This window comes from Dermacentor silvarum, chromosome 11, assembly GCF_013339745.2.
Source record: "Dermacentor silvarum isolate Dsil-2018 chromosome 11, BIME_Dsil_1.4, whole genome shotgun sequence".
NCBI classification, from domain to species: Eukaryota; Metazoa; Arthropoda; class Arachnida; order Ixodida; family Ixodidae; genus Dermacentor; species Dermacentor silvarum.
In genome coordinates, this window is record NC_051164.1 from 21,612,048 (window position 1) to 21,669,121 (window position 57,074).

A 57,074-nucleotide genomic window follows, 5' to 3' on the forward strand; every position below is an offset into this window, starting at 1 on the left:
CATGGACGATTTAGACGGATATACTGATTACAACGGCTCTCTAGTGCTGGATTTGTGTGATGAACAGAACCTTATAGTAGTTAACAGGGAGAATAAGTGTCATGGACAGGTAACGTGGCAATGCGGAAACAGGCAGTCATGTATCGACTACGCCTTAGTCTCAGAAATGGTCTACGAACAACTGGACCAAATGATAATAGACGAAAATGGAAAAAATAGCCTGGGAAGCGATCATAGACGTTTAGCATTAAAGTTTGGGAGAGATACCAGCGCAGAACATGAACCAATAGCCTCAGAGTTTTTAAAAATGAATGACGAGCAAATAACAGAGATCGCAAACAACATAGAGAAGAAAATTGAGGCTTTTCCTACAGCAGTCTGGGAATATAAGGAACTGGTGGAGGTTATGCAGCATGAAATAAGGCGGACACGGCAATACAATTGTTGGATTGGAAAGAGGAAACCACGTAAGTGGTGGAACAAGGAAATTAAACAAGCTATAGAAGAGCGTAAAGAGGCATCTAGGGTTCATCGAGAAGCCAAAAAGTTGGGATTACAAGAAGAAGAGGTGCTCCTTAGATGGAATACATACCGAGAAAAGAAAAGGGTTGCGAGTGAGCTCGTGCAAGAGAAAATTAAATGCGCAAGTGAACGTTGGGTGCATAACATTCACAAAAGAGACAAAGGCGCCCCAAAAAGATTCTGGAACCATATAAAAGCACTCGGAGCTCCAACTAGAAACTCGCAAACGGCTATAAGGGATGAAGACGGTAACATCTATGAAGGCGATGATGCGCTGCGGTACATCACAGACGTTATCAGGCATAACTTCGGTACGAGAAAAAGCGTAGTTCAGACAACAGATCCAGCAACAACAGAGAAGCCTGAGAGATCAAAATTCAGCATAGAAAGCTTTTATTGGAAAAAGGCAGCAGAAAATGTCCCTAACAACACGGCAGCAGGACCCGATGAAATCCCAATACAGCTAATCAAAAACCTCGGTCCAAAAAGCAAGGCACTGCTGACTAATGCCATAGAGCAAGTGATTAGAACAAAGAATATTCCCGTTGGATGGCGTGAAACCAAGATGAATCTTATCTACAAAGGCAAAGGAGATAAGGATAAGACGAGCTCGTACAGGCCAGTTACAGTAACGTCGGTGATATATAGAATGGCAATGCAAGCCATAAAATTAGAACTGTCGAAGTGGGTGGAGGAAAACGGTGTATTGGGGGAACTACAGAATGGGTTCAGGCCAGGCAGACGCTTAGAAGACAATATGTTTGTACTAACTCAGTGCATAGAGATTTCAGTAGCTCAGAAAAGACCTTTATGGATAGCATTTCTAGATATTAAAGGAGCTTATGACAACGTAGACAGGGAATTGTTGTGGGATATTCTTCAATACGAAGGCATAGATGACGATTTCGTGGAGCTGCTGAGGGAGATATATCGAGACAACCAAGTACAAGTGGCATGGGAAGGCCGAAAAGGAAATGAAATGGTGGGAATTCACCAAGGATTGAAGCAAGGATGCCCTCTGTCACCATTGTTGTTCACGCTTTACGTCAAGGGCATAGAAAGACGACTGGAAAACAGCGAATTAGGTTTTGATTTATCCTACATGCGTAATGGACAAATGGTGCAACAGAAGATCCCTGGACTGATGTACGCAGACGACATTGTGCTACTAGCGGACAATAAAAAAGATTTACAGATACTTGCGAATATCTGTGGGAACGCAGCGACAAATCTAGGCCTTAAGTTTAGCACAGAGAAATCAGGGATTATGATCTTTAATGAGCACACGAGTAACTTCGTGATGTCAATTCAACAGCAATTAATACCCATAGTGAAGCAATATAAGTACCTCGGCGTACACATAAACGAAGGAAAGAATTACTCAAGCAACCACCAAGATAATCTGAAAATAAAGGGGAAGCGGAATGCAGCATTAATGAAACACGGAGCACTGTGGGGCCACAATAAGTATGAGGTGGTGCGTGGAATCTGGAAAGGAGTAATGGTGCCAGCGCTAACATTCGCAAATGCCATTATATGCTTAAAATCGGATATATTGGCGGGTTTGGAAGTTAACCAAAGATCAGTAGGCCGGTTGGCTTTGGGAGCACACGGTAATACGACAAATGAGGCAGTGCATGGAGACATGGGTTGGGCCTCTTTTGAAGTCAGAGAAGCACAAAGCAAAATTAGTTTTGAAGAAAGGCTCAGGAACATGGATGAAAATAAATGGGCGGCTAAAGTGCACAAGTATCTCTACATGAAAAGCGTGGACACAGAATGGAGGAAGAGGTCAAGGAAGTTGGCAACCAAGTACAGGATAATCGAAACTGTAAATAGACAACCAGGGGTCATCAGAAAGAAAGTGAGAGAAATAGAGACCGTGAATTGGATGCAAAGAATGGAAACGAAAAGGACAATGGAGATTTACAAGAATGAGAAGAAAGAAATTAGAAGGGAAAATCTGTACGATAACACAAAGGGCAGTGCCTTGCTATTTGAGGCTCGAGCCGGTTGCCTAAGGACGAAAACATATCGGAACAAATATTCGGAATTAGATGAGACATGTGTATGCTGCAGTAAAGATCCAGAGACCACTCAGCACATCCTAATGGAATGCGACGGGATCCACCCAGCGAGAACCGTAGGTAACGTGCAACTCCCAGAAGCGCTTGGGTTTAAAGTGGAAGGAAACATAAACAGATCAGCCGTAGAGATCAGCAAGAGACGATTAGAGTACTGGTGGAAAAAAAGTAGGGAAAAGATGGATGCGACCTGATCTCTTAAAATCATAGGCAGCGGTACAAGGTAAATTTTTGAAAAAGAAAAATAATAATAGGTATACAAAAATGAAAGATAAAGAACATGTATAGTATACCTGATTAAATCAAGCAGGCTAGGTGACTATTTGTCGCCGCCCCGTTTCAAAGGGGATGCCAATAAATCATCATCATCATCATCGGATGTGTGGGCCTGTCTGCGCTGATGACTGGACGGCGCGCACTATGCTGTTTCTAATGCTTGTGGCACGCGCTCCGCTGTTCGGCTTTCATTTGACGCTGATAGTACAATGGTTCCATTCATGTTGCCATTTTGACATCGAGGCCTTCCGAATCGCGCGGATACTATCTTTATATGGGAGTGTTGTGTTTGTTATGTCTTTGTATGCTGCCATTGCTGCACATCTGTCAGCTGCCTCATTGCCCGGTATTCCAACATGGCTTGGTACCCAGCAAAACCTAATTGATCTGCCGTATTTGTTTGATGTTACAAATTTTAAGATATCCTCTAACGGGGGTTAGCATTCGAATTTCACGTGTAGAGCCTTCAGTGTGCTTAAGGAATCAATGTATATGACAGTGGTTTCATGTTTGTCAGCGACAATCTTTTGAACTATAGTTTATATGCGTAACTTCGGCCGTGTACACAGACGCATGCTGTAGTAGTCAAATACTTGTTTCCCAATAATATTTTGTCATGACCCCCGCACCCACGTGTTCTTTTGTTCGTGTGGGGTGGCATTATTCTTTAGGGGGGTTAATGCCCAGTAACATAACTGTGTGAACTCGCACCACGGGGGTAATCGTCGTGGCCTTTTAGCAACCTGAAGAACCTCATGAGGAATGTCATAACAGTATTGCTCATATCGCAGCAGAAGCGGTCTAATCATGTTCGGTTTATGTGTGTAGTGTAAGCGTGAGTTGCACTGTGTGACGATGTTGTAGCATATGTGTTGCGGTGATGATTGAATTGTGAGTACATAGGAGAACGCTAGTAGCACTCTGCGCTGCTGTAAAGGACGCTCATTACATTCAGTGTATAAGCTCTGGACAGGTGATGTTCTGTAAGCACCACTTGCCAGTCGTAGTACAAGGTTATGAATTGGATCAAGTCGTCAGATGTAAGACGGTCTGGCTGATCCATAAATGATGCTACCATAGTCTAATATGCTACGCACTAAAGAGCGATATATGTATATCAGGCATTTACGGTCAGAGCTCTAGCGCTTCCGGGACAAGACTTTGAGAATGTTAAGTTCATTGTTCCCTTTAATTTTAAGACTATTTATGCGTGCAAGAAAGGTCAGCTTTTTATAAAACAGAACACCTAAAAACCAGTGTTCTTGTTTCACCGGTAATGGGGCTTCCTGTAGCTTAAGGGTGGAATCTAGTTGTAGGCCTCTTTTCTGTGAAAAGACAACACTAATGCTTGTTGCAGTTGAGAAAAGAAAACCGTTTTCAGATGCCCACTGCGTGAGTTTGTTTAATGCAATTTGAGTTTGCTGTTCGCAGGTTGCTATGTTTGATGCACGACACGCAATTTGTAGATCATCCACATACAACGCGTGCATTACAGAGGGTGGAATTACATTATTTACGGAGTTCATTTTTACGACAAACAGTGTTGTGCTTAATACACATCCCTGTGGCACACCATTTTCCTGAATGAATATGCGTGACAGCACCGTTCCTAAACGCACTTGAAAGGATCGGTCGGACAGGAAATCGGCTAGACATTTAAGCATTCTACCGCGGATCCCTAAATCCGCTAAGTCCCTCAAAATGCCAAACCTCCATGTTGTGTCGTACGCCTTTTTTAAGTCGAATAAGACTGTGAGACAGTATTGTTTGTGTAGAAAGGCAGCACGTATCTCGTGTTGTAACCGGACTAGATGGTCTGTTGTAGAGCAACCTTTCTTGTACTCACTCTGATGGTTGTCTAGCAGGTTCTCGGTTTCAAGGACGTATGTCAATCTTATGTTTATAACTGTTTCATATGAATTTGCAAGACAGCTTGTTAGTGCTATAGGTCTGTAGTTGGTTGCTGTTGTAGGGTGCTTTCCCACTTTAAGAAAGGGATTATAATTGCTTTCTTCCACTCATTCGGTATTTTTTTCGTTTCACAGATTACATTGAAGAAACGAAGCAAGGTCTCCACTGCATTGAGGGATTGGCGCGCGAGCATTGCATAATGTTGTCTGTCCGGACCGGGTGCTTAGAAATTAGAAATTTAAACCTGGGGGTTTCCCCCCAGGTTTAAATTTCTAATTATATTTTTTCTACACTGTCACCCTCTGCGCTGTTTTTTTTTTTCCCCTCAAACGCGCGTTTTCTTTTTTTTTCTTTTTTTTTCTCCACACGAGATCCACACCGAGACAGTCCAAAATCCCAGACGCCAGGATACCTTTTTCGGCGCCTTGACCACACTAGGTCTCGCCAATTCTGTATACCGCCGCGACGACGCCTAGGGCGAACTAGTGAGGCTAACGTCCCTTGACGGGCCAACCTGCTCCCTGTCAACCACAAAATTACCCGATGCCTTGGTGCTACGCTACTCAAGGCATGCTTTCCACTCGTATTGTGACCTGCACACTGACCGGCTCTTCAGGGACCCCAAACGCACGCCGACCACGACTCCTCCGAACGCTCACTCGCCTCTCGCTCCCCCAACCCCCTCTGACGGTTTTTTTTTTTTTATATATATATAAATTTTTTGCCACTTTCTCGCTCTCCCGCTCTTGTCCCCTCGTCTTAGAAACCGCGCCTAGCCAGTCAAGCGCCGGCGCTCATTTTCTTTTCAGTCTCTCCCTTTACAGACAGCCACAGCGGACATCGACGTGACGTCACTCCACTAACCCTTTAAAACTAACCCGCCGAGGATGACGAGGCCGCCTTTGACGAAGATAGGTCCTCCTATCGAAATGTTGGCCAGCCTTTCTGAGGCACCTTATCCCTGTTTATAATCCTTGCTAGATCTATGGTAATGCCACTGAGTTGCCTCGTGCCATATTAATTTGTTTGTTAAGTTGGTTAATCAGTCGTGATATGTGTATCACCGTCGAAACATGCGCTTTCTGTGACATGAAGGTTATTTTTGATAGTGTATCTGCGTATGCCGGGTGGGGAAAGGGGGAGGAGGAGGGGGCGGGTGTTGGTCACGTGATGCGTGTGATACTATTGGATGTTTTCTTCCAATAATATTCAGTTGTTAGGCAGCGCCGTATTGTGTCCCAATCTATTTCTTTTGTCTGCGTCTGTCCCGCTGTAGCTACCATAAAACTTCACCAACTCGCCCAATTTTCCATCTTATTCAACCACGACACACGTCTCCCTGTCTAAAGGCACGTCCACACTTACACACACGTCCACACTAGAGACACGTTCACACTTGCGGCAAGCCGCAAGCGGCAGAAAGCGGGCCGCAAACACGGGAGAGCGGCAACCTTTTCCTGCCGCGGATAGAACGAGTCACGGAGGTATTTTTTGAGGCATGCCCCTCGCCGTCGATCGCGCAGAACAATCAGGAGCGACCCGTTTCATACACACAGGCAAAGGCAGCAAAGAACTACACCTTCTCTCACAGTCGTTGATCCCGCAGCAGTGATTCCAGATGAGAGCCGCCAAACTATCACGTGTTTGCCGCGGCGGGAAATGCACCTGCAAGTGAGGGCCTGCCATTGCTGGCGTGTTTTTAGAGCGATAGCTCTACTACTCTAGGTACAAACCCAGAAAACGCCTGGTTCCGTAAATCTGACCTTCAAGCTCAGCCAAGGTCAAACTAGGACTTAGCCTTCCACTACCGGTGGCTGCTGCGTACGCCACGTGGGCGCCCATATCTTGAAAGTGATCGGCGATGTGGACAAAGTGCCCAGTCGCGAGAGCCTCATCTTCAACGCGATCTACGACGTGTACAAAGTGCGCCGAGTGCTGGTAGCTTCGTATACGCTGTGCTTTCGTCGCTTATCGCGTTGAAGCGAGACGCAGCATGAAGGTCAATTCGCTCGCTGCTGCTGCCGCGCCGAGCAGCGTCTGTGTGTTGTGGTGCAGTAGTAGATGCGGTGGTTGCTGATGGCGCTGAGCAGCGTCTGTGTCCTTTTCCATGTCAAGCAAAACCGTGGTATCTCTCGACAAACTTTGTTTAACCGCGTTCACGGAAGGCAATTTTTTTCCGCGCGCATTCTTCCCGCTAGTGTGAACGTACCTTAACCCCTGTGGGACGTCAAGGCGCAACGTAAAATGAGACGGCCGTCGCATCTCTCTGAATGAATGAATGTGTGTGGTTTAGTGGCGCAAGGGCCAGGTGTGGCCAAAGAGCGCCATGCCAGTGTTTGTTAGTTCGCAGTGAAGTGATGAATTCTGAGAAGTAGATGTGACGGGGCTGTAAAGGGGCCTAAAAATAATCGCTGTAAAGTGCGTAAAATATACATGTACTAAAATCATGGCAATGACTAATGATGTGTACTATGAAATGAGGAATGCATTCAGAAAGAATTATACATTTAAAATATTTAAGATACAGTAATTGGCAAGAAGCACTACTACCTAAACAGAGCCCTTGAACCACAAGGGCCTGGAGGCATGTGCTATAAAAAACTATCACAGCAACATCCTCTGGAGAGAGGATGCGCTACGAACTTATTGGGCTAATAACATGTAGCACAACATCATTAAAAAAATCGAGGACTGCTTTGGCATTAAAAAGCGGTTCTTCACCAATAAACAGCATGGGATGCAGAGGGATATTGTAGCGGTATGCTACAGGAAAATGTTTCCTTCTCTCGGCTTCGGCTTCACGACACTCCACGAGGACATGGAGGACGGTCAGCCTCTCACCACATCTACCACAGGTTGGTGGTTCATCACCAGTGAGCAAAAAATTGTGGGTGCCGTACGTGTGTCCTATTCTGAGACGACAGAATAGGACATCAATTCGTCGTGTTTTCGTAGCTGAGGGCCAGAAACCTAACTGTGGTTTAATCATGTGAAGTTTATTATTTGTTTCAGCGTCCCACAAGCGTTGCCAGTGGCTTCGTAGCTTCTTTCGCAAGAAAGGCTTCAAGTCTGTTGCAGGAACAGCTACTGTAGGATTACTAGTGTGCAATGCAGCTGATGTGGCCATTTGATCAGCTCGCACATTACCCTCAATGCCTCTATGGCCCGGCACCCAGCATATAATGACATGCTGGTAGGATATATACGCTCTGCATAGAGTGGAATAGAGCTCAATGAGTACAGGATTTTTGTGTTTGCCGAGTGACATCAGGGCTTTCACAACGCTTAGAGAGTCTGTAAATATAACTGTTTTTTTCAAGTTTTGTTTTCGTTATATGCTTCACAGTTGACAATAGTGCATAGGCCTCAGCCGTAAAGATACTTGTTTCCGGGTGGAGCACACCGGATTCCGAAAAAGATGGGCCGACGGCTGCATAATAAACCCCGGCATGTGACCTAGAAGCGTCCGTGTAAAACTCTGTACACGAGTACTTGGATTGAAGCTCTAGGAAATGCATTTTAATGTGCGCCTCTGGAGCGTCTTTCGTGACCTCTACGAACGATGTGTCGCACTCTATGATCTGCCACTGCCACGGCGGTAACAATTTAGCAGGAGCCATAGGACGATGTTCAAGCACTGGAACACCCATTTGCTCACTAAGATTCCTTACACGTAAAGAAAACGGTTTCCTCGCTGCAGGTCGGTTATGGAAGAGTGCAGCAGCGGTCATATCGTTTATGGTGGAATAAGAAGGATGTTCGTTGTTTGCTTGTACTGTCAGAAAATATACGAAACTGCTACATGAACGCTGCAGATGGAGTGACCACTGCTTCGACTTTACATAGAGACTCTGGATCGGGCTTGTTCGGAAAGCACCGGTCGCGAGGCGGATACCCAAATGGTGAATGGGGTCTAGTATTTTTAATGCACTTGGCGTTGCGGAGTTATAAACTATAGATCCGTAATCAAGGCGCGAGCGGACAAGACTGTTGTACAAGTTTAGGAGGCATTTTCGATCACTACCCCATGTTGTGTGCGAGAGAATTTTTAAAAGGTTCATAGTCTTCAGACACTTTGTCTTCAGATATTTAAGATGGGGGATGAAGGTAAGCTTAGAGTCCAGAATTATGCCCAGGAATTTGTGTTCACTGCTCACGGATAGTTCCTCTCGATTGATCGTGAGATTTGGTACCGGTGTCACACCTCTTTTGTTTGAGAAGAGTATGCATGTACTTTTCTGTGCGTTTATTTTGAACCCATTTACATCCGCCCATTTAGACAATTTGTTTAATCCAAGCTGCACCTGTCGTTCACAGATAGCGATGTTACATGATTTGAAACCTATCTGCACATCATCGACGTACACAGAATAAAACATGCTGCGTGGAATCACTGTATGCAGGGAGTTCATTTTTACAATAAAGAGTGTGCAACTAAGCACACCCCCTTGCGGCACGCCAGCCTCCTGGGTGAATGTTCTAGATAAAACATTGCCCACTCTTACGCGAAACGTGCGGTTAGACAAGTAGCTTTCGACTGTGTTTAACATATTTCCGCGGACCCCCATCCCAGAAAGATCTCGCAGAATTCCGAAGCGCCATGTCGTGTCGTACGCTTTCTCTAAATCTATAAATACAGAAAGTAAAAACTGTTTATGAATAAATGCATCTCTGATGTTTGCCTCGATGCGAACAAGGTGGTCTATTGTCGACGTACCTTCTCGGAAGCCACACTGGAAGGGGTCTAGTATTTTGTTATTTTCTAGGAAACTGATTAAACGCCGGTTTATCATTTTTTCATACAGCTTGCACAGGCAGCTCGTTAGAGCTATTGGCCTGTAGCTGCTGGCTAAGGACGGGTCTTTGCCTTGTTTAAGTATCGGGATGACTATGGCTTCTTTCCATGAGGACGGGATACACCCAGCCGCCCACATGGCATTAAAAAGAGACAGGAGTGTTTTCAGTGTTTCAGGGTGTAGGTATCTAACCATTTCATACATAATACGATCGCCACCTGGCGCCGAATTGTTGCAACATGTGAGAGATGCTTTAAGTTCGGCTAAGGTAAATGGTCGATTGTAAGCCTCACTCGAAGAACCTTTGCGGTTAAGGGGCTGCCGCTCTTCGCGTTCTTTGAACTTCAGGAAAGTTTCTGTATAGTGCGATTCACTTGATACATATTCAAAGTGTTCACCTAGACAATCCGCCTGGTCTTCCAGGCTATCACCTTGGCTACTTACTAAGGGTAGGGGATGTGACTCCCGGCCTATTAGTTTATTTACCCTATTCCAGACTTTCGTTTCATCGGTGTACGAATTTATGCTGGAGATGTACTTTTCCCAACTCTCTCTTTTAGCACGTCTGCGCGTTCTCCTGCCCTGCGACTTTGCTTGCTTAAAATTTATCAGGTTTTCAGCTGTTGGGGAGTTGCGAAGCAATCCCCAGGCTTTGTTTTGCTTTTTACGTGCATTTTGGCATTCCTCGTTCCACCATGGCAGGCGACGCTTATTAGCCAGTCCATTAGATTGTTGTATGCACCTTTCAGCAGCGTCAATGATAAAACCTGTTATATACGCCACAGCATCGTCTATGTTAAAGGAGGCAATGTCATCCCGGTCTAAATATGTTATTTGTCGAAAAAGTTCCCAGTTAGCCGAGTCAAGCTTCCATCGGGGAACGTGTGGCGAGCATCTATCTTGTTCTGTTAAGCCTAGCATAATTGGGAAGTGGTCGCTCCCAAAGGGGTTCTTGAGAACGGACCACTCCAGGTATGGCATTAGTGTACTCGATGCTATACTTAGGTCAATGGATGAATATGTGTTATGTGTAACGCTGTAATACGTAGGCTCTTTCTTGTTAAGTAATGATGCGCCTGAAGAGAACAGAAAATTTTCAATTAGGCGACCTCTCGCATCGCAACGTGAGTCTCCCCACAAAGTGTTATGTGCGTTGAAATCTCCGACAACTATATATGGCTCCGGAAGTTCATTTATGTAGTTTTGGAATTCGGTTTTATGTAGTTGATAATTGGGAGGGATGTATATAGAGCTGACAGTGACCAGCTTGTCAAACAACACCCCTCGGACAGCAACTGCCTCTAGGGGCGTACGAAGCTTTAGTTCCCGGCAGGCAATACCTCTGTCGACTACAATAGCCACACCACCGGAAGACACGACTGTGTCATCGCGGTCTTTACGAAAAATGGCGTATTGCCGGAGAAAACTTGTTTGCGTGTGTTTGAGGTGTGTTTCTTGGACACACAGCACCTTTGGATTATACTTATGTAGGAGTTCTTTGATGTCATCGAGATTATGGAGGAGTCCTCGGACATTCCACTGTAATATTTGTGTATCCATGTTGAATGTGGTTTTTGTGCTGTGTGTTAAGAAAGAGGAATTACTTCACAGAGCCCTTTCCGGGCGCCGTGATGCGGTTTTTTTCTTGTTTGGAGCGATCGCGAGACTCTCGCGGCTCCTTAGGCGCTAGTGGCGCCGTCTGGCTGGTTGCTGTGTCCATAGCCTCTTGCGAGGCGCTGGACACATGCTCTTGCGAGCGGTTTGTTTGACGAGAAGGCCTCGGCTCGAGGGACGAGGCCCTGCAGGCCACCAGCCTGGAGGTCGATGGCCCCGTGTTCTGAGATGGCGGAGCAGTGTTAGCTGCAGCCGCCGAGGGGGCGGATGGCGTCGCTGGCAGCTCACCGCGTGTGAGCCGGACAGCCGCCGGAAACCGTTGTGTCGCTGCCCCCTGACGCGCCACATCGGCAAAGGTGTTCTTGGGCAGGTATGATACCCGCCTACGTGCCTTTGAATGATATGTTGTCCTTTACTTTGATTGTTACTATTTCTTTTTCTCTTTTCCAGGTAGGGCACGACCGCGAGTATGCGGCGTGCTCCCCATCACAGTTCACACAGTGGAGAGAGTTTTCACATGATTCAGAGAGATGTTCATTCGCACTGCATTTTGCACAGGTCTGACGGCCTCGGCAGTTCTGTGAACTGTGGCCAAATCTTTGGCATTTAAAGCAACGGAGAGGGTTGGGGATGTACGGCCTTACTCTGAGTTTAATATAACCTGCCTCGATGGTTTCTGGCAGCACACTGGAACCGAATGTGAGTATTAGATGCTTCGTGTCAATTTCTTTACCATCACGCCTCATTCTGATTCGTTTTACATTGATAACGTTTTGTTCTTTCCATTCTTCCAGAAGTTCAGCTTCGGTCAGCTCCATGAGATCATCATCGGAAATCACACCGCGGATAGTGTTCATGGTGCGGTGTGGGGTAACTGAAACGGGTATGTCCCCGAGAGACACTAGGTTAGATAGTTTGTCATGTTGCTTTTTCTCGTGAAGTTCCAGAAGAAGGTCACCACTTGCTAGTCTGGTTGCCTTATAGCCTGGCCCAATTGTCTGAGTTAGACTTTTGGAAACGAGGAAAGGCGAGATCATTCTCGTTGTCTTTCCTGGTTTCTCACAGTGTATTACTTGATATCGGGGAAAGTTCTGTGTTGCGACCAAAAAATTTAAATACTTCTTCGGTGCGCCCTCGTTTCTGAGGGCGATCGGAGAGTTTGGGAAAGGAACTATCCATAAAAAATTTGCAGTTTTCGGCAGTAACGCCAGCCGCCCACCGTGGAGCCCAACAAGGGGACGCCACAGGTCTTATAAAAAAACAAGTCCTGCGCACGCCAGCCGTACGTCACCACTATAACCGAATATGAGATAACCTAGGTCGGCCACTCACACAAGGTTAACCCTCGCTGCCAAGAAGATAGGAAGTAATATAGAAGATAGTAGAAGACAGGAAAGATGAAAAGGCGAGAGAGAAAGACGAAGATTGGAGAGAGAGACAGGAAAAGGCAACTACCGATTTCCCCCGGGTGGGTCAGTCCGAGGGTGCCGTCTACGTGAAGCAGAGGCCAAAGGAGTGTGTTGCCTCCGCCGGGGGGCCGTAAAGGTCCAAGCACCCGGCATCGGCTCAACCCCCAGGATCCCCCTTTCCCCGGACACGGCTAAGCCGCGCACGGCTACACGCGGGAGGGTCCAACCCTCGTGTGCTCGGGTACGTGGTGGCGCAACTCACCAAACGCCTGCTTGCGCAGACGCCCCTGCGGGGCGCATCTCTCTGTTCCCACAATCTACGCTGCAGTGTGCAACTCCCCGATTGGATACATAATAAGTTCAGTGGAAGGGGCGAGACGGAGCGCTTTATCGCGCCGCATAGCCAAACCTAAATTTACGTCGCCCTACCACGTCACAGGGAGGTTGCACTGCGAGCTGCACTTCGCAGTGCTCCATGCGCAATCCAATGAATTGGACAAATACGTTGATGCCAGTGTACTTTTTGCCTCCATGGCCATTTTGAAATGAAACAGAGAACTAGGCTTATGAGCATTCCCTTTAACTTTCCGATAAAAACAAGTGCCGTTAGTTTTTTAACTAAGTTAATAATTACACTGTTCAAATATTCAATGAATGGCACTGTTTCTTTAGGGCAAGTTATGTCCGCCTAGGCAGATAATTAGTCTATAGTGATGTGATTTGAGTAAGCATTTGTAGGCTTAAAAAATAAAAGTTCGAAGTAAAAAACAAACAAGCAAATAATCAAACAAAACTTTGTGCTTGCAAGGGTCCTAATGTGGTTTCTTAGGCGAGCCCACTTGTGAAGCAATGGAGCCATGATAATCTCGATAATGCTATCACATTAAAGCCGTTCAGGTGTACCATGTGGACTCAACTTCTTTGCATCGTACACTCGTTTTGATGTCGGTGTCTCGCCAATTAGTCGGAGTGGGTTGTTGGATTAGATTAGATTATGGGGTTTTAAGTGCCAAAACCACGGTCTGATTATGAGCCACGCCGTAGTGGGGGACTCCGCAATAATTTGGACCGCCTGGGGTTCTTTAACGTTCATCTAAACCTAAGTACGCGGGTGCTTTCGCATTTCGCCCCCATCGAAAGGCGGCCGCCGTAGCCAGGATTCGATCCCGCGACCTCGTGCTTAGCAGCCCAACACCACAATCACTAAGCAATCAAGGCGCGTTGGAGCGCGTTGTGTCTCCCGCACCGCTGAAGCCGTGGAAGGGGTAACAATTACGTAAGCTTGAAACAGAATACATTTGCACGGACAATGTGTTTGCATAGCATTTCATTGAAACGATTGAAGAAAGGCTCGCTTAACGAAGATGCTAACACGTGCGTTCGATGTAACGTAATTTTTTGTTCGCGTCGTTTATTAACATACTTTGTGGCTTTGCTGTCTCCTCCATGCACGAAAGCTGCTGTGTGCGCGCCTCGCCATTTTACGACGCGAGATGCACGCTGAAGTTATGTGGACAGCTATCGAGGTCATCAAATACACGAAATAATTTGAGAAGAACTACAGCATGTCCTTCATTGGAGGATGCGGAGCAAGAAATGCATTATGGTTGCCAAATTCGAGCGATAATGACGCGTCGGTGAGCGAATAATTTCTTTCGACGTCATTTTAACAACGTACAAACGTCGGAGTTTATTTCTCAGCCCTTTATATTAGAAGTTCACTTCGTCGTATTATGAAAGTGTTTACGTTACAAACGTCTGCAGAACATTACAAGACAATTTACAATCAATGCTTTTTTCTCAAGGGCATAGCAAGTGCCCTTGAGGTACATGAGATACTCCTGGTGGAATTTTCGCTGTCTCCTTGCAGATCACAAGAATTATGGTGAAATAGCCTTTCAGTCTTAATTATTATGCTTTTTGCTTGTTTTGTTAAATATTCTACATACATGCGGCAAAAAGAATAACGACATCAGAGGGGCTCGATTTTTTGTTAGTTAAAACCGTTAGAAGCAAACACACAGTGGAGCCGTAAGAAGTATAGGGGAAACTAACTGTTATGTTAACTTGAGAAGTCCAAACAATAAGGGAAGAAAAAATTACAGCGAATGAAAAGACAACTCTCTGCATGTGGGAGTTCAAAAAAAAGACATTTTGGTGTTTGTTTGTTTGTGTTGTGCCCTAAGTGAGGTTAACCGGAAGTGACGCTTGTACTTGCCTCACGGTGCTTTAACAATTTAGCTACGGCGGCGGCCATCCTCCCATTCGCTATCGTGGATATCATCTGTACGTGTGCAAGATTATTCCTGGAAATTGCGTTAGCCAGAGCTAACGTTGGTTTCCATTTATGTGTACTAAACCACTGAATTATGATATAATTATGCATTGACGGTCGTTGATGTAGCACCATATATGAAGAAAAAAAATGACATTTACGACGCAGGCCACAGTACTTTACATTGTCGTCCGAAAGTACCATGGCAGGCGTTCGGAGACCAAAAACATTTCGTCTACCCACTCTCCACATGAGGTTCAGTCTTTATAAATCTTTGCTTTACAGTAATATAGAATATGTGCAATCTATTAGGCATCCTTTAACATGCAAATTCAATAAGTCCCATTCAAGCTCTTGAACTTGTTCAGTCTAACGCTGTACGTTTTATTGTTAACGATTGCAATAACACATCTAGCTTCCCGTCAATGAAGTTATCTTTGCAGTTTGCCCCTCCTTGACCTGGCTTTAAGTGCTTCCGCCTTGGGTTCTTTCCATAATAAGTTTAATCGTAATTCCCAGTGGCGTGCCAGCCTATTGGCGCGTCCAAGTTACGTCGCATTGCGCACCGGCCATTGTGATAAGGTTGTAATTGTGCCGTTTGAAGCCTCTCTTCAGCCTTTCATTATTAAGGCTTCGCAAGGATGTAACCACATTTCAGCTTTGCTGCCACCATTGAAGTCAACGCCAAATTTTGCGCGGCTACAGCAGATATTAATCCAAGACGACCCCACTCTCCTCTGTAGTACCTATGGCCTTCAGGGTATAATGAAAAATATTAAGGAATGACGTAACACTTACTCACACACCAGGCCGTTGCGGTGTGACTCGTCGGGGAACCTGGCGTCTCGCAGGCTGAATATGAACGTTAGGCCGCAGTGGAAGTACTTCTCCAAGTGCGCGGCTTCGTCGCACTTCTCCACGTAGGTCACGTGACCCGTCGTTGTCGGCTGCGCCGTGACATTTTTCTCCTCGACGGGCTCGAAGCCGCGGCAGTACTGCGTGTACGGGCTGAGCAGCGCGTCTAGCACGTGCTTCGAGTGCGTGTTGAAGTCCGACTGGGTGCTGCACTGCAGGTCATTGGTGCACTTCTCCAGATCCTTGTACGCCCTGTGTGTCGTGTTCAGGCAAAAAAAAAAAAAGATTGGAGAGGACGCTTAAGCGTCTCCTTTAAGAGTGGAACGCGATAGCATTCAAAGATCCCTGACTGCTTCTCACGCTTCCCGGCAACTGCAGCATACGTAACCGTAATGTTTACCGGGAAACGCTGGCGGCGAACGCTGTGCACGAAGGCGAGCTTTCTGGTTTTTTTTTTTTTGTTCCCCTGCACGGCGGGATCTTCTGCTGCTGCGGATGCGCGGAGGCGAGCGCCACCTGGATGGTGTTGCAAGGAACTGAGCGGGGCGCGCCGCTCCCACTAAATCATACTTGAGGCGGAAGCTGGCAAATGGGTTTGTGGTTGAGTTTCTGTTTTGAGAATTATCTGTTCTCCTATATTCAAATTAGAATCCGACGCTATCATGGCTGTAGGTTGTGTGTCATCATCATCATCAGCCTATATTTTATGTCCACTGCAGGACGAAGGCCTTTCCCTGCGATCTCCAATTACCCCTGCCTTGCGCTAGCGTATTCAACTTGCGCCTGCAAATTTCCTAACTTCATCATCCCATCTGATTTTCTGCCGACCTCGACTGCGCTTCCCTCCTCTTGGTATCCATTCTGTAACCATAATGGTCCACCGGTTATCCATCCTATGCATTACATGGCCTGCCCAGCTCCATTTCTTCCGCTTAATGTCAACTAGAATATTGGCTATCCCTGTTTGTTCTCTGATCCACACCGCTCTCTTCCTGTCTCTTAACGTTAGTCCTAAGATTTTTCGTTCCATCGCTCTTTGTGCGGTCCTTAACTTGTTCTCGAGCTTCTTTGTTAACCTCCAAGTTTCTGCCCCACATGTTAGCACCGGTAGAATGCAATGATTGTACACTTTTTTTACAACGACAGTGGTAAGCTCCCAGTCAGGATTTGTTAATGCCTGCCGTATGCACTCCAACCCAATTTTATTCTTCTGTAAATTTCTTTCTCCTGATCAGGGTCCCCTGTGAGTAATTGACCTAGACAAACGTACTCCTTTACAGACTCTATAGAGGCTGACTGGCGATGTGTGTAACATCAGGTTGTGTGTAAGTCTTACTAATTCAGTTCAATAGTTAGGTAACATCTATGCATCATGCTGAGGGCGTGCGTGGTTCGAGATGATATTTCTCAAACGGACAACGCCGTCCACGCCGACACCGGATTCTCTGCGACACAAGGTCGTTAACACTATCGCGTTAAAAAATCCTTCCCAGTTGTACGCCATTCAGACAACTGACACATTACAGACAGAAAAGTTCGATTTGCGAGTTTTCATATTCTTCGGAAGTACTATAATCGATCATTGACAAAGTAAGAATAAGGAAGTTATACGTACGCTGTCCAAGTCACACAAAATTCGCATAGAAGCGCCAGCCAATTAGGTTCGCTTATTTCCATGAGGTCAAGCATTTCTGTGTGTTTTAAACGGCTCTTTTCTCCACACAAATCTGTTTTTGTGGCACTGGTATTTTTTTTATTTAATTTTTCATTGAGTACGTTCTGCAGTCCGAAGACCAAACAGGGGGGCATTCTGTAAGCGTCCACCTAGTGGGCATGTACATTTATTCTGGTGCTGAAGTGCTGATTGGCTGGATTGGCGTACGCGTCAGACGGAGACAATCTGATCCAGACAATCAGCACTTGTTCAGTAGACAAAATGGACATGTCGACTAGATGGACACGTACAGAATGCCCGCTCCCCCCCCCCCCCCCCCCTCCGTATAGGGCGACAAATGAACATTGAACAAACGTGCACAAGTTTTTGCCACAGAACAATTATCATCATCTGACTTGCGTGGCTTTCCTTTCTTTAACGCTGTGCGCCCGGCACTTCTTGGTCACGAACGACAAGAGCGTTATCAACGTGACACAGCGTTCTCGACAGGAAAGTAGCAAGTGCAGAGTTTTCAAGATAGGAAACGCAAACGAGACAGATGACGATTATCGTTGTGTGGCAAAAATACGCCCCAAAGGGTGCAACTGTCTTTTGTGTACGCACCAGTGCCAAGCAATTATAGTGAAGAATATTTATATAGCGAACCGTTCTTAATTACCAATATTCGCAGTTAATATATATTACATTTCGTCATTGCGTGAAAGTAATCGCTTTGACTGTGCTAACTTGCGGTTTCATTTAGGGCTACACTTAAACTAGTCCACAAATATAAGGGGGGGGGGGGGGAGGGGGGTAGCATAAAGAAAAGAACTTCCTGGCAACATCAATCGTTAATATTGTTCGTGTGTTGTGAAGTGGATCAACTAAAACTACCCGATTTCTCGGCCAGCCAAATTTCAACACAAGTAAAAGTTGAACGCCGTTCTTTTAGTCACACATTCGGTACTGGAAAAAGACTGACCTCCACGCAGTGCGAAAGTGACAATCTACAGAAGCAATTTTCATTCACAACGGAAATGTCTACATAATGAGTGAAAATAGATTCCAGAAGATCGAAACCAATGCGAAAATTATTAACCACCACGGCTGCGTCTTTCTTTTCTATTTTTAACCTTGGCTGTGCATGTCGATAAAGAGTGAACAAAATGTATAGCCCAAAAATACGCACTCCAAGCCCTTCATTACAAGTGTTTCACCGACAGCAGATGGGCTGCCGTCATGTCATGACGAATGGGTCGAGCGACACTGCTCCAATGTCAGTCTATACTCAGGCTTGTACAGAACTGGTATACGCTTGCAAAATGAATACCTGCTCAGAAAAAGCGAAATACTTGTGCTTACCCGTGGTCATAAAGAAACCCGAAAAACTTGGCAGAACTGGAATTCCCGGTGTTCGAATACCACAGAGCCGCACAACGCATGTGATGCCCCGGTTTAGCCATCTTCGTCTAATGCTTGGTCGACCTGGTTTCCTGCGTCATCCGCTCGTTGCACGCCTGATCAAGCTTCTCTGTCGTATCTTTCCCATCTGCGTACTTGGGAGGACAACCGAAGCAGACGACCAAGCGTGATCTGGCTTGTGATATCACAGAGCGAGTGGCAAGGGTGAGCGGAGGCAAGCTCGACGGACGCACGAAGCCGACCACTTCCCGCGCTTCGATTTAAAATTCACAAAAAGAGAAATAAGAAAAATAACTTCGGACGTCCGGCAACCGCTAGGTGCGCGCATGTTCCTTGAAACCAAAACTAGCTTTACTTTCTGGGGCCTGGTCCAGCCAGCACACTTGCTCCTTCCCACACTTCATTGGTTTGTAAAAAAATGTAGTCATCTGAAAAACGGTTTCCCTGTATAACGGAGGTGTCTACTATTGAAACGATCTCATTGATGAAGATAATAAACAAGACACGGCCGATGGCACTCCCCTAGTGAATTCCCGAGGTCACAGGCAGGCCTAAAGAGCTGCAACCTTCCACCCGGACCAACTGTTTCCGGTTAGGTAGGAGCTGGTCCAGTAAATTAGATTATTGGAGAGATGCATGCTAGGTAGCTTCAAGAGTTTACCATGACAGACGACGCTGAAGGCCTTTCTAAAATATGAGAAAATAGCATCTATTTCACGCCCTCATCAATCGCTATTGCGAAGTAGTGAATAGTGGCGACGAGTTGGGTGGTGGTCGACATTCCTTTACTAAAGCCAGGCTGGAAGGGAGTCAAAAAATTGTTTTCTTCTATACACGCTATTATGTAATATGCAATGCCACGCTCTAAACCGGAAGCTGTCGAGATAGACTGGTCTTTTTGCACATTCAAGCGGTCACCTTTCTTAAAGGGACACTAAAGCAAAAGATTGAGTCATTCTAGAACGAATATTAACTTCTTTAATAACTTATTCATAGCTCGTAGCGAGAACAGGGCTTTCTTAAACGAGGAAATAAAGAAAACCGAGAATCAGAGCGCCGCCACCTGCCGTGAACAATGGTAACTCTATAGTGCCGTCAGTGCATCGGTCGGCGGCGCCGACAGAAGATTTAGCCTTGAGATTGAGTAATCAAGAAATAAAACACCATCGAAAGTTACGAAATCGGCAGATATGGTGGGAAAGTACTTGTACAGGCATGGCGGTCCTTAGTGGATACAGAGTGGAAATAGTGATATTTTGCTTGCATCATTGACAACAGGGCCTTCCACCGATATTTCGGTCAGTTTTTCGTGTTTGCCATTCAAGTACAACCAGAATCTATCGGGGTTAATTTTGAAGAACTTAGCGAATTGTTGAAGTATTTCGCCATCGCTTAGAATTACCGAGACGCGAGGAGGTCCTTCAATGTAAGAAGTCTACTGTGGTTGGTTTTTTCTCTCTATGACGTTTAATCTGCGGTGCAAATGTATTACATCTCGTGTAAACCATGGGTAATTAAATATCTGCTCCTTCGAACACATTTGCTAGCCACAAACATATTGCTACGGAACAGTATTTGCCTTGACGAAGAGGCGAGCAGTGTGAAGACGACGACGAAGATTAAAGGCTAGTGCGGGCTGTTGCCTCTTGGCCAAGTGCGGCGCATTTCCTTGTAAATATACTTGTATGAAGCTTTTCGTCTGCGTCTTCCTACGTAACAATATCAATGCAGTAATGTATTAGAGTTTTATTTTAATTCCAAAGGGAGCAAACAATATCTAGAAGATTATCACTTAAAAGCCACACACAATCCAAAATAGTTTAGTCATGAGCCTTCGAATAATTCTTAACAACCTAACAAATCTTCAGACTGCATGCTTTTGTTTCACCAAGGACGAAAACATAAAAGCACTGCTTTATTGTAGGTAATACCAGCTTCAACGAAGGCTGCATAATTATAGTCGGTGACAACCTAAAAATAAAACAAAATATAGGTACTCTGTCCAACTCAAAGACAAGTTGCATAGATGCGCCAGCCAATTAAGTTCGCTTATTACCCTGACGTCCTGCTGTATTTTGTGCTTAAGACGGCTGTTTGCTCCATGCAGATCAGTCTTTGTGTCACCGGTTTTGGGAAGAAACCAGATTGACAGCCAGAATCTGGCGCACCAGCCTAGTATTTACCTAAATTTGCCTGGGAGTTCAGAGCAATGTCATTAAGCTGTGAGTTGACTGCAGCTGACTTGGCTCTCTTTCAGTGGTGAAAGGCAGGTGCAACACCCTTTCACGGCAGATTCTATGGGTGATCGTGATATCAGCTTTTGTTTTCCGAGTAGCCAAGCATTTATATTAAGAGAGCAATGCCATTACGCTGTGAATACATTCCAGCTAGCTTCGCTCTTTTTCAGAGATGAAGGGCAGGGGCACTGCCGTATTGTGGGCGGAGCTTGTTTGCGATATAAAGACTATATGTCGAGCGTAGCACGGGCATTTCCAGATTCTCTGGCTTTAGGATGAAACATGAACGTCTTGGCGAATTCTATGGGTGATACTAATGACAGTGCTCATCCAAGTAATATTTTGGCTTCAAACATTGACCTCTTATTTTTCGATTTGCCTAGTATTTACCTAGATTTGCCTGGGAGTTCAGAGCAATGTCATTAAGCTGTGAGTTGACTGCAGCTGGCTTGGCTCTTTTTCAGTGGTGAAAGGCAGGTGCAACATGCTTTTGTGGGCTGTTTGGCCTCGCGCGAACGCAGATGCTGGGTGGTCATGGCTGAGCAGGCGGCGTTGCAGTGCCCCGGCTACCAAGACGTCAGGTTTCACCGCTGTACGCGCAGAAACACCTAGCTGGCCGACAACGTGAAGCCCACGTAACGCGACATCAGAAAAAAAAAGTTGTCGCAGTTTCACCTCAAAGGCGAAGCATCAATTGCCATAGCAAATTTGTATAGAGCTATGCAGAATAATGATAGTAGCTTTATCAGCTGTATAAACTTGGACAAGCAGCAGCACTGGCAACGCGCAGAATTGTTGTCGACGCCGTCGGCGTTTTGCCCGCGTTCGCACAATATGCATGCGGCGTTGATGACTGCTGCCGGAGCATCTGATGTAAATAGGCACTTGGTGCCGCAGCTAAACGTCGCCTCCCTATCAGTGGCAGGAATAACTGATATCAATGCTTCCGTGTTTTTTTGTCTAATTAATAAGTAAAGAAAACATCTCTATTGACCCTTTTCGCGGAGCAGTTTGCTTTAGAGAAACGAGATGGCGCTCACGGCGGCGCGCCGTACGTCTCCTCAGCGACCGCGCAAGAATACGAAACCATTACTGATTCTACCTTGCTTCTGTGCGATCAGCTATAGGAAATGCAACTGAGTTTTCGCAATTATGCTAGATTGAATAATGTGGATTGAAGACGCGTGCAGTAGTTGGCTGCAAAAATAGTGACTGTTATGTTAAGGAATAGAATGAATCTGTGTGGCGAAGTTCGCGGACCGCTGCTGCAACTGTCCGAACGTGTTACCGGCACTTTGTGATGTACGGCTTTCCTCGAGGATACAGAAATTTACTCATCCACCAGCCTTGTATCGCTAACCTTTAAAGAAAGGGCTTCATCCCCAGAACGTCGGCAACAGTGAGTACCACTCGTTAAACAATGACAAAGGGAGTAGCGCCGCTTCCTGTCATAGTAAGTTTCGGGCACGTTATCTGTACACATCTGTCCAAATGGCAGGAAAACTTACGTCCACTCTATCGCCGACGTATCAAGAATAAGTGAATGGACGCACACTTGAATATATGCGCACTGTATACACACAATAAATGACGGACTACACCTATGGCGCACCAATGGTCGAAGCTGAATGTTTCGTGACGGTCCACAAGAGTAAGCAAGTTACTAGCTGTAATATATATTTGCTACAAGGTATTACAATGTACAAAACAGCTACGTTTCACGCCTTGTGCGCAGCAAGAACAAATCTATCGGATTCGGAACTGAGTACACCCGCGAGCGATTAGGCAGAAAATAATCAGATAGTGGCCGCACCGAGGAACTTCACTGAGTCAGAAACTGACAAGCCACTGCTTCAAAATATTTGGCGAATAAATAACAAAGAGCAAAACACACTAATCCTGACTGAATTCATAATCGCAAAGCTTGGAATGCATATTTAGCCCCGCTTTTAGAAGAAGCACCATATAAACTGCCTGCGCCGTTTGGACATAGCTTAATCAGCTCCGAAAGCGCTTTTGCTTGTTCTCTAAAGCTGTGATCAAAGCTTCGTGTCGTCCACCTAGTCACCGTCTACGATATCTCCGAAAACAGAGGTTTTCTAAGCCGCGCCGGCGTCATACACTTCCATTGTAAACAAGGAGGCAACGGAGGCAGTTCAGGCAAGCAATGGACGCGTCACCACGTGATCAAATATGGCAGCGCCCACGGGAGCGCCGCAAAAAGGGTCAATACCAGTTCGAAACCAGCAAAGCAGTGCATGCAGCTTATATGAAAAACGTAAAGGCCATGAAATGAATAGGTTGAGGACACATATTTTGATGAATCTTTGTCATTCAAGAACCTTGTTTACATTTTTGTACATATGCAACGGCCAGGAAATAACCTCAATGACGCTATCCCTCGTTGCAATCGATTGCGCAGGAGCAGCTGTAATTCGTCGTGTATTGTAATTACACCGAGATAATACTCGCAGCAGTGAGTACAAATAAAAAGTGGGAGTTCTGCAATGTATATATTAGAAATGCGAAGATAGAATGGGATATACAAATGCGAAGATACAACTCGCTAAAGGGCAAAAAAAAAAAAAAAGAGTCGCTTGAAACGAAGTTCACTGCTTGTATACACAAAACTTCGCAGTAAGATATCTAAAAATACGTATGAGTCTCCAATAAATCTACGTATTTAAGCAAACGTCAGTGTATATAATGCATCAAATACGACAAATAAACATGTTGCTCAGTCACAGATAGTATACTTTGCGCACAGAAAGACAGATGATCCTGGCAAGAACATAACTATGTTCGCAGAAATCGTGATATGTACTTGGGCCATGCAGCGGTCGCGACAGTGCCATGTGGGTAGAATAATAGAGGAATAATGCATAAATCAGTACGAAAATGTGTAATTTAACTGCCTGCACAACGCCAACAATTATTCTGCACCCAAAATTAAAGGAGGGTATTCCTTCGTTTCAAAAAAGAAATAAAGGCAGGTAGCTGAAAGGAAAGAAAAGGACAAACGAAGGCCACAGATGATGCGGTAAGTTGAACTACCCAATATCCGAGTGTTTTTGGCGAACGTCGCGTGGGCCGGGCTTTCAATGAGCAAGGTTGGTCAAAATCGGTTATTGGTATTCTCGTAACTTTTGTATTCGCGTGATAATTGTAATCATGATGCTAACTGCTAGAATAAACGGCGAAAATTTCTGCGGTTTTAAAAGCTAATGAGCGGTCATACGTTTTCATAATTAAGAACTTATGGACCTGAAGGAACAGTGCTTTTTACTTGCATTAGTTTTTGCTGCTTCGCTATCTAAAGGACAAACTTCTCTCGGCGGGAAAGTTGAGCGAAGCGGTCAATGACTTCGGACACGTTGATGCCGACGTCTCTGTGGGTGTATAGAAGCGCCAGCCTAACCATGCGTTCCACAGACATTGTAGAGTGCAAGTAGTATTTTAGTAAATTCTTGTTAAAAATATTCTCTCTGCGCTGGCAGTGGTCACTGGAAGGGTGACTAGAAGCTGCAGCAGTATTTACACATTTACATAGAACCTGCTGTCGTAGTGAAAGATGGGCATCTATTCCGGTGCTAAAACCTAATACACTCCCTTGATGTCGTTGGCATACTTGTTTACGTACCTTGCAGAAACAGTAGGCTCTTCGATTCCAGCGATGTCCGTCGTTTCGTCAGGAAGTATGGAGAAGCAGCCTGCTTTTGAATCTAAGCTTTCTTTGATAATGTCACCACAAACTTCTATAATTTGGTTTTGTGCGTCTGGGCTTAAATACGAGGCAATACTGGGGCAACTTTACAAATGGTTCTTCAGATATGTATCTCCACAATCAGCTCGCATGCGAAGAAGCACTCTGAAAATGCCTGTATTTTCAGCAGGGGCATTGCTTAAATCCATAGGGCCACGGAGAGCCAGACCTTGTCACCCGCAAAAAAAAAATCCTTAATAATAGGTCGTTCACTTTCTTCTGTTTTCTCATATTTTACTTTGCCTGCCCTGGTCCAGCTGATCAATCACATTGGGCACGCTCCCTGATAATGTTTGGAGAAAATTATCAGCTGCTAGCTGACAGTCACGGTGATATTTAGTATTTTCGTGTGTGTGGGAGATTGCGAGCGCGCGCTTCCATTTATGGAATGGCTTGGACACAAGCGTTCCAGTGCGCGCATGGTGGCCCAAGTTTATAAGAACATTAGCCCCATAAAGTTCTAGAATTGAAAATCTTTTAAAGCATGCCTTCGGAAATGTCAGCGCACCTTTCGCCTCAAAAGTTTATGAGAACTTTATACCCATACAGTTTCGTAATTGAAATCCATGCGCTCCGTATATTCCGCGGCCACTGCGAGATGCCGCAACGCGCCCGCTCGCTATCGAAAAGCCGTTGAAAATTTGTGCTCGGTTGGGGCTCCTTGCGTTACGTGACTCCATGTGCAAGGGCGTTGTCACGAAATCCAGCCCGAGTTCGCACTGTTCGTGCCGAAATGTCTTTTCGAGCGTGAAAAGGACATTGTAGACAAACTCCAGAATGATTGCCGGTGTCGGTGGCAGTTTTGGTCGGCGGTGCATGCCAGCACGAAAAAATTTCGGGGGGGGGGGGGGGGCTGAAGCCCCATCACCCCCCCCCCCCCCCCCCTGGCTACGCGCCTGACTCACACATACAGCGTTCGGCGCGCGGCGACGATTTCATCTCCATTGACGTCATACGAAACCTCACGGCGACGGCGACGCTTACGGCAGAAATCTGCTTTGGAGTGTCCATACAATTGCTATCGCAATAAAACGGATTATTAGCTAAAAACCGCACACGTGGGCTCTTTTCGATTGCAATGACATATGCGCAAGGAAACGTTAATATAAAAACGCTTAACCTTGCACTAGCTCCGCCGCGCAAGGCTTGAAACAGCAAAGCTGGGCGATCGTAGCCCACCATTTTCCGGAAGTGCCCGCGCGTACTTATCATCTTATTACTCATGGTCACGATAATATCTTTTCACGCGTCTGGGACTAACGGCCGTCACTGCCCGTTGCTTAGCGCAACTTGCAACACCGACACCGCGTTACAATGCCGACACCGCGTTGCAATGCCGACAACGCGTTCCAGCAGACCCGCTCCGTGAATGCGTCTCTCTCTCTCTCATTTTCTTTATAGCGCGCAAAACATCTTCTTCACCTCGCAGAACATTGGCACGAGCTCGTGCGAACGTGCCAGCTGTGGACGAAGACGACGACGCTCGAACGCAATCACATGGTTCGCATAAATGCATGTTCTGCAAGCGTAGCTGTATTGCCTAGTGGTTACGACGCTCGCCTTGGGACCGTGGGTACGCCGGTTCGAATCCAGCCTTGGCAAGAAAGCTTATTTCCTTTTATTTATTTCTTTACTGCTGCTGATGATAGTTTCTTGATATGAACCACAAATTACTGCTGGCTTTAAACAGCTTCGCTGCTCATAATCACAGAACAAGCGCGTGCGGCAGGCTTGTAGCACAGCGCTGACCCGCTGCGTTACGAACTAGCGTGCACAGAAATGGTAGGCGCTCAAAGTGTCGCTAAATTGGGTTGTCTTCATTGAAAGTGTCATCATGTACTGGGGAATTTCCTCTCAGTGTATTGTGTCAGTGTATGTTGTTACCGATAATGTAAGAAATTTCACTGCAAATATTACTCAGTCACCCTGGGTAGACATAATTAACCTATTAACCAACTTGCGCCTGCGAATTTCCTAACTTCATCATCCCACCTGGTTTTCTGCCGTCCTCGACAGCGCTTTCCTTCTCTTGGTATCCATTCTGTGACCCTAATGGTACACCGGTTATCCATCCTACGCATTACATGGCTTGCCCAGCTCCACTTCTACCGCTTAATGTCAACTATCCTCGTTTGTTCTCTGATCCGCACCGCTATCTTCCTGTCTCTTAACGTTACTCCTAGGATTTTTCGTTCCATCGCTCTTTGTGCGGTCCTTAAATTGTTCTCGAGCTTCTTTGTTAACCTCCAAGTTTCTGCCCCATATGTTAGCACCGGTAGAATGCAATGATTGTACACTTTACTTTTTAACGACAGTGGTAAGCTCTCAGTCAGGATTTGGCAATGGCTGCCGTATGCACTCCAACCCAATTTTATTCTTCTGTAAATTTCTTTCTCATGATCAGGGTCCCCTGTGGGTAATTGACCTATATAAACGTACTCCTTTACAGACTCTAGAGGCTGACTGGCGATCCTGAATTCTTGTTCCCTTGCCAGGATATTGAACATTATCTTTGTCTTCTCCATGTTAATCTTCCACCCCACTTTTACACTTTCTGGGTTCAGGTCCTCAATCATTAGCATTAATTCGTCCCCATTGTTGCTGAATAGGACAATATTATCTGCAAACCGAACGTTGCTGAGATATTCGCTGTTGATTCTCACTCCTAAGCCTTCCCAGTCTAAGAGCTTGAATACTTCTTGTAAGCATGCAGTGAATAGCATTGGAGAGATTGTGTCTCCTTGCCTGACCCCTTTCTTGATAGGTAACTTTCTACTTTTCTTGTGGAGAACCAAGGTAGCTGTGGAATCCTTGTAGATATTTGCTAAGATATTCATGTATGCCTCCTGTACTCCTTGATTACGCAATGCCTCTATGACTGCTGGTATCTCTGTATCTCTGTATCTATGACTGCTGGTATCTCAGTAGTATGACTACTGAATCAAATGCCTTTTCATAATCTATGAAAGCCATATAGAGAGGTTGATTGTACTCCGCAGATTTCTCGATTACCTGATTGATGACATGGATACGATCCATCGTAGAATATCCCTTCCTGAAGCCAGCCTGTTCTCTTGGTTGGCTGAAGTCAAGTGTTGCCCTGATTCTATTGGAAATTATCTTGGTGAATATTTTATATAATACGCAAAGCAAGCCAATGGGTCTGTAAATTCTTCAATTCTTTAACGTCTCCCTTCTTATGGATAAGTATAATGTTGGCGTTCTTCCAACTCTCTGGTACACTTGAAGTTGTGAGGCATTGCGTATAAACGGCCGCAAGCTTTTCAAGCATGATATCTCCTCCATCTTTGATTAAATCTACTGTTATTCCATCTTCTTCAGCAGCTTTTCCCCTGGTCATGTCCTTTCAAGGCCCTTCTAACTTCATCGCTAGTTATCGAAGGAGTCCTCTGTATCCGGTTCAGTCACTATTTCGAATGAAAGTAGCTTGGCTGTTTTGGGCACTGTACAAGTCAGTATAGAATTCTTCCGCTGCTTTTAGTATGTCATCGAAATTGCTGATGATATTACCATGCTTATCTTTCAGAGCGTACATTTTGCAGTCTCCTATGCCAAGCTTTCTTCTTACTGATTTCATGCTGCGTCCATATTTTACGGCTTCCTCAATCTTTCCCACGTTATAATTTCGAATATCCCTTACTTTCTTCTTGTTGATCAGTTTTGACAGTTCAGCGAATTCTATCTGATTTCTTGAGTTGACATTTTCATGTTTTGTCGTTTCTTTATTAGGCCCTTTGTTTCTTGGGAGAGCTTACCTACTGGTTGCCTTGGTGCCTTACCTCCCACTTCAATTGCTGCTTTTGAGATCAGCCTAGTTACGGTTTCATTCATTACCTCTATGTTATCTTCGTCTTCCTGTTCTAAAGCTGCATATCTGTTTGCGAGCACAAGCCTGAATTGGTCTGCTTTTACCCTTACTTTGTCTAGGTTGGCCTGTTTTCTCTTGACTAATTTCACTCTTTCTCTCTTCAAATTCAGCGAAATCCTAGACCTCACTAACCTATGGCCACTGCACTTTACCTTGCCTAACACTTCTACATTCTGCACTATGCTTGGATCGGCAGAGAGTATGAAATCTATTTCATTCCTTGTTTCTCCATTAGGGCTTTTCCAGCTCCACTTCCTGTTGCTGCGTTTCCTGAAGAACGTATTCATTATTCGGAGCCTATTCTTTTGCGCGAATTCTACCAACATCTCTCCTCTTTCATTCCTAGAATCGATGCCGTAGTTGCCAATTGCTCGCTCACCAACCTGCGTTTTCTCCACTTTTGCATTGAAGTCGCCCATGACTACAGTATAATGAGTTTGCACCTTTCTCATTGCAAATTCAACATCTTCATAAAACTGTTCTATTTCTTCATCATCGTGACTGGAGGTTGGGGCGTAGGCTTGTACTACCTTCATTTTGTACCTCCTATTCAGCTTTATTACGACAACTGCTACCCTCTCATTAATGCTGTGGAACTCATCAATGTTGCCCGCTACGTTGTTATGGACCAGAAATCCTACCCCGGATTCTCTCTTATCTGGAAGACATCTGTAGCAGAGGACGTGGCCATCAGTCAGCACTGTTTAAGCCTCACCAGTTCATCTAACCTCACTAAGGCGAATAATATCCCAGGCAATGCCTGATAATTCCTCAAATAGTCCTGCTAAGCTAGCCTCACTCGAGAGGGTGCGCGTGTTGAACGTTGCCAGGTTGAGTTTCCATTGGCGGCCTGTCCGGACCGTCGTGGTGGCGTGGAGCAGAGGTAGAACACCCGACTTCAAATCTGAAGGTCGCAAGTTCGATTCCTACTCCAGTCCACCACATTTTCAGGCATGGAGTGGTGCCTGACACCGGCTATATATATATATATATATATATATATATATATATATATATATATATATATATATATATATAGCTAGTGAGGCTATACTAGTTAAGGTGCAACCAAACTAGGCAGGCCCACTAAGCTTCATCAAAGTCACTCCCCCACCAGAACAGGAATTGGCCTCCCTGGTGGAGTATTCGGCCACTACCTCCCACATGACTCCGACAATTAACCCATGGCCCTCAGTCCCCAGTGGCTGCGGAGCACCTGACCAAGGCGGCGGTCAGACCTGCGACGTGGCAGAGGGTGCTAAGAATCTCTGGGTCCGGAAAGGCCGCCAATGGACAACACTACACTAGGGGACAAATGTCAAAGGCGGTCACAAGTTATTCATCTGCTGCAGAGCCACTGACATTGTTCGCGCTCGACACACCACTCATGCGGATGAGGCATCGTTGCTTGCTACATCAAGGCAGAGCTTGGCGGTGCAAGGACATTTGAGGATCAAGCACATGCGATGCCGCTGGATCTGTGCTTTAACTTCGTCATAACCTATAAGAGGCAGCATATTATCCCAGGGCATGCGACTTTTCATTTTTAATTTGGAAGGATATGCAAACGAAGCAGTCTTTGATAATTTTCTGTGTTGTGACCTCGTGGTACCCTGTAACACGGCGTACTTTCTTGTACGAAATCTGGGACAGATGTCTTTCGACCAGATTTTTGCTTGCAAAAATTTATAAACAAACTATTGTTGTTACAATTTTTTTGCACTGTAACTTCGGCGTAACGTGCATCATCTTCCAGTAACTATAGAGACTGTCGTTCGCAAGACGTATTCGCCAAGCTTCGCGGATAAACACGCCGTGGAATATGGATTCAGCGTTCGCACCGACAACTCGAATGCACCGGGGAGCAAATGCTGTGGGGAGTAGATAATCCGAGGATCGTCGCCGTGTACTCAACATGCGTATTACACTCACGTGCACAATTTCTCCTTCGGAGGATCGCTGCTCACGATCACGTTGAAGAGGAGGCCGCAGGCGAAGAATTCCCTGACCGCCTTCTCCTCCCGGCAGATGCTGTACTCAGCGCTGAGGCTGGCGTCCGAGGAGCCCAGAGCGCGCAGAACCTTTACTTGAGAACAAAACGCACGGTCGCGCAGGTTTAACCGTCAGAGGCAAGTTGTCCTGACGAGGTCGTCATTAATTTGTTAAACCCGTAAGGCCCAACGTAACATTTTGCTCCGCTGACTGTGGCACCTCAAAATTTTGATGTAAGCACGGAAAACTTAAAGCATAGCCTATGGTAGAGTTTTTGAAGACGTGGTCTTTTTATGGCGACAACATATTGATTTCGGGTTCGTGGGAGGTATCCGGTGGTCACTTCGTGACCAGTTCCGTCAAAGTAAGGAAATTTGATGCCTTCTAGTGCACGTAGGCAAACGAGAAAAAATAGGTGTAAAAATAAAGCTCTGTCCCTGAAAGATGCATCAAGTTAGCACAGAGCTACGCACGGAACAATATTAATCCGTAATTAGCGCGAAAAGGTCGCAATTAAACCCAGATGCACTCTTTCAAACTGCGCGCACCTGAAACCGAAACCGGAAGTGCCGGCTTGCTGAACCAAAATTATGGGCCGATCCCGAAGTTAGTGCAGTTTAAACAACAAACCACATTGTACAATAATGCGCCCAAGGAGATCTTGTCTTTCTTCGATATCAAACTTTGCTGACTGGCCTTTTGTTTTAATTTTATTGTATTCGCAAATACAACATATTCAGTAGTTAATGTCGATATTATAAGGGCTACTTATGGAGCATAAGTGAATCGACAATACAAGTATTTGAAGAAAAGTGAAAATAACCAAGGTGCAGTGCATCGCACCTTGGTGAGGCAAAAAATTGGAGAACGCTTAAGCTTCGCCTTTAACACTGGAGCGCGATAGCGTTATCGGCATCCGTTCGCATCACATTTTTCTTTATGAGTAGGCTTCACAGCAACACAAAACGTGGGAAAGACAGCTTCCAAAGACCAAGCTTACACTGATCCCCTTAAAGTCGGCTCCACTTTTAAACACAAATGCATGGCTGCGAAGACTTTTTTACAGGAGCAATGTAAGCCATCTTATATCGAAATGTGAAGGCCCTTGGACTTTTTTTTATTAGTTTATTAATGGTTTGCTGTTGCCCCGAGGCGCGCGCGTGTCCAAAATTTACAAAGGCTCCGTTTTCAACACCCCACAATGTTGGCTAGAACCAAAGTACAGCGAAACACCATCAGAATTGGAGGACGCTTAGCTTCGCCTTTAAGAGTGGAACGCGATAGCATTTAAAGATCCCTGTCTGCTTATCAGGCTTTTTCCTCGTATATTCAAATTCCAATCCGACGCTATCACGCCTGTAGGTTGTGGTTATGTCGTACTTAACGATTTTTCTGACGGATTTTACTTTGAGAAATGAAATTTTTGTTCACTAACGCTTTGCGCAACGCAAAGGGCCCGCCCGGTCTGTGTGGTTCGGGATGATGTGGTTCGGTACGGTTATTTCCGCCACACGCCGATGCTTAACGCCGAAGCCGACACCTACACCGATGCCGGATTTTCTGCGACACGGGGCCCTTAACGCTTTCGCGTTAAAAGGCCATCGCACCTGGCCCAGGCGCCTGACAACATCGCGGCCGCCAGCCCCAGGCACAGAAAGACTTGAGGCTGGAGTCCGAGGAGCCCAGAGCACGCAGAACGTTTCGTTGATATGCAGAACATTTAATTCACATGATGCTGGAGCGAGATTTCAAGTGTAACTATGTAAGAATAATTAACTGACAGAGTAATCTGCCCTCCAGGCCCCCTCACTGCGGATTCTGCGCTTTCTTTCCTCTAACTGCCAGAACACCTGCTTTAGAATAGTTAAAAAACCAGCTACAATTAAATTATTGTCCTAATTAGGCTGGTTGTAGAAATGACAGCATTTTCTTTCAGCAATCCGCTCCCCCTGAATAAATATGAACTTGAGCACCGTTTGCCTAAATAGTGGAAGAGTCCATGCTCCTACAAGTGCTTTGCGCGCTGCGCGAACTGCACCTCCCTGGCTGGGCTTACCTCTGAGCTGCTGAGCCGTGAGCCCCAGCTCCGCAGAGCACAAGTTGTGATACTTATGGGTCAGCACCCTGGGGAAGTACTCGGCAGGGCCCATGAGTTCGGCGTCGTGTTCACAGGATTGGTCGTGCAACACAGTGTCGAGGCAGGTGTAAAAGCGGCTCACCGAGCTGCATCAAAATGTGAAAAGCTTTTACTGCGCTGAATGCCCTTGACGGTAAAATTATGTTCTATATACCTGCTACAAATACGTGGGCCGCTTATTCTTAAACAAAGCTTTGCAGAAGTTTATTCTGCGGCATACAGGATGTGCATCGTGCATGCTATGCATAAACATACAGGCACAAGCATATTTCGGGTAAAATGTTAGGAAAATATATTTTGCGATTACCGTTACTATGTTCTTGCTCAAAGTGCGTATAAAGATCTACTTTTATGGCTCCGATCGTACAGTGTAACACTTAACAGAGTTACTTCAATGGTTTTTAAGGAAAATACGCGAAGTTGCATTCGCCTATAATGGAAGCTCAGATGCTGCGAAGATGGCGCACACATGTTGTGTCGCCACCTGTCGGCAGCTGAGGAACGCAGATGACGACAGCACGTGTTTGTGTTAGCGCCTTCTTGGCAGCAGCTAAGCTTTCCCATAGACGACTGCAACTTCGCATGCGTATTTTATGAACCAGGCAGGTAACTGTGCTAAGTGTTGCACTAACTATCCGGACCGTAAACATTTATCTTTCGGCAAACTTCGAGCACAAATAGAGCAGAGGATTGCGCAAAATAGTTTCTCTAAGAATTTAGGAAAATATGCACGTCCCTGCGCAGTTTTTTTATGTCCAGTAGGGGTCGATGGCGTGCACCATATATCCACAGCGGGAAGTCAGGTGGTCGGCGTGGATGTGCCCAACGATCGACAGGTAGCGACACCTTAATGATCGCGGCCCGGAACAAGCGTAGAACAGATGCATAAGTCCGCGAAAGCACCTAGGCGAAGGCAGACGGGACAAGTCGAGCAGAATGCTGGCCGACGATAACCTCAGTCCATAGACTGGTTTCAGCTCGTGTCAATTCAGCAACCGCACGAATATTTCTTAACACAATCTAGTAGCGGCGGAATAGACGCCGCGGATGTTCGGATCCACTGAGAGTTATGATTACATGGATGCAAATCGCGCGGCCGATAAATAGTGGCTTCGGATAGGCATCTTCCCGGGTGTGCCAGCACACCTTCAAGGCTCCTCTGACAAACGGTGTTCCGTCTGTCACACAAATAAGTGTCTAATAAAAGAGCTAATACACTGGTGTTCTTTTTTCAGTATTAATACGCAATAATGCACTTTATTAAAACACGAGAACTTGCTTCTTTGTTTTACAGGTATGTCAAACGTGAGCAGTACCAGAGGGCTGCTAAAGTTGCGAAAAAAACACGAGGTGGTCCACTCACTGTACGTGTCTCTCAACCTTTTTTTTTCATCGCTTGATGCTTTTACTTTATGTGAGTAAACTTTATTGAATGATTTAGTGCGGATCAACGGAAAATATTAGGAGGTTTTATTTTCTGCAAGCTTTATTTGTGGGGTCATGAACACGTCTTAGGCCGGGCCACGTTCGAAACAAGCTCTTGAACACCCTTATTGCAGCATTTTCATGGCGGCACAGTGCCAGTTAGAAAACTCGTATAGACGGTGGCTCCAAGTTTTCCTCTACCTATTATTGTCAGAAACTTAACGTTGTCATAGACCAGAATTCAACGAAAACTCGTCTCGTCATGCCGCATAGCAGAAAATGCTTTGCTATAAACGTCAAATTTGACTTCATCAGTGAGAAAAAGTCGGCGTTTTCTTTTTTTTTTGCAAGCTCTTGACCTCAGCTCTTCCGTTACGCGTGCAAGTTTCGCAGCCAGCCGAGCCAGAACAAAACAAAGTGAGACGAAGTGTCACGAGCAGCTGCAATTGGCAAGGTCCTGCTCACCTGCAGACATCATGCGACTCGGCTACGCTGTCGCCTTCAACCTGCTCCACGTGAGCATAAAATCTGTTGGCACACAAGAACTGCGCCTTCCAGGCCGCGTCCTTTGCGCACGGCTCCGGTTTAGTAGCGCGAGAGGTCTCAGCCTGCCCTGTATCCGAGTAGGCTGCAAGAAACGCAAATATGGAATCAACTTCAGCGAGTAACGTAGGCTCGCATAAGTGAAGCCATGAAAGTCGATCACCCGACGTTTTTGAGTATCGCGAGGGAAAATAGACTGCGGGGAATCTTGAACCTCGATGCACTCCCTACATAACTACACTCGATATTCTAGTGTTGCCTCAATGAAAGTAACGCTTGACCTACAAGACTTCGGTCTGCGCCGAAAGTGTTCGCCACTATACCTCTTCCACAAAATATTTTACGTCGATCAAATACTTAAGGAAAAAGTTGCTTCAACAGCCATCGCTCGTATTACCCCGCATAGATAATTCCCAAAACTTTGGTGTATCCCTTTGTCGCGCAAATATTTACTCAGACTAATTCGCACAGAAAACGTCGGAAGATTAGAACCACTTCCCTGCCTTCATCACTGTCATCTCTAAATCGAAGAACTTCGATACAGCCGCTAACACTTGTATCCGTTCTGGGCCCTCCACTCTGTAAAGCTTTGCGGGGATAGAGCATAGGGAAGCAAACAAACAAACAAACAAACAAATAAATAAAAAGTCGCAGTTTCGCCCGAAAGGCGAAGCTTCGATTGCGATAGCAAATTAGTAGACCGCTATATGAAGTAAGCATATTAGTTCTATCGGCCGTATAATGTTGTAAATATTCGCTTACTAACCAAATAAACAAGCACGGTGTCATGCGCGCACAGGTAAACATGAACACATCTCGCGCGATGACCGCGGGAGCTCGTCAAAACGCTGGGGTGAGAAAGCGTGCCAGCGGCAGCGAGCAAATTGACCTTCGCGCTGGCTCTCGCTTCAACGCGAACTAAACGTCGAAAGCGCAGCGCATACGAACCTACCGGCACTCGGCGAATGCACTTTGGCCCATCGCAGATCGCTTTGAAGATGAGGTGCCCGCAGGCGCACACTTCGGCCGCATTGCAGATCGCTTTCAAGATAGCTCCGTGAGCAGAAGCCGCGGAAGCAGAACGCACCAACCTGCCCTCTCCGTCGCCTCCTCCCCGTGCCTCGCGCGTGAACGAAGACCGTGCGCTTCCGGCCGCCTTCCTCTCTCGCGTGCGCGAGATTAAGCTACAGTTGCCGGCTCACCCTCGCACGCTTTCACTCGCGAACACAACGCACGGCGCGCGGCGGCGATTTTATCGCCTATGGACTTTATACGGAAGATCACTACGACAGCGACGGCGACGGCAAAAACGCGCTTGAAGTGTCTATATCATTGCTATCGCAATAATAAATAAATACTGCCCAGACAATTCAACAGCAGTCGACTAAGCTTGGCACGGGGATCCTCTGTCACCATTCACAAAACTCATTCGTATACGCGGTGCCCAAGGCACTTCCTAATAAATACCACTAGCTAGTCATTGCAGCGAGATAGTTGACGACTGCCATACCGGTAAACTTATTACAAACAAAGTTACAAATTCGGTCACCAATTGAAAATGTACTTACAGTCCACCTGACGTTCATGCTCGCCCTCTTCACTACAGTGTCAATCAACATGACGCAACATAACCCGGAACGCAAATTGTATCAGCAATGCCTTTTGAGCCTCTGTCGGTATTATTTCGAAGAAGACACCGGACAATGGAGGATTGTGTAACAATTAATCGGTTCGAAACCACTCTCAGCAATGCAAAGCGGCGATCAACGCGTTTGTATTGAGTGTTCGGAATATGTAGAATAGTTGCAATTAGCCGAATTATCAGCTCACTGCACTAATTGGTCCCTCATGACTCAGTCTTGACAGCCTTGACAGGTTAAACAGCGCCGCATCTCTCACTTACGTAGCTGTTCAGCTGCCCTTCTTTTGCTCGCATTTATTTGAAAACACGCTCGCTCATGCACGCTGCAGCACATCCGACGACCACGTTTTTTACAAGTCGCTATACCTACAGTATTTTTTGTTGCAGTTACAGATGTAAACACCTGACTTCCCAGCTAGTTGCTGACATCAAGTGCGTGTACATCTGTATCAAAGATAGCGCTGGTCGCCATGACAATGGTGTTTGCCGACTGTCCTGACATGTGACTAATTTAGAAGGGTGGTGGTTCGGGCTAGTTGTTTTTGCAAAACGTAAAGCTGTACAGCGCGAAGAAGGACAGAGGGACACAGAAAAGACGAGGACAAGCGCTCGTCCTCGTCGTTTCTGTGTCCTTGAGATCTGTCCTGCTTCGCGCTGCATCACTTAACATTTCGACTATGTGTCCCCGAGTCCCGACTAGACGTAGTCGGCACGACCAACTCTCCCGACTGTAGCTTTTATTGCGATAGCAATTATATGGACACTCCAAAGCAGATTTCTGCCGTCGGCGTCGCCGTCGCCGTCGCTGTCGCCGTCGCCGTCGCCGTGAGGTTCCGTATGACGTCAACGGCGATGAAATCGCCGCCGCGCTCCGGACGCTGTATGTGCGAGTGAAAGGGCGCGAGGGACGCGCTTTCACGGGGAGCGAACGCACGTCGGAGAGCAAGCGCGCGTTCTGCGCCGGGTTCCCTGAAGGCCCGCAGAATTACGCGTCTCTTTCCTCCTTTCCATATATAGAGAGCAAACGCAACTTTCTCTGTCGCGCGAATGGCTGTGGGGGGACGGGAGGGAGGGAGGGCAGGCGATGTTTAGCTGAGGCACCAAATACGTATTTATATAAAAACTCCGCGCGCGTTCGGTGCGAACGCAGGCAAAACGCCGACGGCGTCGACAACAGTTCTGCGCGTTACTGGTGCTGCTGCATGTCCAAGTTTATACAGCTGATAAAACTACTATCCTTACTCCGAATAGCTCTAATAATTTGCTATCGCAATTGGTGCTTCGCCTTTCGGGTGAAACTGCGACAACTTTTTTTTTTCTGCTCCATAACATAAGTAGAGCATATTTGCTTGTCATGATGACTGACAGCTGGGTTGCACATTAGTTTGGTTTGTCGTCGTTGCATTGTCATAAACATAAAGGCGGTATTGCTCTGGTTCCTGAGCAGTACATCCTTTCCGGCACTGAGGCCGCTTTTTCTGTAAGATGACCATCCTAATGGAAGCCGCGTCGGCAGATGATCTCGCGGCGCAGTTGGATCAGAAGACTGCAGCCTAGTCATCAGCAGTCGACAGAAGATCATTAAGTTATCACAAGGGTTCCGACAGCATGTAAAGATTCAGATGAGTCGTTCCACGTTCAGATGCCGCCGTTTGTAACTTGTATATCCTAATCAACATTAACAGATGTATATTTCTTTCTTTTGGCTGGTAACCTCGTCAGCGCGCTATGCACAAGCGTTGGGGTTAAGACTTCAGCGGCGTCTTTACGATTCGCTGAGTTGCGCGTGTTCTGCCGCAAGATAAGCGGCAAGACTCTGTAGAGTCGCAAATTGCTCAAACGCGCCTGTCGAAGGAGGTTACCGTCTTCCTTGGATAAGATCACACAGTTCGAGCCCTGGGTCCAGAATGGAGAGCGTTAACTTACGCAGCGTTTCTTCAGCGTGTGTCGTGACGCTCTGGGCACCGACGAAGGCAGTCAGAGTGGCTATCAGGAGACCGAGGAAAGCCGTCTTCATTGCTTGACCTTTGACACCCAAATACCGGTCCAAGAGGGCGCTGCGTAAGCGATCGAAGCGATTCCAGTGCGTAAGAGATGCATCGTGGCGCACATGCTCTAAAGTGAAATATATATATATATATATATATTACACCTTGGGGAATATCTGATCCCCAAACAGTGATCGCCATCTCTCTTCCTTCAGTCCCCTTTCTTGAAAACTCTGCGCTTGCTACTATTCTGTCAAGAACGCAATGTCACGCTGATGACACGCGTGCCGTTCGTGACAAGGGAGGGCCAGACGCGCAGCCATTAAGGATAAAATGGCACGCAAGATAGATGGGGACTATTATTTAGCGACAAGATACGCCCCAAAAGGTTCAACATTTTCTGTGGGATCAGCTGAAATAAAGGTTAAACTGCCAGCTACAGCACTTCCTACACAGGGCAGGTTGTCACAAAGAGCGCGCACGACGTGTGTCTCTCTCGAAATGGCCGTCATGGCGCCGCTTACCTGACGGTGCACGGGAAAGTAAGCTCTCCCATTAACTCGCCTAACCTGTTCGCCACGTGAGTCGCTGGCAGTGGAGAGGTCAGTGCAGGGATTGTCAGAGCGCTTTGGAAGTCGGGGCTATGTGTGGTACATCGCGACTCCTCTGAAGAATGTGGCCGGCAGGTGATTTTCTCCAGGCCGGCACACTCGGCGAGTACACCTACACGCGTTGCGACTCTGCGATCGTTTTCGGCAGCGACGCATACCAGCAGCACAGCGCTTCTCTAAATGGGAGTTCCGGCGAACACGCCACAGATCTGCGTTCGAACCTGCTCTCACAACAGTCTTAAGGACTTATTTTGTTTGTAATCGCGTTTAATATTTCATCTAATTATCACGTTATTTTATTTGCATTCCTTGACTCTACTGTTTCTCGCGTTTATTGCGTATATATTTCATTTGTCTCGTGCCTTTTTATTGTTACTTCTCGTACATAAACTGCCACGTGGTGGGCTGCTTGTACGCATCGCGGGAGAGTTTTGGTGTTGTTTGTTACCCGAACTCGTTAAGCGCAGTTTTCCTCGTTTGTGTGCAATTTATACTGATTTCCTTGAACGTGTGTGATTTAGAGAAGGGCCAGGTTTGGCCAAAGGGTGCAATGCCAGTGTTTGTGAGATTGCAGTGGAGCGATGAATTCTGAGAAGTAGATGAGACGTGGCTGTAAAGGGCCTTAAATATAGTCGCTGTAAAGTGCGTAAAATATACATGTATTAAGATCATGGCAATGACTAATGAGGCGTACTATGAAATTAAGAATGCATTGAGAAAGAATGACACGATATTTAAAATATTTCAGATGCAGTAATTGGCAAGAAGCACTACTGCCTAAACAGAGCCCTTGAACCGCAAGGGCCTGGTGGTGGTGGTGGTAAAACTTAATTTCCCAAAGAAGGGGTCCTGAAGGACACTCGGCTAGGCGCCACAAGGGCCTGGAGGCATGTGCTATAAAGAACTACTATCAAAGCGGCATCCTCTGGAAAGAGGACGCACTACGAACTTATTGGCTAATAACATGCAGGACCACATTGTTTAAGAAACCGACAACTGCTTTGGCATTAAAAAGCGGTTCTTCACCAAGAAACATGATGGGATGAAGAGGGACATGATACCGGTACGCTTGAGGAAAATATTTCTTTCTCTCAGTTTCGGCTTCCCGACACTCCAGGAGGACTTGGAGGGCGGTCAGCCTCTCACCACATCTACCACAGGTTGGTGGTTCATCGCCAGTCAGCAAAAAACTGTGGGTACCATATGTGTGTGCTATTCTCAGGCGACAGAATAGGACATCAGTTCGCCGTGTTTTCGTAGCTGAGGGCCAGAAACCTGTGGCCCAATCAAGTGGAGCTTATTATTAGTTTCGGCGTCTCACACGCGTTGCCGATACCTTCGAAGTTTCTTTCGCAAAAAAAGGCTTGAGATCTGTGGCAAGAATAGCAGCGGTAGTATTAATCGCTTGCGATGTAATTGACGTGGCCATTAGATCTGCTAGCACATTGCCTTCGATGCCTCTATGGCCAGGCACCCACCATATACTGACATGCTGGTTAGATATGTACGCTCTACACAGAACGGAATACAGCTCAATGAGTACAGAATTTTTGTGCTTATAGAGCGACTTCAACGTTTTTAAACGCTTTAGCAATCTGTAAATATAATAGCTCTTTGAAGTTTTGATTTCATTATATACTTCACAGCCGACAATAGTGCATAGGCCTCAGCCGTAAAGATACTTGTCTCCGGGTGCGGTACACCGGATTCCGAAAAGGATGGACCAACGGCTGCATAAGACACCCCGGCATGTGACTTGGAAGCGTCTTTGTAAATCTCTGTACACGAGTGCTTGGACTTGAGTTCAAAGAAATGAATTTTAATGTGTGCCTCTGGCGCGTGCTTCGTGAACTCTACAAACGATGTATCGCAATCTATGAGTTGCCACTGCCACGGTGGTAACTGTTTCGCTGGAGCCATAGGACAATGTTCAACTGGAGCACCCATTTCCTCTCTAAGGTTTCTTACACGCAATGAGAACGGCTTTCTCGTTGCGGGTCGGTAATGGAAGAATGTGGCAGCGGTCACATCATTTATTGTTGAATAAGAAGGATGTTCAATGTTCGCGCGTACGCTCAGGAAATATGTGAAACTGCTATATGAACGCTGCAGATAGAGTGACCACTGGTTCGACTCTACGTAGAGGCTCTGTATAGGACTTGTTCTGAAAACACCGGTCGCGAGACGGATACCCAGATTGTGAATGCGGTCAAGGATTTTTAATGCACTTGGCGTTCCGGAATGATAAATTATAGCTCCATAATCAAGGCGTGAGAGAACAAGACTTTTATACAAGTTAAGCAGACACTTGCGATCACTACCCCTAGTCGTACGCGACAGAAACTTTAAAAGGTTCATTGTCTTCAGGCATTTTGCCCTCAGATACTTAATATGAGGAATAAACGTCAGCTTGGAATCTACAATGATCCCTAGGAACTTATGCTCGCTGTTCACAGAGAGCGCATCTCCTTTGATTTCAATACTTGGGACTGGCGTTACGCCTCTCTTGTTTGTAAAGAGTACGCAAATGCTCTTCTGGGAGTTCACTTTAAAACCATTCTCATCTGCCCATTTGGACAATGTTTATTCCCAGCTGCACCTGTCGTTCGCAGATGGCAATATTGCATGACTTGAAGGCTATCTGCACATCGTCGACATAAACAGAATAAAACATCATGCGTGGGATGACTGTGTGCAGGGAATTCATTTTTACAATAAATAATGATGATGATGATTTATTGGCAACCCCTTTGAAACGGGGCGGCGACAAATAGTCACCTAGCCTGCTTGATTTAATCAGGTATACTATATATGTTCTTTATCTAGCATTTTGTATACCTCTCATTATTCTTTTTCTTTTTCAAAAATTTACCTTGTACCGCTACCTATGATTTAAGAGATCAGGTCGTATCCATCTTTTCCCTGCTTTTTTTCCACCAGTACTCTAATCGTCTCTTGCTTATCTCTACGGCTGATCTGTTGATGTTGCCTTCCACTTTAAACCCAAGCGCTTCTGGGAGTTGCACGTTACCTACGGTTCTCGCTGGGTGGATCCCGTCGCATTCCATTAGGATGTGCTGAGTGGTCTCTGGATCTTTACTGCAGCATACACGTGCCTCATCTAGTTCCGAATATTTGCTCCGGTATGTTTTGGTCCTTAGGCGACCGGCTCGAGCCTCAAATAGCAAGGCACTGCCCTTTGTGTTATCATACAGATTTTGTGTTATCGTACAGAATAGTGTGCAACTAAGCACGCCCCCTGCGGCACACCAGGTCTCTTGGGTGAATGGCCTAGACAAAGCGTTATCCACTCTTACGCGGAATTATACTGTTTTCCATGCTGGTGCTGCGTGATTTTATTTCAATTGGCGATTCGCGAGATAGCGACCGCCACCTGTCGTACAACAAACGAAGCGGCAGCGCTCTGCGTGCGAGATTATAGTGTTAGAAAGCGAGTTTAGTTTTCGGGCTTGTGCCTTGCCTCTGCCGCGGCAGCCCCCTGCTTACTTCATTGTGGCGCAATGATTGGTGACGGCGTCGTTCAGTACCCGTTTTCAGATATGACATGGACCTCGAACTTGTGCAAGTGTATCCTTGAAACTGATCGTATGTGGCAGTATCTGCATGCTAGAACTTTCAGTGTTCGCCAGGACTCATCTAGGCTCGGCACTGGAGGGAGAAGAGTACGTTAAAATTATCGTGGTGAATTTGGAGACTGCTGATCCCAACATGGGTATTGTGTTTGGAATCACAATAAAGAACGGAACGTACGTCGTTTAAGTCTAGCTTGAGAATTCTACGCGAAACGTCGTCGTGTCATCTCTAGCAGTATTATTGCTTCAATGCTGTGAATGGCTTCACGAGCACCAGGGAAGCAATAAATAGGTCGCCTGCCAGACGGCGCGTATCACCCTGGTTCAGATGTAAGGAGGCCTGCTTATCTTCGACAAATATGTGCTCATGTTTTGAAGGTAATAAAGCAAAAGATGGGAAATGCGAGGCAAACACACACACAGCCATGTCTGTCCCTTATTTCGCGCGGTTCTCTTCAAAGATATTTCCGTGCAAGCTATAGGTCGGATAACCGACCGTACTATGGCCATGGTTTATCCAGCAGCCCATGGCCTCCGCGTGATATACAGGGTGTCCCACGTAAGTTGTGCCAAAATTTAAAAAGATGCGAATGCCACGTAGTTGGACAGAGCCAAGGTAATGTTGTTTGCCGTCGCTGGGAGCAAGTCAGACTGTATTTTGTGCTTCGCCTAATTACATAATTAGTTATAATTAAAAACCTTCTCAAATATTATAATCAGGACAAGATTGTCAATCAGGCAATTGTAAGCCATCGTGAAAGATCCCCCATCCATCTTTCTGTTGCTCCATACGCGCTACATAAGTTTTTTCCAAGCCTGAAAGAAGCCCTCAAAAGCACGCGAAAAGTGCCGGGCGACTATATTCGGTCGATAGTCTTTCGCGTTTTGCGGGCTTTCTTTAAGGCTTGGAGGAATCTTTTATGTAGCACGTATTAAGCTGCAGAAAGATGGATCGGGAATTTTTCATGATGACTGGCAATTTCTTGATTCACAATTTTGCTCTGATTAAAATAATCTAATTAAGAAGATTACAAAAATAGTCTGACTTGCTTCAAGTGACGGCAAGCAACATTACCTTGGTTTTGTCCAGATGGGTGGCACTCGTATATTTTTAAACTTTAGTAAAAGATACGTTGGGCCCCCTGTATAGACGGAGTGAGGACTTATCATCTGACCATAGCTTGGAATCAGACTAAATCATCTACTTCTTATTTAGCTACCCCTCATGCTGGGCAATAAAAAACGATGAAATGGTCAGAACGAAAAATGTTCTCCGCCTTGAAAGCATTCTGTCTGGCCTTGTTTCACAGGCTGTTCTGACACGAGAACGCGTTGTTTGATGACGTAGAGGAAGTAAGATGGCCACGGGGAACATAACTACACACAGTTCTGTCTTTCTCTGAAAGTGTTTTTTATGTGTCTAAAACATCACAGTGCTGGTGTATCAATGGGACACCTATCTAAAAACTGCCCACGCAGCAAGTTGTTGCTGGCTATACCTTCAGGGGCGACACTGAGATGCATTGAGTTCGCCACTCGCTACACGCACTACTCACCCGGTTCGGCGGGACCACATTCTCGCGGATCAGATAAGCCACATTATGACCACATCGGCAACGGCCATTTCCGCTAGGCAGCGAGGGGCCGCCTATCGCAGCCGACAACCCCGGAGTGCAGCGGACGCGATCAGTGTTCTCGGCTCTCGATGTCGATCACGCCTACCGTTGCTTTCGCAAGTGACGCTGCTGTTGTTCTATGCGCCACTACGAACTACCCGAGTGGTAGTGGCGCATACCCACAGTGAGGGATTGGGAATGAATCGGGGGGTTAACAAAAAAAAAAAAAAAAATACGAATGATGACGGACGGATAAGTGCAACGGTGCACTTATCCACCACCCCATCCACAACTCAATAGATCGCAACATGTCCAGTGGTGACCACTACAAACCAATTCATGTAAGAGTCCGATACTACCCTCTTAGCACGGTAACGTTTACTAAAGGGGTATATTCTCACAAATTTGTGCACCTATAAAAAAAAGTTACATAGTAACCTTTATTTAAGTAACCTTTAATGAAGGGCATATGCTCACAAATTTGTAACCTATAAAATAAAAGGCTACGTGTACGTATACTAAAGGTTACTATATAGTAACGTTTAGTATACGTACACGTAGCCTTTTTGTATGTAACCTTTCATATAGGCAGAGTCTTGCAAGGCTTCACACGTGCGTCCTTGTTGCGCATGTCCATGCATTTAGGACATTGATTCTTCGGCCAACCACCAAACTTCACCGCAATGCACTAGCGTAACTCACCTGAGCAGAACTTCATAAAAATTCTACTTCAAATAATCGGACGAATTTCTACAACTTTAGGTTACCAACGTCAGGAGGATGCTCTCTTCCGAAAATATAGGCATTTAAGGCACTTAGTCATAACTTCTCTGCTGCGTTACATTAGCGCTTTGGTCAAGGTTAAATCACTGCTATAACTCAGCAGGCAAATTACGACTAAGCGCCGTAAAAGCTTATGTTGTCGGAAAAAGGTATCCTTTCGACGTAGTTAACGGAAAGTTGTTGAACTTCGGCTGATCTTCCGAAATTCAATTTTTCTGAAAACGCTGCTCAGTGAGTTATGCTAGTGCCCTGCAGTGAAGTTCAATGGGTGGCCGAAAGAGCAATGTGCAAAATTCATGTGCATGCGCAGAAGGACGCGCGGGTGACAACGTGCAAGACTGGATGCCTATATGAAAGATTACAAAAAAGGTTCCTAAATAATGCCGCAGGGGTTATGCCCTAATTTCTTCGACATGACTCATTGTCGAAAACTAAAATATATTCAGGTCTTAAGACAAAATGACATTTTATTGCTGCGAAAACTTCATAGCGGCGACAGACGGCATTTGCGCGATAGTCAATACATTTGGGGACAAAATTTTACTAATTAGCTTTTTTCATTTCTTTGGAGACATGTCATTGCATACTGAAGGCTGCCACTACTGAAAGCATACCGATTTGCCATAACTGTGCCTGGCACCAAATTAGAGAAATTTAATCTGCAATGAAGTGCGTTGCTGTTTCAGTTATTCTTTCTGCACAACCTGCAGCAAAATTCTGTAAATATCTCAGCTACATCAGCAATGCATTTTATGGCATGTTTGCTGCAAAATTCTGTAAATATCTCAACTGGAGCAGCAATGCATTTTATGGCATGTTCGCATTATGTGTTTTTGAGACTATTCTGTGGCAGAATGCTTCCAGCAACCGGATATGGAGTGCTGATTGACCAGCTCTGCCGTTAACCACGATTGTTTATTTACCTGCTAATCTATCAAACATTGGTAATATTCGTACTAATGATGATCATTCGAGTTTATTGGCGCAATTCGTACTAATGATTATTGCTGAAATTCTGTTGCGATGACTATAAAACTTGTTACGCAGAAATCAACATTTCGTGTCGAATTCTCTTTTTATTATTCAAGGACAGACTGGTTAACAACGTGTAAACCTTTGCCACCTTGCTATTTTACAGCGCGGGTGATTTACACAAGGCAGCTTCCAGGAATTAGTATAGAATGCACGATGCATCAAGACAGTTTTACCTTTTGAAGTAAGCTGGCAGATACTTGGTAATTTTGGATTAAATTTGCAAGACACAAAATAATTAATGAAATACACAGTATGTTGCTTTTGTATAGGTGAATACATCGTATACAGGTTCGCCCCACAACATATTTCTTTGCTGCGGGCCATGTTGAAAGTTTTTTGCAAAAAGTATCATGTCGTCATCCCATGATAGCGAGATTGCTAATAATTATATTTTGCACAAGTGGAAAGCACATCTGAAAAGGTGACACATTTCAGAATGAATACGCATTTCTGCATGCAACATCTCTTGTATCGAAAAAAATTATAGAGGTATGAGACGGCAGCACCCACATTCTGGAAATGATGTGAGTAGCAGCTGTGAGAAGGAAAGCTGACACAAAACATTTAGTGAAAATGTCATGATTACTTTATTTGCATATACAAAACAAGGTAACTCAAAGCTTTCCCTTCACAAGCAAAATTACAGTTTGCCTTGGTCTGTTTTCTTCTTCACGGGCATGAAGCAATAATCAAAAAAAAAAAAAACTCTGAGTACAGCGCTCCCTGGCAGCACAAATTTCTACAGCATCACGAGGAATGGGGCAAAAAACAGAAATGTTGAAAGTTCGTGTACAATATGTTCAAATACAAATACATATAGGTTTTAGACTTCCACGAGGGGGACGATCTCATCCCTGTTGCAAGCACAATCATGTCTCTTTGGTGCTATTATGTCAGTTGCTAATTCTCCGACCTCCTTGCTGTCTAGTGGAGCCTACAACGACAGAAAAGTATTCTTACAATCTCATAGTTACTTGTTAGCGTCGCCCTGCAATCAACAGCTATTAACATGTAATGAAAGAGACATAAATAAACCACAAACAGATAAAAAACTACCGCAGAAAAAATAATTAAACACGCCTAAGGCGAATATACTCTTCTGTCTAGGAAATGTCGGTGACAATAAAAATTAAAGATTAAAAAAATGAACGAAAATGAATTCTCAAGTCAGTTCGTACTCCCCTCCAGTACACAAAGGACAGCACCGCAATAAAGTGACAGTTTAACAGTCAAAACGCAATATCAAGTGATTACAAACTGAATATCAGCACAAAACACCAGTTCCTTGCATGAGGTCAATGTTGCACGTCCGCATAAAAGTGCAACATAAACTTGAGATTTAAGAATAACCAACACGATTACTGATAGTGATACAAAAAATAATATTAGAAAAACAGTGTTTATGAAGCGAGCAAGTAGTTCGCTTCAATGAAACTGAATAGTGCGAGCATGAGCAGGAATTGACGCTGAAATATACGACCGACACAGACCGGCAAATAAATAGCTGAACAGGAAGCATTGCTTACCTAGGTCACATTTATTGCTGTCTTCGGCATTCATTACAGCAGTCACAACACAACAGATGCTCACCACTCTCAGGCAAGCGAAGAACTTTTACCATTGGCCATCGGCAATGCGTCTCGTCGCAGCGGCCACGCAGCACGCCAAACATGTCCCTGCTCCACGCCCGGCATCATGGCTTCTTTTCAGCGGCGCGCGCGCCTTTAGGAGTCTTTTTAGTAACTGTACTACCCGTCACGAGTGACTCAGACACATAACAAGCTTGGTAAGCGCACGCCACCAAATAGGAGATCGTAAAAACGTGGGTAAAGCGATGAAACAAAGCGCGACACGACCATTTCAAAACGACACCACCGGCGATACTCTTCCCGGCATGCATCGCGAGAGCTGCGCAATGCGAAGGAGATATGACAGTGCTCATGTTTGGCTGAAGCTGAAGCGCGTTTGATTACGCCCCGCATCTAGCGCAACTAAAGATAGATAATAATCAAACTACTGTTCCGTCAAAGTATCACAGGACCATATATATCAAGACGATATAATTCTAATGTTTCAGGATGTTGCTGTTTGTTTGTATTTGTATGTTTTCTCCCTGCTTATTTGGCCGGCCGCCATTATGGTCTCCCACGGTGAGCGCACGTTCATCTCTCTACGAGACCTTACTGGAGCGGCTGTCGCCCGCTGTCATGTGAATGAAACGGCGTCTTTGTGGCGTGTTAGTGAGCGGGCAAAATTGGTGCGTGTCTGGCGTTCTCTAATGAACCCAACATTTCCTGTAATTTAGGAACCATTTCCTCTAATACGTCAAAAATACAAAAAAAAAAAGAAATAAAAGAAGAAAACGAAAGCGCGGTGGCCAAACATTCAGTTACAGTGTACAAGTAAGTCTGATTACGAAGAACCTTTCTCGCCCTGCAGATTAGTTATTCGACCTACTCTACACTTTGATTCTGTCGGTCGTCGAGATTTTACAGTACTCTAGCGTGCACCCACGTGCGACCTTCAGTGTGCACCCGCTGTTAGTGAGTGTTGCGTTTCAGGAAAATATAAAACAAACGCGGATATAGGGAGCATTGACACACAAGCAAATAATAGTAAAAAATATTGGGTACAAATATACATTCAATCACCATAATGCATCCGCTTTTAGTTTTTGTGCAGGTACACAGGTCTATGTTTTATACCACAGCCTAAAATGACCGCAGCGGTAGCGGGAGGCTTTCCTTCACTTTGAACCGTAGTGATAATTCATGCCACAACATCGTTTGCCACAATATTCCCCGCTTTATGTTCACTGTTTCTGTGGCTTCCTTTCAGAATATAATGGCACGTATGCAGTAGAGATCAGTGACGAATGAATTGATGCTGTCTCTCTTGAGCATACGCTCGTGCAAGATTTAAATTTATTTTTTACATTGCGAAACCAAAGATCCCCACTGGTATCAATAAAATAATAATTTAGTCCAACCTGCCTCATTCCCTCGGCCGCACAACATATCGTATAGGTTAGTACCGGATAAAAACACCACCTCAGGATCGCAATATGACACAATAATAAGTACACTTCCAATCCATACAGTAGGTCCCCTAAGCCACGAATGCCAACTCGTTTAGAGGTTACAATCTAAAGGTTACAAGACATTTGGCGTTGCAGTAACCTTTAAAATATACGCTTCGGCACATGTAACCTCTAGCCGCGACGAAAATTCACGAAAACACAGATGAAATTTTTTTAGTCTCCGAGTAACCTTTATGTTATAAGTTACTCGGATATATAGGTTAACATAAACGTTACCGTGCTAAGAGTGTAATGCACGCTATTTATCCAGAAATACGCACAACAGATAAATGCAAAGTGTGTGGCACCAGAACCACGCTAGATGAATTCCAGGGACTAATACACGATAATGAGAGCGAGACCTCCACCGACAGCGTGCGCGCGCGGTGGCAGGCCGCGCTGCTCAGCTCGAACCTGGAAGACCAACTCTGGGCAGTCCATTGGGCCAAGGAAGCCGCCGGGGGACAAGAACTCTTGGCCGTAACCTCGGCGGGTGCCCCAGCCCACTAACTCGCAGGATGCGAATCGTTTTGTTTCGAAATAAAGTTTTTCTCTCTCAGACACGGACAAATCGGAAAGACGGATAGGCAATGACCCCAGATCTGTCGAACCCGAAAAAGCGTCTCAACATGCGAATAAGGTTCATTATGAGCCATCTGGCCGGCAGCGTATAGCATCCCTAGCGCTCGTGAAGCCATTTATTGCATTGCAGTCCTAAGGCTGAAAAAAAAGTCTGGGGTTTCACATGCCAAAACCACAATCAGTGATGAAATTCGGATTACTTTTGACCACCTGGGGATCTTTTTACCGTGCATCCAATGCAGGGGACACGGGCACTTTGCATTTCGCCCCCATCGAAATGCGGGCGCCACGGCCAAAATTTGATCCCACGACCTCGTGCTTAGCAGCGCAACGACCTAGCCACTAAGCAACCACGGCGGGTTAAGGTTGGAAAAGATGACCCTCCATGAAGCTTCTGGCGATGCTTTCGTTTGAGTTTAGGAATATACAAAATGGTTCGTCTTTCACTGATAACCGTGTACACTGACGGCCTTGGGATAAACATCGATGCTGTCCTGATTAAAAAGCTAGGGAAAAGGCGACACCAAAGAAGCAAAAATTGGAGCACGCTTAAGCTTCGCCTTTAAGAGTGGAACGCGACAGCGTTTCGGGCCCCGTTCGCGTCGCATTTTTCCTTCAGCGGGCTTTACCGCAATACAGAAAGTGAGACAGCCAGCTTACGAAGACCAAGCTTACATCGATCCCCTTAAAGTCGGCTTCACTTTTAAACAGAAATGCATAGCTGGGAAAACGTTTTCCCACGGGCAATGTAAGTCGTCTTATATTAAAATGTGAAGGCCCTAGCACCTTTCTTTTATTATTTTATTAATTGTTTGCTATTGCCCCGACGCACGCGCGTGTCCAAAACGCATTAGGCCGGCCAAGTCCCAATTTGACCTGCCGAGGATGCGAGCGCCATCTGGATAAGATTTTCGCAAGTAGCGTACCCGAGCTTTTTTCAACCTCCTTGGCTAGAAATGCTGGCAAGATGGGATTATGTTTGAGTTTCCTCGCAGCTAAATTATGTTTTCTCGTAAGTTCAAACAACAGTCCGACGCCACCATGTCTGTTATAGGTTGTGGTTAAGTCGTACTTTACCATTTTCTGACGGATTTCACTGTGAGAAATTCAATTTTTGTTCACTAACCCCTTGCACCACGCGGAGGGCCTGGGCGGTCGGAGTGGTTGGGGATGATTTTTTCCGCCACGGACGCCGACATCCACGCCGACGCCGGATTTTCTGCGACACGGGACCGTTAACGCTATCGCGTTAAAACACGCACAGCGAAACGCACACCAACCACGCGACGCCAACAGGCTGTGAAGCCAAGGAAATCACAAGGGGAAACTAAAGGAAATCCGTCGCGGTTGCATAGTGTCTACACAGCCACTTTAATGTGCCCCGAATGCACGGGACACGGGACACCATGCATAGCTGCCGTGGCGTTGCGTACCTAAGCACGAAGTCACGGGATTATATCCCGCGCACGGCGGCCACATCTGGAATGGGGGCGGAATGAAAAAAAAAATTATTAGCGTAGCTTCCACTCGAGGCGCAATGCTAAAGAGACAGCGGAGCTGATGGGCACCTAGGTAGTCCTGGCTTTTGGGCTAGGTTAAGAACTACCGAGTCATTCCCAGTATTTCCCGGAATTTATTGATTATTGATCGATTATCGATTACCTATTTATTGGCTATCGTAAGGTATTGGCCGTGTATTTGGGCTAGGCTAAGCACTATCAAGTCATCCCCCGAATTTCCCAGAATTTATTGATTATTTATCGATTAGTGATTAGCTACTGATTGACTATCGATAACTGACTAAACTTAAGTAGTCCCAACCCTGCTTAGCTAGACTTAGCCAGGCTTAGCTTCGCTAGTTCACAGGGGTATGTGCCATTGCGCTTGGAACCTTTCTACACTGCCGCCAGGATCGGCCCACATTTCTGTTTACGACGGACAGATTACGCTCGGCATAAACAGCTCCGCTGTTAAAACGTCAGATATATTAATCCAGAATCCCCCACTACGACGTGTCTCATAATGAGATCCTGATTCGGGACGTCAAAGCCCAGAATTTAATAAAATTTAATACTGAAGTTGCTAAGAAAGAAGGGAAATTTCCTGTTACATTAATAAATGTAACAGGGAATTAAAGTTGAAGAAACAACTTGCCACCCGTGAAAGCCGAACCCACAAGGCGCATCACTTTTACGGATGGTGCAGTCGCGTGAGGTTTAGCTTTCGAACCCAAAGGCGCAAATTTTGACGTTCTTGACTGCATCGCTGAACGTCCCACTCAAGTATCGACTAGCTCCACTCGAGGTCATTTCACGCGAGTGGACGAAACGAATGATAGCGCGTTACACCTCAAGAATGATACGCTACCACTGCCTCCTGCTAAAGCACATCAGTTGCCAGGCACGATCCCGCTGGTTTAAAAGCAGACAGCGGTGACGTCTTGAGGAGTTAAGCTGAAAGAAACATTAACAAAACCTTTCTTCCGTGTTTATCATTGCTTTAGTAGGTATCGGCCGACTCTGTAACGACGGTAGGAGGCCTCCATTCCTCTAACAGGCAACAAATATTGAAATATAAGATATTCAACTGCTGCAGCTTTATCTCACCCGCCAAATGGAGAGACGCTGCTGGACTGTTGATCGGAGCAGCGGATACGTGGCGAATGAAATTCACCGACGATTAAGATACTCGCTAATGCGAACTTTGAGCGCCACTGTTTATGTATTTTTACTTCGCGATATATTGTGGCAAAGAATTTGACTCTGAACGACAGGGTTCTTTGCAAGCTTCGCTTACACCCATTTCCTCGACAAAGGAGGAGCTACAGATTTTTTTTTTTTTTTGTCTTGTCATTTGTTGTTAACTTCGTCGCTCAGAAAGGTAGCCACACTGTATGACACTGTAGTCGAAATAGGTGTACTTTTCCCTGCGTCAGTAAAGCTCCTAATATATCCTTCTGAGAGCCGAACACAACTATGGGATGTAATCGCTCTTCAAGGTGGTTTTTAGTGTATACTGTTATCTTATGGACTTGAAAAACATCTTTTGAAATTTAGATACCCCGGTTAGATGCCAAAAGCTGCGTCTCCATGTTCGTGAAAAGAATAACTATCATCTCCTCATGTTTGCCATGGTAAAAACTCCATTTTATTGCTCAAAGGCAGAGATGAATATGGAACTACATGTAGTACATTACCATGTTACGGTCGTGTGTGTAACCACATTGAGAAATTAAGAAACACAAGGACGTAACCAATAATTGAGAACGACGATAATGTACCGTCGGGATTAACCCAGTGACAAACACCGGGGGCGCACATTTCAGCTTCGCTGGTTAAGCATCTGAACGGAGTGCTTGGGCGGAGGTTTTTATCTGTCATAGCAGACATTCCAAGACATTCGTTGAAATAGCAAATTTGAAACAGTGTCAACCTGCAAGACTTACTCGTCACACCGAAGTGTGGAAAGTTCCCCGGTCTCGAACTAATTATGGCGATCAGATGCTTCAGTGGTGCCTACCAACATTTCCGAATTGTTTCCACGATACGGCTAAACCCTGGCCGTCCAGAGTGCGATCGGGCCGTCAAGCTTGGCTTGGCGGTCCCTACGTGGGACTAGCCGGGTGGCGCGGGGTCTCCCCTGCGTCTTCTCTGGACCTCAATAAAGTTATTTCACTCACTCACAAGCATAGAAATTTACAACCTAACTCCGTCAGAATTAAAATTGCTCACGAACCGTCACTCCTAGTTAGTATGTTCCACCACTCGCTAACACACTTTAAACTACATTTTTGACCACATTATTTGAAGTAGTTCTGAATTATTTTGATTTTGAAGTCATAATATGCATCTTGAAGTTTGCATTACATGTATTTCTTTGTTTTCAGTGTATTGCAATAAATATTGATCTGTTGCCCTGTGAAAGTTCTCCAAAACGATGTAACCATGTGCGTATGCCATTGATTTTTGCTGCTTGTGCGAGGGTCGAGGGCTCCTCAAGCTGCTTGCATGCAGTTTTTACCTTGACCTCCTCCATCCAGAGAATGGGAAATAAAGTATGAATGAATGTGCGAGGCTGAGGGGCACGGAGAACTAGGCAAATGAGACTTTTATGATCTTCTTTTGTCTTGGAAAAAAAGATTATGTCGTCTATACAAACATTGCAAAAGCTGCCCAAGTATGGTTTAAGGATGTCATTCATGATCTTTTGAAACCACGCTGGGGAATTGTTCCATCCGAAAAGTAATCTATTATATTCGGACAAGTCGAACGGCGTAGCAAATGCGGTGCACTTTTTGGTCTCCTCGGTCAAGGGAATCTGCCAAAAGAATTTGCCGAGGTTTATCCGTGAAAAGCAGTGGAAGCCACCAGTTTATCGATAATAGTATCAATTTTTGGCATCGGAAAAGGTATTAGCTCTGTTTGGCGATTTAGAATCCTATAATCGGTGCAAAGACGAAAAGTCCCATCGTCTTTCGGAGCGAATGTTGTAGGCGAAGCAAACGGGGAAACTGATGGTCGGATGATGTCGGCGTTCAACATTGCTTGCAGCTCTTTTTCAACCAAGCCTTTTTCCCTTTTGACACATCGTGTGGAGCTTTCCGAACCACTCTTTTGCCTGCGAATCCAAGGGAAACTACATGGTTCTTCATTGCCGGAGGATAGCTTTCTAAGCATGCGAGCTCTGTATACTGTGCTCTGATGTCTTCTTCACAGTGAACTAAACTTAGAGGGCTTGGTGTCTCTCTGATTTTCTTCAGTTTAGTAGTTTCGTCAACAAAAAACCCTGCCATCCCGATAAACGTTTTACTTTAGCTTTTTTTATGTCAGGGCGAGATAAAAGGAAGTATTGCAAACACGTCACTTTTTACGCAATGTCTTTCAAATTCCAAGACGGTAGAGGCTTGGGCTAGTCGGCACATATTCTCTCGATAAGGAAAGAAGCGCTGGTGTGTGTCTGCCTTCTTGTCTTGTCGTGTTTTTTTTTTTTTTTTGCGCTGTTTCCCTATCGAATCTTTGAAATTCAATCACCACATGCGCCCACTCATTGTGGGAGCTTACTGCCCCATCGTAACCTTGGACACGTAGAGGCCTCCCACTGCGGAGACAACTGCTGTCTATTCTTTTCTGGTTGATGATGGACATAGATGCTCCACTGTCCACGAGTGCGTTCATCTCAACACCTTTAATCTTGACAAGGAGATGAAGTAGGCTAGAAGATGCCAAGTACACAGTTTCATGTCTGTCCTTCATTAGAGGCCGGTCGTCTTTACCCAGTTGTGTGTGTGGTTCGCAGACAATCGGAACGCGTAGCCCCGGACTATTCGAGGAGCCATTCAAGAACTTCAAAAAGTTGTTTTCAAGACTCCTTTTAAATTTGATCGATCCTATTGTGAGACTGAGGTTCTACGAGCTCATTGATCTCATGGCTGTCCAGGAGAAATTCTCCGCAAGGACGACTTTCCTGTGCTGGTTCCTCTGGCAAATTTTTCAGACACCCCATGAGGTCGTCTATTGGATCTGGAGCTTTCAGTTGGATCTGCTTTCGAATACTGACAGACAGTCGTAATGTTACCAAGGCTATAATTTATTTATTTATTTATTTGTACATTCTGCAGCCCTATCGGGCTATGGCAGAGTGGGTGTGAAAAGCAGAGGAATGACAAATAATAAACAATAAAGGCAATACGAACAAAACAAATCAAAACTATTCAATGGCTGCTAAGAATAAGTTTAAAGGAAGAGAACGAGTAGGAGCAGGCAAACAATTCCAGTATTCAATTACACGAGGAAATAAACTGTATTTAAAAGTGTCCGTACGGGCAAAATAAGGCGGGATGTTTAGGTGATGGTAACTTCTAGTACGAGATGGTTTTGCAGGAGGTAGATAATTATCTGAAGATATACGGCAAGATGACTTAATAATGCAATGCAAAAACTTCAGTGATTCCGTGCGTCGGCGGTCTGAGAGCGGTTGTAAGCCTAGGGATAAAAGCGCTGTAGAGGGTGAAAAATCCCTGTCGTACCTACGGCATATGAAGCGGATCGCTTTCTTTTGGATGGCCTCAATCTGGTTAATGTGGCATTGTTTGTGTGGATTCCAGACAGGAGAAGCATACTCTAGTATAGGCCGGATTAGCGATTTATACATGAGTAGTTTAGTGTACCTTGGGGCTGTGGTCAATGTGCGGCGCAGATAGCCTAACTTTTTCAATGCCTTTGAGGATATTAAATCTATGTGCTTCGACCAAGACATACTTGGTGTGAAAACAAGACCAAGGTATTTATATTCACTAACGCTCTGAATTGGAGTATTATTAACTTTGTAAGTGAAAACGGAAGGCGTCGTTTTATTAGTGAAAGTCATAACAACCGTTTTACGGATGTTAATGGTCATTTGCCAGGTAGCGCACCAAGAGCTAAAATTAGAAAATTATTTTTGAAGCTGTAAATGGTCCTGAAAGCAGGAAATTTTATGATATAGTACACAGTCATCAGCATACAAACGTATATTTGAGGTTATGTGATGAGGCAAATCATTTATGAAGACCAAGAAAAGTAACGGACCCAGCACGGAACCTTGTGGCACTCCTGAGGGCACCTCTGACACCCTGGAATTAGCTTTGTTAAAGGACACAAATTGAGATCGATCGGAAAGAAAACTAGAAATCCAGCTGAGAAGGCGGGGGTTATTAAGGATTGCGTCGAGTTTATACATCAATTTCGAATGAATCACTGTATCGAATGCCTTTGAAAAGTCAATGAAGATTGCGTCAATTTGGTTGCCCGCGTCGAGGTTAATACAAATGTCATGTGTAAATTCACTTAGCTGAGTTAATGTGCTGAACCCACGCCTGAAGCCGTGCTGGACATTAGTTAGTAAATTATGTGACTCAAGATATTCCATAATGTGCTTGTAAGTAATGTGCTCTAATATTTTACATGAATAAAAGGTTATAGAAATTGGTCTATAATTAGATAAAACGTGTTTGTCACCGGTCTTGAATAAAGGAAGAACTTGAGCCATTTTCCAGGATGAGGGTACTGTAGAGGATGCCAGGGACTTGCGGAATATGACGGTGAGGTAGCGACAGGTCCATAATGAGTACCGTACCAAAAACAAGTTAGGAATGCCATCTGGCCTTGCAGACTTCTTAATATCGAGTTGCAATATTAGGTTCAAGACACCTTCTTCGGTAATGCATCTAAACCATCGATACCCCCTTGGTGTCTTATTGGCCCCATAGTACATCTCAGTGTACCAGGAATCAACAAAAAAAACTGAGCTGTCGTCACCTGTGCTGAAACAACTGTCTCTGCTTCTTCTACACGAGAGGTATGC

General features: G+C 45.4%; 1 long non-coding RNA gene across 1 annotated transcript; it reads right to left on the reverse strand.

Annotated features, from left to right (window-relative positions):
* Positions 1-15,690: 15,690 nt before the first annotated feature.
* Positions 15,691-32,882, reverse strand: LOC125941386 (uncharacterized). The gene is made up of 3 exons (XR_007464221.1): positions 32,756-32,882; positions 30,640-30,788; positions 15,691-15,994 (listed from the first exon to the last, which is right to left on the reverse strand). It is a non-coding gene; the product is annotated as an uncharacterized LOC125941386 (long non-coding RNA).
* Between the last annotated feature and the right edge of the window lie 24,192 nt (positions 32,883-57,074).